At 38.5% G+C, this 72,089-nt stretch overlaps 2 long non-coding RNA genes across 4 annotated transcripts; one reads left to right on the top strand and one right to left on the bottom strand.

The window, feature by feature from the left end:
- Positions 1 to 17,173: 17,173 nt before the first annotated feature.
- Positions 17,174 to 55,730, bottom strand: LOC139084014 (uncharacterized). Of its 3 annotated transcripts, none has more exons than XR_011541290.1 (6): positions 55,570 to 55,730; positions 26,388 to 26,466; positions 25,691 to 26,131; positions 22,472 to 22,619; positions 22,201 to 22,242; positions 17,174 to 19,984 (listed from the first exon to the last, which is right to left on the bottom strand). It is a non-coding gene; the product is annotated as an uncharacterized lncRNA (long non-coding RNA). The 3 variants fall into 3 exon arrangements; XR_011541291.1 differs by having other exon boundaries at positions 26,388 to 26,462; positions 55,570 to 55,667; XR_011541289.1 differs by lacking the exons at positions 25,691 to 26,131; positions 26,388 to 26,466; positions 55,570 to 55,730 and adding an exon at positions 22,796 to 22,907.
- Positions 55,731 to 70,017: 14,287 nt separating this feature from the next.
- Positions 70,018 to 72,072, top strand: LOC139084013 (uncharacterized). Its single transcript, XR_011541288.1, has 2 exons — positions 70,018 to 70,123; positions 71,865 to 72,072. It is a non-coding gene; the product is annotated as an uncharacterized lncRNA (long non-coding RNA).
- The last annotated feature ends 17 nt before the right edge of the window (positions 72,073 to 72,089 follow it).

Below are 72,089 nucleotides of genomic sequence, written 5' to 3'. Positions count from 1 at the left end.
TTTATAAATGCTTAACGGAGGATAGGATATCAGAGGGAAGAGAACAAGTGAGGTGTTGGGTATTTATTCCTTTGGCTCTCCGTGCTGAGCCATGTAATGGGCATTCACAATGTTTCTCTTCCTAAGACCACAGCTCTCATAAGGGTGGCCTTTTGTGCTAAGTTCTGATAATGTTACCTACTCTCACTACAGCCCTGGGGGTGATAATAACTCTCTACCAACACTAGTTACAGGATGCTTCACTAACCCTACCCACATTTTTAGAGCCCTATTTATTAGACTCTCCTCAAGTGTCCCATGGTTTCTTGACAACTGACACCTGTTTCTTCAGGGGACCCTGACTAATAGGCCCCACAACAAGCCTGATCATAAACTCCATGGGGGTAGGGAATTTACTCTCTTTTATTTGATGTTGCTATCCCAGCACCTAGAATGATGTCGATTGTACAGTCAGTTTTCAATAAATGTTTGTTAAACGACATATGTGTGACCACTTTCTCTCCTTCGTGATCTTTATGTTAAAGTCTATTATGATTGATTTAATATAGTTTAACCAGCATTCTTGTGCTTTTATCTGTAATTTGGTAAAGAATGACAAAGAATTATAAACGTCAGCAAAAAGCAAGCAAACTTGTCGTTATGTGCATGGAAATCCAAGATATTTAACATAAAAATTTATGAAACAATAAGAGAATTCAGCAAGAATCAATGTTAATGTATAAGACCCAACAGATTTCCTATAAACATCCACCCCTGGAGCACCTGTGCAGACCCTCAGTAGAATCTGCACACTGGGCCCCAGGCGCGCCAGGATGGGGCTCAGGGGTTGGTGGGTCCGGCGGCTGTAAAGGAACAGGGTGGAGGTCCCAGGTTGAAAAATTGTAAAATTATAATTTTACAGCTATATAATTTAACTACTTCAGTCGTCATGTCTTTTTCTTTTTACAAAGTCAATTTTCCTACCTAACTCCAAATTTTTTTCACACCATCTAAGTAATATTTTAATATTTTCCATATCCAATCCGTATTCAAATTTCCCCAATTACCTCCAAATGACTTATGAAAAAAATGCTATTTTAATCGGGAGCCAATAGCGGACTACCCTTTGCATTTGACAGCAGAGTTCAGGCTTAACCCTTAACCTCTTCGGGCTCGGAGGACCCTGGGCAGGAGAGATTTAAGAACACCGTCCTCCCGCTTTCGCGGAAAGGCCAAAAGTGACTTGAAATGTAGACGCGGAGGCCTATGGGAAATGTAGTTTTAAATAGGTGAGGTTCACCGCCTGGACTCTGGGAAGGGGACGCCACGCTCCTTCTGCGCATGTGCAGCCGTAGCCTCCTCGTTTGTCTTCTCAGGACTCCAGAGAACCGTTGGGGAACTTTGGGGTGTGCTCGGAAAATGCAGGGTGCGCACCGAGGGCGAGGGACTAGCTGGGAAGGGTGTGCCTGTGCTTGGGGATGGGAGCAGGAAGTGTCTGGGACCTCGTCGCCCCCCGCGGCGGTGTATAAACCCGGGCGGGCCGTCAGAGCGGGTAAGGCCGATGGGGGAGACCCCGGCCCTCGGGCTGCCGGGGGGCGCAGGTGTTCGGGGCGGTCCGGGATGCCCGAGGATCGTGTGACCAGCCCGCCTGCAGCCCGACCGGAGAGAAGCCCATGTCGGCGGCGGTGGGTGCGGGAGGGAGGAGTGCGTTTATCAGGCGGACGGTGACCGTGGGTCTGCGGTGGAGCCCGAGCTCTGGAGCACTACAGGCCCGGTCAGTGCCAGCTCTGTCACCTGTTAGCAGGGGCGACAGAAGGAACCTGGGCGAGAGTCAGGGTTCTCATCTATAAATATTAATAATGATTGTTTCACGGCGACGTTTGGAAACATAGATCACTATTTTAGACAAGTGCCAGGTAGGAAGCCTTAAGTAAGTGACAACTGCTGTTATAGTTAGAGGACGCTTTGTTTTTTTACTGGATAGTTTAATGTACCCTGACAACCACTTCACCAGAAACCGAGGCTCGGGTCGGTGGCCCGATGTGCTCGAGTCAGGAGCTCCCAGCCAGGGAATTTGGATTCGAGGGCAGGTGTGCTTCGCTTCAGTCTCAGGCTTTGTCTGATGTCACACCTGCCCAAGACTGGCATTACAGCCTTCACAGCACTTAGGAACATGGCCTGTCCCTGCGTCCCCAGGGATGTAAAGGAAAGGATGTGGATGGAATCCCACCGTGTGTCACATGTATCCTGGGATTTCTAGTGTCTCTTCAGGTCCCTTGGGTCAGACAGAGGTGCCTGGCCCCCTCTGCATTGTCAGGCTTTCTGTCCTTGAAGTCTGACGTTATAATGAATTCTAAGAGTCAGGCTTTTTGCCCCTAAGATGAATTTATTTCTCAGATCCATGTCCCAGTTGCCTTGAAACAAACCAGCCCTTGTGAGGCAGGAAGCAGGGGGCCTCTGTGAGGGAGTCTTACCTGGAAGAGAGCGCCCCTCTGACCTTAGACCTCTCTCCAGAGCTTCAGAGCAGAGACAAGAGCCCAGAAAGGAGCAGATGCTAGATTTGCAAGATCAGAAGCAGGTCTTGATCCTCCTGCCCAGAATGAACCAGACTTGATGATGATGCCACCTTCAGGAGCCACCACACTGTGTGACAGTGGGGCATTTGGGCCGTCCCTGGGAAGTACAGGTGAGCTGGGGTGGCCCAGGGGCAGGCTGCTCAGGAAAGGCTGCTTTGTTGGAGAGCCGTGAGGGCAAGGTCTGGGGGTAAGGGACAACCAGGCAGAGGGAGGAAGTTCTGTCTCCAGTCCCCTTAAATGGCCCCCGCTATTTACAGATGCGCTGCTGTCACACATGTCCACCACCACATGTGACATTAGTGACGTTATCCTGATGTCACAGGATCCAAGAATGATGATCTGTGAAGAGTTTTCCAAGGTCACCTACTTCTAACTCTTTTGAAAGATTTAAAGACATTGGGCCTGAAAATTTCAGTGACTTGTCCAGGGAAACGCAGTTTGTGACAGTTCACTCTCTCACAGGTAAGTTACCAAAAGCATCTATCGAAAGGGCCTTTTGAGAAATACTTCCCAGCTGAAATGAACAATTAAAAATTCCTGCCTTAAATCCTCCCATCTCTTTTACTAGGCTTTCCGTGGATTGTGTATACCAGGGGTTGAATAATATTACTGAGAAAAATAGATAAATGATGCATACTGAGTATTTTTCTGCTAAGTTAACTTTAATGAAGGAATAGTGTCTTGTCGTTTGGCGTACTTTAATTCAACTGATCGGTTGTTTTTATTTCTTTCTGTTATTCAGAAGGACGCATGCGTTATTGTTAAATCAATCGAGTAAAGTTTATGTTCACTCAGTAAAAAACTGCAGATTTCAGCTCCATGGTCATTTCAGAATCACACAAAGACAGGTGTTGCTGCCTGTCCATGATCCTTCTTGTGCCTTTTCAAGGCCCAGAGGGCCCTGTGCCTATGGGGAGGATGATCCCCAACTGGGGTGCTGAGATTTGAGGAGGTGAATCTAAGAGCTGTAAGACAGCTAAATCTCAGGACCCCTGTCTTCTTTCTGTCCCCTCAGCTGAACCACAGTCCTCTGTACTCGCCCAGGAGCCACAGAGAGTGAACATCCCTCAGGTGAGCTCTTTATTCATTCCCCACTTTATATTGTAATGGATTTATAAGGTTTAGCAGGATCCATGCATTAAAGGAAAAGGAGAAGTTGAAATAGTAGAAATCAAGTCAGTCTTGAGGAAAAATATACCGTGTTTTACTATTAATTGTGATGTTGGCTGTTAGCTTTGAGTGGGTAACCTTGTCAGGGTAAGTAGTTTCCCACTAAGCTACCTGTTTCAATCTCTTTACTTGTGATTGGGCTATTCAGATTCTCTGTTTCTTCTTGATTCAGTTTTGGGAAGTTGTATGAGTCTTAGAATTTATCTGTTTCTTCTAGATTGTCCAGTTTGTTGCTATATAGTTTTTCATAGTATTCTCTTATAATCCTTTATATTTCTGTGGTATCTGTTGTAATTTCTCCTCTTTCATTTCTAATTTTATTTATTTGAGCCTTCTCTCTTTTTTTCTTAGAGAGTCAGGCTAAGGGTTTGTCAATTTTGCATATCTTCTCAAAGAACCAGTAAAAGTCTTGTTTAATTATCTGTCTCCCTTTTCAAGACCAGCTTCAAGTATAAGAAGAAATGGAAACCTATTTTTCTGGTAACTTATTTTCTAGAGACTCTCTTATCATGACTATCTTCTACTTAGAGTGATGCAAACTTGACATTCCATACCCAGTGTTATTTCCCGTTAGTTTAGGTTTTAATCTGCCTATATAGAAATTTAACCAAGAACTGTTGTTGACATCCTAAAGAGGTTAAAAAGACTAAATCAGGAGCAGATTCTCGTGGGGGATAGGAGAGAAGATAGTGAACAACAACCACCACAACGACTGGAGCAATGGTAAGAGAGTTTCTCTTATAAATGTGGCTCTTCTATGGATGTTGGGCTTATTGTGCTATATCCTGATAAATATTTATCGTTTCCTGCAAAGTCTACAAAGGTTATGGCAAGTTATAAAGGAGGAGCCATATCTTGTCTTCATCAGTGGACTAAAATGGTTCTTAGGAACTGCAGAACGCTCAGTGAGGAGGCCGGAGAGAGGGCTAAGCAAGTCTCTTTCCCAGTCTAGGTCAGTGGCTTACAGAGTGGAGAATGAGAAGAAAATTTTATACCTTCTAATTATAAGCATTTTTTATTTTAGAAAAATGCCTGTATTAGTCAGGGTTATTCAGAGAAACAGAACCAATAGGAAATACATAGAAATTTATATACATGTATAAAATAAGGAATTGGCTCACGTGATTATGGAAGCTGAGAAGTCCCAACATGTGCAGTAGGCAAGCTGGAGACCCAGGATCGCTGACGGTGTAGTTCCAGCTCGAGTCTGAGTCCGAAAGCAGAAGATTGATGTCCCAGCTCAAAGATAGGCAGGCAGAGAAAAAGAATTCTGCCCCACATAGCATTTTGTTCTGTTCAGGACTTCAACAAAGTGGATGATGCTCACCCACATTGGCAAGCAATCTTCTTTACTAAGTCTACCGAAGCAAATGTTAATCTTATCCAGAAACACCCTCAGACAGATTAGAACAATATTTAAGCAGATATCTGGGCACCCCATGGCCCAGTCAAGTTGACACATAAAATGAACTATCACAGTGCCTTTGACATTACTAAAGTATTACATTATTGGAAGTCACAGATACCAGTTTCCCTGTCTTTTCTGGTTTTTATTTTCCTAATATTCTGTGGTTTGAAGATGTGGAATAAACAGTCTTTTTTCCACCATTCTGCACTTCTATGCAGGGAGGATGAAGGTTTTGTCTCTCTAACTCCTGTTTCATAGAAAGCGTGTGATTTTAAGGTGAAATTGTCATTGAAAATACAGTTGGAAAACCTGTCCAATAACTGAGTCACCCCTGCCTTACGTGTATTTAACACAACTATTCTATTAGGGAACAAAGTTGTGGTTAGTAACTTCATCCTAAATTGGCAGAGAAGAGAATTGTTATCTGGCAGATGTTGGGTGGCATGTGCAGTACAAATTGAAAGTGTCCACATAATTCTTAGAGAGAGGCTTCCTCCCATGAATGGTGGATTATGATTGATCTTAGGAACCACCATCTGCTCTAACAGTCTCTATACTGAGTCTGAGTGATGGATAACACTGTGCAGATGGGGTTATTTTGGCAGGTGAAACTCATGCCTGGGGTCTGCATAGAATTCCACAGTGGTATCTAATGATCCTGTTGCTTTCACTATTTGAGTTTGACTTAAATTGAAAAGAATTTGAGTAAATATCTATTTTCAAGTTATCGCGTGACAATATTGAGTAGTGATTTCTTTCTTTTAATAATACATATTAAGTACAAAATAAAACAAATTCATTGTAACTAGCCACAACAGTATAGATATTTTTGTTTTTCATTCTGTGGCTCACTTCCCTGAGGTAACCGTTGTTGATGGCTATTCTTCCTGATTTTTTTCCCTGTGTACACACCCACATAATACACTATGCTTTTTTTAAAGAAGGTCTTACTCTACAAATTGTTCTGTACAAGTTTTTTTCACTTTATGTGTTATAAAAAACACTTCTGCATTTACATATGTAAATCCATGTTATTTGTAATTGATGCTTAATATTTTGAAAAATCACACTGTGTTCTTTGCGTGATCTCCAATTGTGAGGGAGGCCTCCCATCCCCACTTTAACACAGAAGCCCTGCGTGTAGCTGCTGCTATATCCTAGGGTGCCACATGGGATTCACATGAAGAAGGGGTTCTGTTGCTAAAGGCAGTTTGTAAACTAGAGTCACTAAAACAATACCACACACCAGAACATTGATTTTTAAGAATACGATGACGTTAGGCATTTCATATGTCTGTATTTGAACAAATGCCTTCTCGGTTAACGTTTTACAAGGCCTTAAATGTATTCCTCAATAATCGAAGATAAATCATATTGAGACCCCTCATTTTTTTCCTTTCCACCTGGAATGCTAGTCCACTCCTTCACCTCCTTTAAGTCACTGGTATCACCTTTTCTATAACGCCTACTCTGATCTCCAAACTTAACCAGGTAATCCCCACCCACCCCCATGTTCCAGAACCACTTACTCTCTTTTCTTTCACTCTTTTTGCCATAGTGGTAATAACTATATATACTATCTTATGCATTATATTATTGTCTGCCTATTTTATTACAATGAAACTATTCAAGGACAGGATTTGTGTGCACGTGTCTATTTTATTTATTGATATATAAATAGAACCAATAAGAGGAGCTGATATATAATAGGTGTCCATGTTATTTATTCAACAATATATTATTCAATGCACAGTTGCACAAATGAGTGAATAAAAAAGTGAGCTGCACCACAGTTTCTTCTTAGTCCTGGATGTGGTTTAAAGCAAGATTAAAAAATATTTTAGTGGTTTATGGGAATGAAAGATGTGACCTCACTTTGGAGTTGTTTCACTATTCTAACCGACTTCAGAGCCTTCTGGATGTAGACTTCTTGAGAGTATTCCAGAGGGGCATGGACAGCAGCTAGTTTTAGCAGACTGCTTCATAAAGGTCAAAATAGGACTACGTTAGTCCATCGCTTGTCTGCTCTCCTGTGGGGGCCTGCTACAGCCCTAGTTCACCTGAAGTGGGGGGGTTAAAATTAAAAGTATAAGAAATGACAAAATGTAAGGGATCTAGGGGGTAAAATTTCTTCTGTTCTCTTGCATCCCTACCTTGTTTCATAAAAGAGATTTCCACCCTTTGGAAATCTTGGGGGGGGACTTTTATCTTTATCTTTTCTCTGCCCATTCACTCTTCTTACCTGAGAAAACATTTAGAAAATTTTCATTGCAAACATATGCTTCATCCTTTCTCTGGGTCTCTCTTTGGGATCTGCCCTTCTTTAGGCTGAGCCCGTTCTCCACTTGTCCAGGAGCTGAGCCCACTCTCTGATGCCTTTCACTTCCAGAGGGGCTGAAGACTCTTCGGGTGTTCTGTACGTCTATGGGAGAATGATTCTAACTCAGTAGAGACACTACAAAATGCACATTTTGTACTCAAGTCCAAGTTGGGTTCTCTATCCCAATTTTGGTAACAGCTAACTTGATTCCTATCTTACTTGTCTGCATGTTTCTTCATTGGGATTCCTCAAAATCCAAGAAGAACTCTTTCTAGAAAAAATAAGACTTTCATATACATAATAAAAACTGGCATATATATTTTTGACATAAAATACAACTAAACAATTTCAAAGTCTATCGTATTTCTGGATTCCTATAATAAACCAGTTTCAGTAGGGAGGCAAGTTGTTACTAATTAAATTTTAAAAGGAGGAAATAAGACAGAGTGAGATTTTTTCACAAAATTTACATCATTGCTAAATTTTAAGGCAAAGACTAGAACACAAGTCTTCCTACAAAAATCTGAAATACAGGATAACTGCAAACCATGAAAATGCATTTAATTCCCTGAACTGAGGGCAGAGGTGGCATCAGTACTGGGATGGTGAGCATCTATACTCTCCACAGACGGCAGCTGTCAGGACCGTCGACCCTTTTGCCATTACCCCGCTCTCTTCTGTTGGCATTCTCCAGGCTCGTTGTCTTTACGTGCCAAATTCACTCATGTAAATATCTACTTAAAGGAAGGAAACCTCTGATCATCACGTCAGGAAGAAACATGAAGATAAAGTGGAAAAGTGTGAGCTAACCACCTGTTCCACTCTCTGAGCAGCAGAAAGATTTTCACCATCTTAATGAGGTTTAGCTCAGCTTTATTTTTCTTTTGTCTTACGGGTTCATGTTAGTTGTCATCTTTACCTTACTAGAAATTTGGAATTACTTGATGAAACACTTATCTGCTCTGGTTAAAGTGCCTCAATGATTCGTTTTCTGACTGTGTTATCTTTTGATCATGGTCTACTGCGCAGATCAATGTTCAGAAAGGTCAGGAGAGTGTTTCTTGGCCAGACAATGCAGAAAACTATGTAACCCTGGAAATGTAGTTCACTCGATCCCTAACATTAGAAGCCTCAGCGATGCTCTTGACTTTAGTTAAGATAATTGACATCAATTAAACAAACAAAGACCACATTAATTATTGAAGGTGGCTAAAACTGCACAGCAATATCACATTGCTATGATTAATTAGTTGAACAATGTTTTGAAAAGAATAGCAATTTTTCACTTTGCTTAGGAACTTTTGTCGTAATGGCTCAATGGTTATAAAAGTGCAGTTGTCAAGGCAACTGTGCAGAGCATCTGCTTAGTAAATAGAGCGGTTTCAAATGTGTGAAAGCAAATGAAAAATCCAACTGAGTTACATAGACACCATGGATAAAAGTGTCTGTTGACTGATGACAGTATTCTGGTTGTCACTGTGTAGTAATGGTTGTATGTCTATGAACAGACCATGCAAACAATGCATTCCCACCTCTTTACCTTTGTATTTGCTACATCTTTTATGGAAATACCGTACTCAATGATACCACCTTATCCCTAACACTCTCCTTCTTTCTAGTAAAATACTATGAATCCCAGAGAGTCAGCTTAAATGACATCCACTCAGTGGTCCTTAGGCCTTCTTAGTATTTGAATACATTTTTCTGACATTGAGACTGTAATTTTGGGCACGTTGCTTTGTACAAAGATTGGTGATATTTGTTTTCCCTGGAATGCTAAATGTTCTTTGAAGTCTCTTTGCTTTTGACACGCAGCACAGTGCTGGCACAGACCAGGTGCCGATTGGTAATTTGACACGAAATAGCAATGTTGCCCCTATGAATTCTCTAAATATTATACTCAGTCACATAGATATGCTATTACCCTGCTATGATCCCAAATGTAGCAAAGATGGAGGTGGCAATAATTGTGCTACCCTGTTCCATTCCAACGAGTTAGCCTGGAGGTGATGCTTGGATTGTACTGATATTTAAAAATTCTCGAGTAGGTAGCACTGAGAAAAGACAGGATTGGTTGGTTAAATCAATGAGAAAAAGTTGGATTACAAGGGAGATGACTCTTAAGAGACAGTGATTTGCAAATATGGGCCAACAGAATACGTAACGTTGTTATTAATGAGAAAAAAACTTTGTTCATATTTTGGACTGTTCTTACCTGGTGCCATTTATAACTTAGGACTGTATTATGATGACATATGAAACATTGCAGCAGTTAAAATACATACAGTTTTAAAATTGTGCTCTAGGGACCGTAAGGTCAGGTTAGAATCTGAGTACAGGTACTCAACCTTTAGAGCCAATATCCGATTCTTATCCAGCAATATTTGGTGGGGGTGAAGTGAGATGAATCAAACATTTCAGGATGTCATTAGTCAGTTGTTTTTTTTTTTCTTGAGGAAGATTAGCCCTGAGCTAACATCTGCTACCAATCCTCCTCTTTTTGCTGAGGAAGACTCGCCCTGAGCTAACATCTGTGCTCATCTTCCTCTACTTTATACATGGGACACCTGCCACAGCATGGCTTGCCATGTGGTGCCATGTCCGCACCTGGGATCGGAACTGGCAAACCCCGGACCACCAAAGTGGAACGTGCGAAATTAACCGCTACACACCAGGCCGGCCCCTGTTCTTTTTTCTTTTTTTATTCTTTCTTTTATTTAGAATTATTAAAAACTACTTATAGATCATGCTATGTAAAACTATTACTCTAGGTAGTAGGGTAATAATTATTATGAAGACAAAATATTTCTTGGTTTTTAAAAAATGACAACTTTCTAAACCTCGATTCTTAATGCGCGCTGTTAACATTTGTTTACAAATGTGAAACAGTATTTTTGCTTATTATAAGATAAAGTCTTAAAATCCAGGTACATAATTACTTAAGGAATCAGATTTTTCTGTCAGAGATTTTAAATTCCTGAACTCTCAACACTTATGATTACTTATAATTGTATTTTAAACAGAATAATTTATTCAAATATTCATACTTTGTATTTAATTTGGTTAATTTTCACACATTAAGGTATCTATAACATAGCATTTTCAAATTATCTCAATTATTATTGAATTGATTATTGTTCTGCCTGCTGTTGATCAATATCTGCTGCTAATTGCATGGCTCCTAAATGCAATAAATCCAACATTCTGTTTGTGTAAAAACCGAACAGGTACTTATTCTAATGTGGATCTATCACTAGATAAAAACTATCATTTTGGAATGAAGTTTTAGACATAAATGTGCATTGCTTTCTTAAAAACTTAATGTTGCAATTACATTTTCTCTGCATCAATCATCTCACTTAATATGTTTTACCTATCATATTTAACATGGATATTTAGGAGGATAAAGTGAGCTTTCCCCATCACAAAGTAACTCACATGTCTGAAATTGATTTCTTTTTCAAAAATAAGAACTGCTTCTAACATATTGTTTGTCGTTCATAAACAAGCGATATATCAAGAGAGCTATTGCAGTGACCAGATCCTGTTATGCCTTAGACTACTTTCTGATGATGAGAACCTTGCCCATTTGAAGGCTACTGAAACTGAATGTTGCCCCACGGCTTAGAATGAAGGAAATGTCAGCTTAGAACACACTTGAGAATGACCAGTACATTTAGCCTATGTACTCAGGGCATCCACAGGTAGAATTATCTGAAATTCATAATGTGTATTCATTTCTAAGAAGCTGAGGATGTATTATTTGCTGTCATCCTCTTTAAGAGCTATAGAGAAAATTGTTCCATCTTTTATCAGCAGCGGGACATCAGGATATTAGCTTAAGTGTCATTGTTCATTTCATCAGCCACTGAGCAGTTAACTGATTCTTGTTCATTTCATTGTCTGTTTCAGTGTTGCTCACTGAAGTCAGTCTGGCCACTTATTGACTGATTGTAACCAAATGATGCGAAGAGGCTGGAGAAAGAAATTACAGGAACATTCTTGGATCACTCACAGCTGTAGTGACAGACGGAAGAACTGGATCACACTAGCAATTTTATGCTAGTAAATCATGCATAGATGGTACCTTTTTATATTTATTTACTCATTTAAATGCAGAAAAGGAAAGAAATTGCTTATTGTATCTTCCAATTGTCTATTCACTTGAGAAGTTCTTGCAGTACTTTTTCTGTTGTGTTTTCTTAGCTTCTCTTGGGTTTCTTAGCTTCTCTCTGACCTCAGGGACAGGGGGCCAAATTCTCAGACAGCTCCTTCTTTCTTTGAATGTCCCAATTTGAATAAAGTTATTTTATGTCTCCAGTCAACAGGTCTTGCCTGTGTACTATTTGGGCCATTTCAGGCACAGAAACACATAACTATACATATATATATTTGTGTGTATATATATCACAGCCATTAAGATTGTGAGCCCTGTAACTAGAATGCTTCAGTTCTAATTCTGGCTTTATCATTTACTAGCTGTGACTTTGTCAGTGGATACAGAGAAACCACTTGACAAAATTCAGCATTAACTCATGATAAAAACTATCAACACTATGGGAATAGAATGGAACTTCCTTAGTTTGGTAAAAGGCTTCTTCAAAAAAACAGTGCCTAGGGGCCAGTGCTGTGGTGCAGTGGTTAAGTTCATGTGCTCTGCTTCATTGGCCTGGGGTTCACCAGTTTGGATCCCAGGGACAGACCTATGCATCGCTCATCAAGTCATGCTGTGGCAGGCATCCCACAGATAAAATAGTGGAAGACTGGTACAGATGCTAGCTCATGGCCAATCTTCCTCAGCAAAAAGAGGAGAATCGATGGTGGATGTTAGCTCCGGGCTGGTCTTCCTCAAGAATAAATAAATAAATAAATAAAGTCATAATTTGAACTTTTGCAAAATTAAAACATCTACAGTCATGCACCACGTAACAACATTTCAGTCAATGATGGACTGTATATACAACAGTGGCCCCATGAGATTAGTATCATATAGCCTAGAGGTGTAGTAGTCTATACCATCTGGGTTTGTGAAGTGCGCCCTGTGATGTTCACACAAGGATGAAATTGCCGAAGGACGCATTTCTCAGAACGTATCCTAACCATTAGACGATGTGTGACCGTATTATACTATTTCTTATCTTTCATATCTCTAACAAGTAAGAGATTGATAATGTCCAGTGAAAAAGCTATGAAGAGGCAGGGATAAGCCAACACTTTTCATGATGAAACAGCTCTGAATTCAACAGGAACCCCACTGGAATGGGACTGAAACTGTGGGCATTTTTTGAAATTATAAATCACTCCTATTACTCTTGGGTTGTACTTCTCATTGATCATTTCTATACCTGTGGTTCTCATCACAATTCACCATCTGGTCTCCACTGTTCTTGTGGGTGATTAAAGAAAAGGTCTGTGACCACACTGAAACAAAGCAGCAAAGAGAACAGTGACAGTCTGAGGGAAGATGCATGTCCCGCAACGTCAGGAGGCAAGTGTGTTGAAAAGAGCAGAGGCCTGTGGAGAGAGTGGGCAGCACCATTTGGAGCTGAAGACTCCGTACAGGACCAGTTTGTGAGAGACGAGAGCATCTTCCTAATGAATCCGATATATACTTAAATAGGTATCGTGGGAAGAAATAAATGAGTAGCAAAACGAGATTCCCCACAGTGAAGCAGGATGAAAACCTGAATGATTTTATTTGTTATGTTAACATAAACATAGTTTTATATTAAAATTATTGAAGGGATAATTATTTTACAGTAGTTCATTTTAAAATTATAGTTCAAATGCAAAAAAAAATAAATTCCATGACCGGAGCACAAACAATAGAGTTGAAAATATCTTTCTAAATTAATTTCCTATTTGGTGAGAAGAGAAATGGCAAAAAATGTATGTGTCAAATGCCACGAAATGGGAAAAGATTTTCAATGAATAAGGGATGACATTACACTTTGTGTCAAAGCCAATTTGTTAGTTTCACCACTGTCAGGGGTTTGTGAACTCAGGGATCTAGATAAAGTGCCCCACATTAATCCCAGAAGAAGGACAGGAGGCTGCTGATCAATGGGGGCTTGCCTGAACTTGCTTAGATGCACAGAACTGTGAACTCAATGGGGCGTCATATCCTGAGTGTGTGTTTTCACAGGCTACACTTGACCAGTTTCCTTGCTTGGACTTTCTGACAAATCAAATACTTGGATCGCATCTTCTATCAGCAGCTGTAGTGAGCTTTTTGAAAATAACTTGGAAGTGTTCCCCTATAGATGTGCCCCTATATATTCAGCAGGATAACTACTATGAAAACTGATCTTTGGTTGCTCATTCATCAAATATTTATTGAGCATCTATTTTGGAATATATCAGAAAAATAGTCCATAGTTGTTGGGTTTTTTTTTTTTTAATGAATTTCTTGAGAAGCAGCACAGACATTAAACTGATTTTATAGGAACTGGTTGGTGAATAAATGACTGGCAGGCCTCCATTGCTCAAACTTACACCCAGGGCAGAAATCTCTAACACAGACAAACATTTTCCTCCCCAGGGAAGCTCTGCCACAACCTGTCACTTCCAGCCATCTAACCAAGTTGGCATGAAAGAAAAAGACAATTTCCATCCTCTCATAGTAATTGTTTTTTTTTCTGTCACATAATTGGACAGAATGTCAGAGATAGTGGCTCTAATTTTCTATTTTTTATAGTCTTTGATATGTTCTGGCAGCCAAAAAACAAAGCTAGTCCAACCAAAGCCCTGATATGACTTCTGGGACTATATTTTGGGCTGTCACAGCGGGAATTGTCACTCTATGAAAGCTGACACCTATCACTTCTTTTTAGCTAAATAGTAGGAAAGTGGTATCTGTGTATATGTGTGTGTATGTATATATATGTACAGTGAGTACATCTGTTATGTAGGTGTGCAAGTATATACACATATGTGTATTTGTGCATTAACAATGTTCTAAGCTCTTTTCTGCCTATAATTACATTTTACACTCACTTCTTTTAAGATTCTATTCACAGGCCACTTCCTCAGGGATGAACCACTTTTGTGATCTCTGAACATGAAATAACATTCTCCATCTGTTTGCATTGCCATTGTTTTCTTCATAGTGATTCTCCTTATCATGCATTCATTCATTTATTTTACCAGCTGGTTTTGCCTCTAAAATGTGCTCTTGGCAGGGGGGCTGGGTATTTTCTGTGTCTTTTTCACCATTATGTCCCCAGAACCTAGAGTCATACCTCACATAGATTCAATAATCAGTGAATGTTTGCTATATAAAATATATTGTGGGCAGTATGGCATGTTCTCTATTTTGTTGATGGTAAAGCAAATTCAAAACTTGACCTGCTTAAGGCGCACAGCAAGGAAGTCATACAATCTCTTGACCTTGCTGCTTCTATCTTGGCCCCTCCAAAGCTTAATGTTGTTTTGTATTTCTTGATTTTATTCCTGCAAATAGTGTTGGTAAAGACACTCAGCCAGAGAAAGTTCAATAAAACTTGATATTTAGCAATACTGTTAAATATATGCGAAGTGGAAAAAAGATTCAGTGGTATTACCTTGAAAAGGAGACTAACATTTTTATGGCCAGCAGGAAAGTGAATGATATGGACAAACTACCGATGTGTGTGCCCTTGATTGATTTACCTTATAAGAAAGCTTATTAACTCAAGATTGCACTAAAGCAGAAATTTTGGAGGCTCTGCTTTATGCCTCTCTGCGTAGCACATGCCATACGCTACTTCCAAATCATGAGTTTATGGTTTAATTGCTAGCACCTGCCATCACGACAATCCTTGTAATTGCCACTGGAATTAATTCGTCTTTAAGAGAGAGAAGCAAAAATACATCTCTCTTCTAACTTTCTACTGCCTTCTCTGTCTCTCCAAGTTGTTCACACTTTTTTTTCTTTATGATCACTATGGATCTTATTTAAAAGGAAGTTCTCACATGCTAATATTAGGCCAGTTGCCTTCTATGCAAAGACAGATTGAGAGAAGAGGGCCAGGAGATATATTCAGAATCTATGTGGAATGGCAAATGTATTTATTTTTATAATTAAGTAGTATTTGTGGGAATGCTATTTTTCTTTCCAATTGACTAAGATGTATTTAAAAATACATGGACAGCATTGGCTGAATTTGAAATTTCTGGTACTATCATAACTTTCAAGGATTCAGTTGGAAGCAGGTAGCTAATGAAAGTTTCCTTAGATGATATGTCCAAGCAATGGTCTTGACAAAAGCTTAAGCAGCACAGAGAGGTACTCACCCTGCTTTAATGGACACGGATATGGATTTGAGTCAGAAAAGGCTCAAGAGTCAAGGGAAGCAGAGAATGGGGTCGAGTTACAGGACTGGACGCGGTGTCTCTACAGGGAGAGAAGGCTGAGGGACTCATAAGAAATGAGGATTGCTAAAACTAAGTTTTGTTTGGGTGGAGGCTATGATATATAATAATTTCCTCTTTCATTGACTCAAACTTTTCATATAACCTTCTGCCTAGCGCACAAACTTCGAATGGACAAGAGATAGATGCTTAAGAAGCCAAACTCAGGGGCCGGCCCCGTGGCCAAGTGGTTAAGTTCGCACACTCTGCTTCGGCAGCCCAGGGTTTCTCCGGTTCGGATCCCAGGCACGGACATGGCACCGCTCATCAAGCCATGCTGAGGCGGCGTCCTGCATAGCACAGCCAGAGCCACTTACAGCCAGAATATACAACTATGTACTGGGGGGCTTTGGGGAGAAGAATAAAAACATAAAAAAGAAGATTGGCAACAGTTGTTAGCTCAGGTGCCAATCTTTAAAAAAAAAAATTAAAACCCTCTCCAAAAACAGTTTAAAAAAAAAGGAAGCCAAACTCAAAGCAAGTATCACGTAACAAGACTGTATCAGAAGTGAGAAATTAGAGGAAAATATACACCCCTCCAAAATTTCCTGATATGTTAGAAACATTGTTCCATGCCCCAGCATATAAACAAAAAAGGCTTGAAGATAATTGTATTAAGAAATGAAAAAGTAGATGAGCCAAACAGTCTGGCAGAATTGGGGACATCCAGGTAAATGACTTCTGGTGAACACTCAGGATAGAATCTTCTTAAATTTGTTTCTCTCTGTCCTTATGCCATTCATTCTGAATTAGTGGATTTCTGAATCTGTGTGCAGTTTTCACATCTGGCTTCTATAATAAGTAGTTTGCATTTAATCTAGGAGACAGCAGGACACCAATGAAGACTTTTGAGCCAGAGATTCACATATAATAGATTTTGCATTCAGGTTGCTGGAATTTCCAGGGTAAAACCAGAAAATGTCTTTCTGAATATTTGGATTATAGAAAAATATAGGGATTAATAAGAGACATTTAAGAGGCTGACTCATTTTTTTTTTCACTTTCTAGAAGTAAAAACACATACACCACTATCTATTTCACAAACATAAAAACATCCCTCTCTAGTGAATGGAATTACAAGATTACAAAGAGAGCCCTCCATTCCTTTACTGTGGTGAGTAGGTTTTCCCAGATGGTTTTCTCCATACCAGAGAATTTCTCGTAGAATCAGGACAGTGGTGAAGAGAAGTGGCCTGGTTCTCTACTGGATGATGAGAGAGAAGGCAGCTGCTTTTCTTCTTTTTTTGGTGATATACAGGAGGAAAACTTTTTCCATCTTTCTTTCTAGGTTCTTTGGCTTGCCTCGTAATTAAATTGACATCAGACAGATTGACAGGAGAAGAACAAATTTAATTCTGTACATACAAGCGCCCCACAAAGATGTGACAGGCTCTCAGACAGTCAGATAATTGAAACCTATAAGTCATTCTGAGTTAAGGAGAAGGGAAGAGGGGTCTGAGGCTTCAAAGGGAAGGAATACGATTCACAGGAAGATGGGAAGAGCAAATATTTGGTAAACAAACGGTTGCCATGTCATGCGCATAAGTCTTTCTGATATAAGAAGTTATCTCCGCTAAGCTAATGGCTCTCTTCCTGGTACAGGCTCCTTATCTAAATTATTTTAGGCAGTTAAGAGACAAGTAAAAGCTCTTCTTGAGTCTGTTGAGCCTTGATTGTCTTCAGCTTGAAATAATCCACATGCCAAAGTGGTACATTCAGGGGTAGCCTGCCCTGAACTCCATCAGTGATTTTCCATAAACAGAGAGAGAGAGACAGAGAGACAAAGAAAGGAAGAAAGGAGGAGGAAAGAAGAAAATTTTAAAAATTTAAAATATAAATTCCTACTTTGAGGAAATTAGTGACAATTCAGAGGTATATATTCACCTCTCTTTCTTTAACACTCTATTAACGTACACTGGTGTAGATTTGAATGCCATTTTTCTAACATTTGGATTTTAAAAGATAAAATCTTTCTCCTGGGAGCGCAATAATTGATTCAAACCTGACCTGCCATTGGTCCAGCTTGTAACTTCATTTCCCTTTTCCAAATCAGAGTTTAAATTAGTGGCAAATTTGCTACAGTGACCCTTCTTAACTGTTTTCTTAGCAAAATAGGGATTAAATCATGTTGGAAATCATCTTTGGTTCTGGTGTTTGGCAAACTGCTACTGAGGAGTCTCTTCTTATTATTAACCAGACATTGCTCTTTCTGGACTATCGTTCACCCAAACAAGCTAGAAAATACCACTTCCAGTCCACAGTCCCAGAGCCCACTTGTTTGGCTTTGGTTTTATCTCCTAAGGACAATGACAGCCTCTCTCTCTGGGTTGCAAAAATTTGCTCTATCTCTTTTGCCCTTGATAGCGCATATCTCCACCCCAATATCAGATTCTTTCAAATGTATCTTCTTAAAAAATATTTTTGCTGATAGGGATCTAAGGTTTTTTGAGTTCATGATGCACTTTTGTTAGATATATATTCTTATCTCTATCCACAGGAAAAAATAAAAGCAACCAACTAGAAAATTAATAAACACATGTAGTCCTTCATTTGGGGGGAAAAAAGTTGAATGTATATTTCTCAGTTCACCTCATTGACTTTTCAAAATGATGTGTCACACTGTTCTCTAAATACACACACACAGACACACACACACACAGGTGTATAGATTTCATACTACTGTATAGGAATGCTAGTACTCTGAAAAGAATATATATATGCCCACATGACTTATATTTTAAAGCATGCCATCCCAAACGTATCCTAACAATTTGGCTAGGTATTCAGCCAGCCATATCTGGGGTAATGCAGTAATACATAAAGATGGATACATAATTTTATTTATAGAAATTATAAGACTCTTGATAGGTAGATACAATTTCTCCGACCTTATGGGAGTTCCCAGGGACAGCCATAAACATGGCAAGTGACCTTCTATGTCATTGAACACCGTAAACCCTTTTGAAAATGAACACTATCCCCACTGCTGGAGTATTCTTTCTGAGAAAGACTGAAAAACTCATACATGAGGCAGAAGTGGTGGAAAATTTAAGAAAAAGAAGAAGAAAAGGTAAAAATTGTTCTACCAAAATATCTAAGCCAATTTTGGGGGACTAGTAGCTCTCAATGGTAAGGTAGCAGAATCTTTTAGTAAGTACAGTGCGAGTTGAACCAAGGCAGTAATTTTAACTTAAAATGCCAGCAATATACAATGCTAATGCAAATTGCCCAGCAGTGGCCATGGAAACCTTTCACTTTAAAATTACAGCTCTGCCTGCTGCAAAAGGTGTGAGTACAACTTCTCAACTTGCTGTTTTCCCTGCTCACAGCCCCTGACTCTAACCCCTTTCTAGCTGCTTCCAACTTCTCCCCTCTGAAAAAGTGGTCATGTTTTCTGTCACATTGTTGATTGAAATATAATTTCATTATTCTTTGCATAAAAAATTTCTCAAGCTTCACAGCATAAATTTTGTAACACCAAGAAAACTTTCAGGACTGTTTCCAAATTTGGAAATATTTCGATCAAGTTTTTTTCACATATGAGCTATAAATTTTCAAAAACTAAGTTCTGGTTATCTGAGCTTCAAACCTCATCTCTACTATATTATTCACTTACTTCCAGTGCTAAGCATTTAGGAATATGTTCACTATGCAGCATGACCTTTGGCCCCACACCTTCATGTCAGTTTGCCAGGTGAGTGCCAGGTCAAGGGTGAGAACAGTCCCAGAAGCCATTTCTACACCAAGATGACTAATCAAAACACATCTACACACAGATATGACTGTAGGCCCAGAATTATATCCACTAAATGGAAACTACAAATATCTCTCATGCAACTGTCCCTCAGCTGGACTCTAAAATTGCTGGTCTAAGGCCACTTGACATGACAGGAATGTGATATAGGAGAAGTTGGAGTTGAGGAGGCAGTGATAGTAACCGGTTTTGCTTACAGTATTTTCCTTTTGCAAATTTAAAAAATATGTATGTGAACACGTGATAACTGTGCTTCCCAGGGCCTGTGCCTTTGATGCTCGTGCTTCATCTCTTCTCCTGTGAGCACTGTGCCTTTTAGATTTTAATTGTGTAGGGGAGGAAAAATAATTTTCCCTCTACTCTTCTAGCTTCTTGGCTGAAATCCCCTGTAATAAAAGACAGATTAACAGGAGATGTTACAAACAGATGTTTAGCAATTTGTTTACCCCCTGCGTACATGGGAGATACCCAGGAAAACGGAACTACTCCCTAAAATGACCCAAGCCACCACTTAAATATTACTTCCAGCTTAAGACAAAAGATGCTGCAGGGGGCAGGAGCCAATTATGTATGGGAGGTTACCATGCAAAGCACAATAAACAAGGGTATGGTTGGTATGCAGATTTAAGTCACTGCCTTCTCCATTGATAAGTTTCTAGAGATTTAGTCATCCTTCTCTTCCTGGTACAAAGAGGGTGACACCCTTACAAACACATTGAGGTGTTGCCTAATGACAAGGATACGTTCTGAGAAATATGTCATTAGGTGATTTCATTGTTGTGTGAACCTCACAGATGTACTTAATCTAGATGGTATAGCCTACTACACACATTAGGGGATATGGCACCAATCTTATGGGACCACTGTTGTACATGTGGTCCCATCATTGACTGAAAAGTCATTACGTGGTGCATGATTGTAGAGATTTCCCTTATAAATGCAAATTTCTCTTACAAAAGGGTAACTTCTACTTGGTGTTCAGAATTTCTCCTATGCTTATTGTTTCTTAAAAAATAACAAGCCCAAATTAATCAATATGCCAAAGAGGCATATTTTGGAGAGGATGGAGCAAAAAGACTGGACAGGGTTCTGTTCTAATGTACACTGGGTGGCTTAGAGTTGGAATTGATTTAATGACTAACAAAAAATAGTTTCTACCCTTTCAGTTGGTATTAAAGCTTTACAGTCTTTAGAGACTTTGATAGGCATCCTCTAGACCTATACTGGCCGGTTCCTGATTCCTAAAACCAGACTAGAGCATGAGTTCTGTGAGGGCGGCATCTTAGTCCTGCTGGGAGCTGTATTCCAAGTGCCTATAGATACTTGGCGTTAGAGTCAGTACACCAGAGACTGGTGAGCAAGTGAGTGAATTGTGTCTATCCTCATTTTAACAGAAAAGCACCTGGCTCTCTGAAATTTATTTATTTATGTCCCTGTATTAAATCCTTCTAAAATAGCAGCTGTAACTAAGTGATTTTTCACCTGGCAAATATTGGCTTGCCTAGAGACACAGTCTTATGAGGTCCTTCCACTCTCACCACAATCGTGGAGCACCTACTAAGTAAAACTTACTTTTAGGCAAGGATGAGTGCTAATATTAGAAATACATATCTATGATGGATCAATGAATTCTGTTGAGAAGAATAATACCAAAAAATTAGGGTTGTCAAAAGAGGGGAAATGTACCTAAAAGTCTGTGTCTTCCTGGTCACTTTTAGATCTTTGAAGGTATGAAATTACGTTTCTTGAAGAAATCTGGGAGATAGGTTCTTAGCTAGTTTTAACATTGAAGAACAATAAAGCTGAGAAAAGTTAAATAACTTGCTCAAGTTCTCAGTGAGTAAGCCATGAAGCTGAGAATTTTACTAAGGACTCTGGTTTCTAAACCCATGATCACGTTTCCTGCCATAAATGAAACTTATGGATGGTATGGCAAGCAAATCCATTATGCCTTCCAGTCTTCGTTAAACAGAATCTTTCCTAGGCTACTAAGAAAATGACCTATATCAGGATTTGTTCCTTCTGACTGTGCTCTTTATTTTTTAGAAGGGCAACCTCTTACTTGGGGAGCCCCCAAATATTAATTTTGGGGAAGGTATCTTCAATAGAAAGATATATCTATGTTACTTCCAAGCTTATGGACTTTCAAATCACAGGCTGAAATAAATAAGACATTTCACTTGGAGATAATAAGTGGAAGATGAAAAAAGAAGAAAGAATTCAAGTAGGGAGGAGAGCGGAGGGCTGAAAGCCATGAAGGAGGGAAGGTATGACACCCGAGTCCAGACAAGAAGAAAGCCCAGGGACTGCTGTAAGGGGCGCCAGGGAAGGTTGGTAACGGGCTCAAAGCTTTAGAGGAGATTACCCTAAAAGTAAAAGAAATATAACATATTGACATAAAATTATAGACAGTTCTCAAAAAAGTTTTTTTTTCAAACTACTGAGAAAAACAGCTGGAAGGTGGAAGAGACAGAAGAAAGCATACATTTCCCAAGAGTAAGTGAATGATGTGCATAAAATAAGATCACACTGGCCTTAGTGATCAGAGAGACAGGTGAAGCTGAGGAACACCATGGAGAGAGCAGAGCCGCGCTCAGCTTACCCGGGCGGTGTCTGCTGAAGTCACGCTCTCGGGACTTTCACTCTGGGAAGTAAACGGCTAGAGTCATCATTCCCTGTAGTGCTCCTGGAGACACCGAGGCCCAGTGTCTTCTCTTTGCATTGTATTGTACAGCCTTTTAATTGTATTCAAATGTAGTTTTCTTTAATTACAATTAAATTATAGAGCATACAAATACAGACACATGTACCGCAGGCAGTATTTTTAGGAAGAAAAAGAAGACAGTATTTCATTGACTGAAAATTGACCTTACCAGCTGGTTACTATGACTCTTGAGGCAAAATTCAGTGAAGGCAAGGGTATGTATCCTGTGCATAAACTCTAACCATCTGGCATTTCCTCCGTTTCCTCCAAGCTATAGAACTCATTGAAGGATGAGTCCGTAATCTTTCACCAGCAGCCTGAAAGACCCCAGAGAAGAGAGGTTAGAATAAACCAGGCCAATGACAATGGATGGGCAAAATCCTCTCCTACAACACGATATTCGTGTTATGTTGTGTATATGCATGTTGTTGAAAGCTGCTATAAATCCTTCTGGGAAGTAGGCAGGGTATAAATTATGGGTTAATATACAGGCCTGTCTGGGAGTCAGAGGTGCCATATGACAGCTTTACTCCCACTCAGAGTGTGACATTTGGTTACTGCTCCGTGTCTCTGAGTTCCTAAAATCAGGAAAGAAATAGAACATAGAACACTGAACATCAAACACTGACGTGTAATAAATGATATAAAAAGACACCTGACAACCCTCTGTAAGTTACGGCAACTCGGAAGCCCTCTTCTCACTGCCCACTGTCCACAAGGGGTCTCTCAACTTCAGCTACTCCTTGGATCTTCCACTCCTCATCGCAAGCAGGAATCAATCTAGCACAGACTTTCTCCTCCTACATAAACAGAGTTTACAAAGGGAAGCTTGGGGTTTTGGTCTCCTTTGCTCCTTTTGTAATAGCTTTCTGGGGTCAGTGAGCAGATGCATCACAACTGCCTACCTGGCCAAATAGCGCTGTGTTTCCAGGCCCGCCTTAAAGGCCTTCAGGGGAATCTCCTTCCATTTATTGAGAAGCTATTTGAATAAAGTCCTTTTCATCACCCCTGACAACCCTGTCACAAGAACAGTAAAACACATTGTATTTATTCATTAGGAAACAATAGATACAACCTAGGGAACCATAAGTGAATTTCATTGTCAGCATGAGTCTGTAATAGGCCATCTCTTGGGGATTTACTTTTTTCTTGAAATACTCAGCCCAGTCTTATGTTGAGAAAATATGTGAAAGTAAGTCCCAATATTTTAGCTTTTTAAATTAAGGTTAAATTTATATCTCTTATTTTACCCTGTTTCTAATTCAACACAAATTTACCAATATCTAATATAATCATCATGTGAGGCATCATGTGAGGCATTAGAAATGTAGGGATGAATAAGGCAAACATTTTAATTTAAATGGATAGTTGGCAACTGATAGCCGAAAAGGTAGAAAGGAAAATAAATAAAAATTCACCAGAAAAAATTAGGGCCAGAATGAATGCAATATGAGGTGAGACTATGGTCAGAAAAGAGGTGGCAAATTAATTTTGCTTGGGAGAGAGACAGGGAAGCGTCTTTGAAAGGAATGTCTTACAGGATGAGGGAAATTTTCTCCATGGATAGTGAAAGTGCTGTAGGAGGAAGGGTGGAATATTCTAGTCAGAGAGAGTAACAATGGCAGAGATGTGGAAGTGGGAGAGTTGACAGAAAATTTCGGGAATGATAGCAATTTGGTACCATTAAAGCAAAAGGTTGCTCAACAGAGACATGGCAAGTAAGAAGCTGAGAAGGTGGATTGGGGTAACCTTGTAAACAGACTGTGTACAAACCTAAGGGTCTGGGCAATGATGACTCATGCTGATTTTTAAGTAGACTTAGTAGATGTTGCTCACTCAGCAATTGTCCCCTCCCTCCCACTCTACCTTCTTGTTCTTCCAACAACTGCACTACAGTATCCTTTGGAGACCCTCTCCCCGACTTACTGTCAGCATGCTTCAGGTGAAGAGGGGATCTCTGGCTTTTTGCTCCAGAGTGGGCATGTGAACTATGCCTGTCAGCCAGAATATTTCACCTTCATGACAACAGTGATTGGATGAGGGATGAGTAAAAGTGATTCAGGTTTGTTCAGAGAGAATTTGCTAGAGGGATCAATGAACAGAGTCTAAAGTGTCGACGAATATAATCCATAACCAATCTATAAATGAAAATTTGGGTGAGTTTATTCTGAGCTTAAATCTGAGGATTATAACCCGGGGCCTTTCTTCCCGAAGGAAGAAAGGGCACCAAAGAAGTGGGGTGCACAGACTGGTTATATACCCCCAGAGAGGATGTTTCACATAGGATTGAAATGTCCCTTTTACAGTAGTTGCGAGACTGCTCTGTCGGCACAGCGATTGATGGAAACAGCAGGTAGGTCTTCTGTCTCAGTGAACACAGCAGGGTGGCAGTCTGTTGTCTCCAGCTGAGTGGTCACAGGTGAGCTGGGTGGTCAGAGGTGAGTGCAGCAATCAGTTCCTAGCCTAAGGAAAAATGCTTATCCCTAAGGAAATGCTAATGTGGGGGGAAGTTGCACCTTTATCTCAAGGGCCTTTGTTCTGGCCATAGGAAATGTCTAAGCAGATATGCAATGGTGCTCAATAGCCACAGTCAGGCCCTTTTGGAAAAAACAAAGTCAGGCCGAATTAGGTTTATACCAAATGGCTTCCTCATATACTCCAATATATCCTATTGCTTGCCATTTTTATTTGTCAAAAGTTAGAAAGAGACTGAGTAATGACTAAATTCAGTGATACCTAATACAGAAATAAACCTGAAATTTTAAGATTGAGTTGAACTTCTTTCATCTTCAACTAAGAATTCCTGATAAAACATCACACACATGTACTTTTTACATATATGTTTTATATAGGTCACTATTACTCTGACACCAGAAGGATATATTACCGTAAAAGAGAGTGGAAGAAGGGACATCTGATAAGCCAATGTTACTGGCAAAGCTTTGATGAGGGCCTAGATTAAGACAGCACCCCTAGGGTTGGAGGATGAAGGCCTCACCTTTGTATTGCTCTCTCTTCGATTCCCAGCCCCCAGCTCAAGTCCTAACACATAGATAGTACTCAAATTTACTGAATGAATGACCAGGGCATGAATTCAAGATAGAGAAGCTTATGAGAGGTATAAGTAAGGGTGAGGGAAGACAAGGAATTTAATAAGATGCTCATATTTCTAATGAGGACACTAGATAGACATAAGTGGCATTATTCAAGCTGGTTACAAGGAGAAGCTAATAGAGGTATGGTGGGATAGTAGCAAATGAAGAATACAGTTTTACATACTTTGAGTCAGTGTTAGTTTTTGGCTTTTGATTTATGTGATTAATCTTCTTTACCATATGCTTAGATATTTAAAAAAGCAGAACTCTATATACACCTATTAAAATCTTACCTTTTAGATGTGTTCCCAAAGGCAATCTCATCCATGGAATTTTACCCAATGTTCCAATCTAAAGTGATACCATTTTATCATAAATCCTCCAATAATTTGTAATTATTTATTTTAACACACTTCTCATATGTTGATTTTTTGCACTCGCAAGAGTCGGTTTCTTGCTCAACTGCAGCTCCTTAAGCTCAAGAGCTGTTCTTCATTCTTCTTCACGTCTCCCAGAGTTCCTAGAAAAGTGCGTGGCAATTGAAGATTCTCTCCAAATATTTGTTTAAAAAATAACACTTAGAGGGGCCAGTCCAGTGGCGCAGCAGTTAAGTTCGCATGTTACCCTTCAGCGACCTGCGGTTCACCGGTTCAGATCCTGGGTGCAAATCTATGCACCGTTTGTCCAGCCATGTTGCGGTAGGCATCCCACATATAAAGTGGACGAAGATCGGGCTGGCCCCGTGGCCGAGTGGTTAAGTTCGCGCGCTCCGCTGCAGGCGGCCCAGTGTTTCGTTGGTTCGAATCCTGGGCGCGGACATGGCACTGCTCGTCAGACCACGCTGAGGCAGCGTCCCACATGCCACAACTAGAAGAACCCACAACGAAGAATACACAACTATGTACCGGGGGGCTTTGGGGAGAAAAAGGAAAAAATAAAAAAAATAAAATAAAGTTTAAAAAAAAAAAAATAAAGTGGACGAAGATGGGCATTGATGTTGGCTCAGGGCCAGTCTTCCTCAGCAAAAAGAGGAGGTTTGGTGGTGGATGTTAGCTCAGGGCTAATCTTCCTTAAAAACAATATTAAAATTAATAAATAGATAAATAACATTTAGAGACTTTTGAAGTTATGAGGTGCTTACTAAGTACGCTTCTCAGAAAGAAGTTAATTAAACCTATTTATCTCACTTTTGTTTTTAGGAGCAAGCTTTCACTTTAAACTATATCTAGAACCACCATACTTCCTACTGTAAAATGTGCTCCCCTAACGCCCCACTCTCTCTCACCCTGCTCTGTAATTTTTCTAAAACAACTTCTATTATAAGACATAATTTATTTTTAAGCATTTTGGTATTTTATATTGTCTTTATCATCCAATTAGACTGTAAACTTTATGAAACTGGTATCTTTATTGTATTCATTGAGATATTTTAAGCAACTAGAACAGAGACTTGTACATAGTAAACACAAATAAATGAATCACCTGGATGTCATTTATTTATTTTATTGGTGACCTGCACTTCCTAAGACTCCAACCTCTCCTGCCTCCGGCGGGCACCACTGATGTTGTGGTCCGTGTAAGATCCTCCCTGGGAACTGAGCAAGGCACGGCCACCAGGGTTCTCGGGAGATGCTCTGCAAAGCCACTAAACTATGAGGCCCATGAAAGTAGGAATTTGTGTCTGTTTTGTTTTCTGCTATATCCTCAGATCTTAGAATTACTTCCAAAACATAATAGATACTCGTTAAATTATTATTTAGTAAGGAGTGAATAAATGGAGTACAAGACTCCATTATAAAATAGTAGAAGAATGAGACCTCTCAAAGGCTTAGACACTGTAAATGTGAGACTAACTGCCATTAACAGAGTGAAACAGATACTAGAAAAGGAACCTGTCTATTTTCAGTCAAATAATAGTCAAGATCAGTACAGCAAAAATGAAAGCTGATGATTCAGTTGAAAGAGTGAAAACCAAGAGCATCTATCCATAAATTTAATATTCTTTTTTTCCTCGTTCACTGAAAGTATACTTAATCGACGCTAACAGTCATTGGTAAAGGAGGAAAGAAAAGGGAATATAAAATTTATAAAATGCCAATTTCTGAGCACAGATGGGGATCAAAAAAAGAGAGATTCCACGAACAAAAGCCGCAAGAAACAGAATGAATTAGACATGTGTTGTCTGCTGGCTGTTCTGTAGACTTGTGTTCGCAAAGGAGGCTGTGGGTAAGACTGACAGCTGCTTTGGTTTCCTCTGTCAACAGTAGTGAATAAACACAGAGAAATCTTAGGTATGCCAAAGCAAAACTTCTGGAAAAAGAAAGGAATATATTATGCAGTGCAAAATATGATCCACACAAACATGCGGGTGCACACACACACTGTAACAAACTATTTCAACTTAATGCCTGAATTTTGAATAAGAAAGAGCTTTATTCATGAGGAGGTTGCACATTCATGAGCAGGTTGCATTCAGCAAAGAAGAGTAACAGGGGCTGCAAATTTCTGCTTCTGAAACTAATGAGATGCTGGGAAAGAATTGTGGCTCCCAGCTTTTTACTCTACGCCACTGATAGGCCATGGATGCTGCTCCCTATCACATTCTGCCAAACACCATATTTGTTTTTAAGCTGTAAAATTGTTCACAGCCTCTTCAAGCTGTTGTTGGGTCCATGGTCCTTCTGTAGTAAATGGCACTTTAAATGTTAAGCATCTCCTTTATAGGAAAATTTCTAACATCCCCGCAGTAGACCGAATGGCTCCCCAAAGACATCCATATACTAATTCCCTGGAACCTGTGAACATGTGATCTTATGTGGCAAAAGGGACTTTGTGGATATAATTAAGGTTATAGACCTTAAAATAGAGAAAATATCGTGGATTAGCCCGGTGAGGCTAATGTAATCCCATGAGCCTTTAAAAGCAGAACTTTCTTCAGCTGAGGTTGAAGAGACGCAGCAGAAGGCATAAATTAGAAAGATTAGAAGTGCAAGAAGGACTCATTGCATGTGCCCTAGCTGATCTGAACACAGAGGAGACAATATGACAAGGAGTACAAGCAGTTTACAGAGCTGAGAGAGGCTCCTGGAAGACAGCCAGCAAGAAAACAGGAACCTCAGCCCACCGTGCAAGGAAATGAATGTTGCTAACAACCCAAATAATCTTGGAAGTGGATTCTGTCTTGGAGCCTCCAGGTAAGAGCCCAGGACAGCCAATGTATAGATTTTGTCCTTGTGAGAATGAGGGCAAAGTAAACAGCTGAACTTCCCCTGGAATTCTGAGCTGCAGAACTGTGACATAATAAGCATATGTTCTTCCAAACATTTATAGAAGAATTAGCATAAATTCTTCACAATCTCTTCCAGAAAACAGAATAGATAGGAACAATTGCTAGTTCATTTTATGAAGCTGGTATTACCCTGATAACAAAGCCAGATGAAAACAGTACAAAGAAAGAAAACTATGAACCAATATCACTCATGACTATAGACACAAAACTACTTCACAAAATATTAACAAACACAGTTCAGTGATATATGAAGAGAATTATACACGACGACCAAGTGCAATTTATTACAGAGATTCAGGGGTGTTTAATATTCAAAAATCAATCAATGCAATCCAACATAGCAACAAGCTAAAGAAGAGAGTTCACAGAATTATGTCGATCAATGCAGACAATAATTTGACAAAATTCACCATGGCTCCATGAGTAAATTCCCAGAACTATACGAATGGAGTGGGAGTTACTCAACCTGATGAAGAGCATATCTGAAAATCGGAGGCTAACCTTGTGGGTAATGATTACACTGAATGCTTTTCCCCCAAGATCAGAAGGCAGGCCATGACGCAGGTTCACTCTGCTCTGATTCAATACTATGATGGAAATTCTAGCAATATATGAGGCAAGAAAAGGAAATCAAAGCCTACACATTGGAAAGGAAGAAATAGAACTGCCCTTCTTTTCAAATGACATGATTGCCTATGTAGAATATCCCAAGTAATCTATAATAAAAGAAAATGCAAGAAATAATGAAGTCAGCAATTTTGCGGTATACAAAAGATAAACATACAAAAATCAAAATCCATTGTATTTTTAGATACTAGCAATGAACATGTGTACATAGACAATACAAATGTAATATCATTTACAATCACTCAAAAAATGAAATAGGTACAAATCTAACAAAATCTATGAGATTTACATGCTGAAAACTATGAAACACTGATGAAAAGAAATCAAACAATATCTAAATAAATAGACATACATTCATGGATTGGAATAGACAACATAATAAAGATGTCAGTTACCCCAAATTGACATACAGGTTTAGTAACATTCCTAGTAACATCTCAGCAAGGTTATTATTTTTTTTGTAGATATACACAAGCTTACTCTACAATTTCTATGCAAAGACACACTCCCTAGAATAGCTAAAACCACTTTTAAAGTGAAGAATAAAGTGGTGGGAATCAGTCTATCTGATTTCAAGACTTATTATATAGCTACTATAATCAAGACTGTGTGCTATTAGCAGAGGATAAACACACAGATCAATGGAACAGAATAGAGAACTGAGAAATAAAGACAAACAAACATGTCCAACTGATTTTTGAAAAAGGTTCAAAAAGATTGAAAGAGATGAAAAATAGCCTTTTTCGCGATGGTACTGGAACATTTGCCCACCCATAGGCAAAAGAAAAAAACCCCTTAACTAAGTCTTATATCTTATGAAATAAAAAAACTCAAAATGGATCACTTTCAGGAAAAAAAAACCTGGGAAAATATCTTTAGGTTTTAGGGTTAAGAAAAGAGTTCTTAGACTTGATACCAAAAGCATGATGCATAAAATAAAGAATGGATAAATTGACTTTCATCACACTTTAAAACTTTTGCTTCACGAAGCCTTGTTAAGAAGACGAAAAGACATGCTATAGATTGGGAGAAAATATTTGCAAGCCACATATCTGAAAAAAATTGGAACTAGAATATTTAAAGACTCTCAAACCTTAATAGTTAATAAAAAAGAAAAGAAAATTGGAAAGTTGGCAAAAGTAATGATGTGACATCTCACCAAACATTGCAAATAAGCACATAAATAAAACGTTTAAAGTCACAGCCATTAAGAAAGTGCAAATGAAAAGCGCAAAATGAGATATTTCTATATACCTATCAGAATGTCTAACATAAAAGATAGGGATGTTAAATGCTGATGAGGGTGAGGAGTAAGAGGGTCACTTAGACATGGCTAGTGAGGATGTGAAACTTACAGCCCCTCTGGCTGCACTTGGACAGTTTCTCTAAAAACTCAATATGCAGCTACCATCCAATCCAGCAATTGCACTCCTGGGCATTTATCCCAGTGAAATAAAGATTTTTGTTTACACAAAAAGCTAGTCATGAATATTTAGAGTAGCTTTATTAGTAATAGCCAAAAAGTATAAGTAACCTGAATGTCCTTCAGTGAGTGAATGGTGAACAAACTGGGAGCTCTATGCCAGGAATAACCCTGCAATACTACTCAGCAACAAACAGGGGTGACCTGTTGGCACATGCAACAACCGGAATTACGCTAAGTGAAAATAAAAAGAAAATCTAAAAGGTTATGTACTGTCTGATTTTGTTTATATAGTATTCTTAAAATGACAAAATTATAAAGATAAGAATTGATTAATGGTTACCATAGGTCAAGATGGAGGTGGAGGCAGGAGGGAAGTGGGCACGGCTGTAAGAGATTAACATGAGAGAGTATCATAGTCTTGGAAATATTCTGAATCTTGACAGCTTCAATGTCAGTAACCTAGATGTGGCATTGTACTAGTTTTGCAAGATGTTGCCATTTAATACAGGAAAATAAGTAAAGGGTACACGGATTCTCTCAATATTATTTTTTACAATCGTATGAAAATCTACAAATTAAATTTTTCAAAATTAAAAATTTAATTTAAAAATTAACCAGTAAAGGGTACCAGGAATATGGTGGCACGTATTTTACACTATTAATGAAGATATTTGTCTTTGGCCAGGTTACACAGAAGCAGATGTGGAGATGATGGTTAGTATCTAAGAAACTGGTTAGAAAATGGGGCGAGCAGGACAAGGAAAGAGAAGAAATCCTATTCAGATACAATTCAAGACCAAGTCCAGGCTTTAACATGGTCCTAAAAGGGAGCTCAGGAATACAAATTTTGCCTCAATGTTTGTCCCATTCAAAGGAAGGAGCTGGGATTTTATAATTCTGCACCAGTCGGTCACTGGCCAACAGCACTCAGGAGGAGAGAAGTCAAGTCCCAGGCACTTCTGAGTCCCTGCACAGTGGCTTCTGTAGCCCAGGGTAGCCCAGGGGAGTCTCAGAGAGTGTCCAGGTGCAGATGCTAAGAGGAAAAGCACACAATGTCTGGAATAGTACACACAAAATGAGAAGAGGAATCAGTGAGCATGTGCGTGGAATGCCAACAGTGTCCACTATAGTGGTCATGGTAGGCTTCGTGGACAAGGCGAGATTTGAACAAAGAGATGATGGAAATGAGGCACTGTTAAGGCCTAACAGGCTGTGCTTGGAACACGTATGCTAAACAAACAAAAAGTTAACCATCGGTATACTAGCAAATATCTCAGATGTAAGAACCAATGAGGTGCCATATGATGAACAGGTAAGAATCTTTTTGTTCTGATACCCATGTTCTACGATTTGTGCTCTACTAGCCATGGCCACGGTGGCTTTCTTATAGCCACATTCTCCTGGCACATCCCTGGTTAATAGGAATCACAAAATAAATAAACAGCCTAATGCTAAATAATCACTTCCCCTAAGCTGATTATAATTAGGTAACTTCTAAATATTAGTTAATTTAATTTAGTCATATCACAGTTTCTACAATGTGAATATTATTATCCTCATTTTATCAGTAAGAAAAGTGAAATTTAGAGAGGATACGAAATTAACCTAAACTGAGATACTCAGCAGCCAGTCACCGAAGAGCCGGGCCTGAAATCCCAGTAAAAACCCTGTTCTTAATCACTTTGTATGAGCGCGTCCAGCTGCTTCTGAAGTCCCAGAGATCACAAAGCTGCGGAATCCTCCTTTTCTTTGGCAGGAGCAGGAGGATTTACTTTTCTTTGGCATCCCTCCCTTCACCCCTCACCCAAGAGATGTTTCCCTGCACAGATGGGCTCTCATGCTGCTCTCACATCTCTGCTGAGACCGTCCGTCTCCAACTGGCTCACTCACCCCTCTGCAGAATTTCCCACAATGCCACTGACCCTCCACAAGTTACATTATTGTCACTCTTTCTTTCTGCCCTACATGAGTACATAATTTCTTGCCCATTCTGGGTCTCTCGCATTTCGGCCATGAAACTGGCCTCGAGGACTCTCCTGGCTTGTTTTTCAAAGGTTCTTCTCAGATCCCATAAGCCAACATTCCTGTGCTTATTTGCATAGGATAGTGCATGCAAAACTGAGCTATATCCAGCAGGGAAGAAAATTGAGTTTCTTTTGCTATCTTTTTCTATGCCGTTTCTTGACAACGTATGGTATCGAGCTTCAGGTGTGCCTGTTTAGAATAAACAGACCTAAACAAGAACATGGCTAATTCTCCTAGAGAAAGAATAATAAAGGATTAAAGAATAATAAAGAATAAAAAAGAATGTTTGAATTTTGTGCTTTGTTGTTCTGTTTGTATTTCTTTCTTTCTTTACCTTCCAATAAATGAAGTAACAATTTCAAAGGAAGCCTATCAGAAGACAGAATGAAATCTTGACAACATGTGCTTTTTTTTGTATTAGCAAAATGGTGAGACACTGGTGGACTCTAAAAGGATTCAGCTCATGGGGAGCAGCAGTGGGGCTGAAGGGAGGCAGAGAAGCTGCCTTGTGAGGCAAGAGAGGAGCCCAGGGCTGATAAAAGGACTAACATGGGGTGGTGATATCAGAGATTCTCAAGGGTATTAGTTCTGAGTGGAGCTATTCAATGTTAGAATATCACTTTATTTCAGGGAAACACAGAATGATATCCATTGTTCTAGAAATACAAATTGGATACCTGGGGAACACAAAATGATATTCATCGTTCTAAAAACACAAATGAGAGAATGGATAGCTCTGAGATAGTTCCATAACTAGAAAATCCAAAGTTAAACATGTTGAAAACAATGCATTAAAAAATGTGCATCCCTAATTAATTGAATAAATACCAAAATAAATCATTTGAGCAAAATTGTCGTAATTGATTACATTTGCCTACTCTTAATTCCTTAGAATAATAAGAAAGGTCACAATGACATCATTTTAAATTACAACGTTGCAGAGCAGTGACCTTGTGCCATGTGCAGCAAGATGTAATCAATTTTTTCCCGTAAGAGAAAGGAAATGTAGGATGAAAACACATGAGTCTTTAAAGCTCTTGTACACATTTAGTGAATCATTTTTGATTGTATTAATGTAGTCAACTAAATGGAAGGCAAATTCTCTAATACATGCCTGAAATACGTCTTTTGAAAGAGCTTGATTTTCAACAATGAGTTACAATCGTGTATAATGAAATAATTTCCTATAATTATCAGCAAAGCTCAATGTTCATTTCATTTTCTTCTTTGCAGATTAGATCAAGGGTAAAGTATAGCCTGGTATTAAGACAGTATGCTCTGGTGAGAGTCTAGGGGGTTGAATCTTATTTCTCCAAGGTGGCTGCTCTGTCACCTTAGTGAAGTTACTTGAGTTTTCCCAACCTTAGTTTCCTCAATGTAAAATAGGCAGAGTAGTAACACATACCTTCTAAGGTTGTTGTGAAGATTCAGGTAATTAATTGAGATAATCCAAGAAAAGTGATTTATACAGTGCCTTGAACAGTAAAGTTCTCAAAAATTTTAACTGTTACAAGTATCTTCTCTCTTTTTTCCATTGTATACATCTAATCTATGCCAATAACATGGAGATCATATTGCACCTGTGTTTCGTCTCATGCTGTATGAGAAACATCGCTCTTTAATGGGCAAACCTGGATCAGAAACTACGTTATGAATCATAGTCCTCCATTTACTACTGAAGGAGGTTCAGGAAGTTACTTTTTAGTTTTCTCATTTTTTTTTTAATGGAGAACAGTTTTAGTTTTACAGAAAAATTGAAAAAAGAAGCTGTGGTTCTCTGCATTCGCGTGTCTCTTCAGCTGAACTTGTGATATCAATTCTCTAACGGATCAGAGAAGAGTTGTTTTTCAGTTTATTCAACTTTTTTGTTGTTGTGAGAATGGGAGTGATGATGCCCAAGATCTTTACATGTCGCAGAAGAAACTGGAAATCTCTCACTTGTTTTTAACCTCTTGGCACTCTATGCCACTATTTGTAGGCCTGGGGTCCACTCCCTATGAATCACTGACACAACTGGACCCATGTCAGGGGCCACCCTTGGTGCCTACCTGCCTGAGCAGTACCAAAGACCTATGGGATTCACCAGAATTGATACCTAAGCCTCCGCCCTCTCAGGCTCTCCAGGAAACCAAAGGGATTAATTTCTGTGTATGTGTGTCCTAAGCACTCAATTTAGGCAATAAATGCACTAGGCCAGAAATGGTCAATCTGTGATACAGATGCAGCCTCAGAAACCTTCTTAACCCAGTACTCTGAGGAGTCACTATTAAACCTTATGTTTTGGTTCATAGGATTGAGCCAGTTTTCCATCCCTATACAAGACAATTTAAAGAAACAGAGTATGTTAGAAAAAGGGTTCTTCCCCAGAAATGTTACACTCTAGCTCAGGTGACAAACTGAATCCAGTTAGAGCATAATGAAAAGCACTTGTTTTATTTAGGATAACACTAGACTCTGGAAGAGAGAAACTCCTAAATCTTAATAGTTTAATACAATAGAAGTTTATTTTTTATTTACATAAGGTTGAAGTTGTGCATTCCTAAACAGTGAAGACTCTTCATTAGCATATTTTAGGAATCTAGGTTTCTTCCCTTATGTGGTTCTTCCATCTTCCAAAGTTGCCAAGCTCATTAGCAACAAGGGAGAAGGAAAAAGAGCCTGGAAGATCACACTGGGGAGGGTTTGGAGCCAGATGGATGGGCTCTGAAAATTAGCCCCACTGCTTATATCCTGTACGGATTTGATCCAGCAATTTAAGTTTTCTGAATCTATTCTGTTCTCTAAAATTGATGTTAATATTACCTAACTTAGAGCTTACAGCTGAAATTAAAGAATGTATCTAAAGCCTCAAACAGATTTTAATACTCAATAGGCATTCAATGATCTTCATTCAAAAACTAGCATTCTTTTTTTTTTCCTGAGGGAGATTTGCCCTGAGCTAACATCCACTGCCAATCTTCCTCTTTTTGTATATGAGCTGCCACCTCAGCACGGTCACTGGCAGACCAGTGGTGTAGGTCCCCACCTGAGAACTGAACCACTAGGTCACTGGGGCTGGCCCCTTCTCTTTTTTATATATAGAGTTTCTTACTAGATTGTGTAGACCGTGTGTATCGATATATGTGTATGCAAACATATACACATACATACCTGTAGATAACTTTCTGTATGTATTATAAGTTAGAGCTTTCTGTATGACTACTTAATAGCTTTCCAAAGCATTTTCAGATCTCTTCAATCTCAAAAGAGTAAAGAAGATATTGGATGACTCAAAGCAAGTATGTTAAGCTGAAACATGAAATTGTCATTTTTGTAAATAAAAAATGATTATTTGCATTTACATAGTTCAACCTGGTATATCACATTATAGTAGTGGAGGGTTATAAGGGAGAGAAAGGATCTGTACTAGTTTTTGAAGGATAGACAAGATCCAGATATATAGCAGGTGGGGAGGAAAAATCTTTCCAGGAGCCAAAAACATTTGGAATTGAATAAGCCAATTGCATCTTGCCTGGTGTTGCCCAGACAGAGGCAAAAATTCTACCCTCATTGCTAACCTAATATATTCAAATTCCATAAAGAAGATGACTTCAACTGATCAATAGCTTCTTTAATTACTTTTATTCCTTCTGGTTCCCTTGTGAGCAGCTCTTTGGGTACTTGATAGCGCGGTATAAGGTCACTAAGCTCTCGTTCTTCATGAATAATCTTTCTATTCCCTGGACAATCATTTGATAAAAGAAGACTCATAATGGTAGAGTACTTAATTCCAACCAAGTCATCCACTACAATTTTCGGGGTGTACGGTGTGCTCAAGCATCAACGTAGGGCTGTTCACTGTGCCTCTTGTGTCTCCAACCAAATATCCATAGGGAACTATTTGGTGCATAACTTAAATGCATGAAGCAAATGCTGGCAAGTCTCAGATCCACTCTGATGTCTATAGGCAGTGAGGAAACCTGTCATATGAGGGAGAGTTTCCATGCAGAGAAAGTGCTGTGATAGAGTGAGTATAAGATAGATGTCAGAGTAAAGATTTCTAGTGTGTAATCAGCTTGCTCACCTATTAACTTGAGCACTTAAACTCTTTATGCCTTGGTTTTCTTGTATATAAAATACATATGTACAGATATTTTAAATATAATGTTAGATGAGTTCATAGTGAGGCTTAAGATAACTTCATAAATATTCTTTATAAATGGCCAAGCAGGTAGACATACAAGCTTTGTTTGGTAAACAGATGTAAGTGATTCCTGTGTTCCAGACACGAAATCTAAACCTAGAGACACACAAAAGAACAAATCTTGGTCTCTGCACTGAGCATTCTTATAGCCTAGACATGAATCCAGTAAAAGATCAATTCAATTTGATAGGGGAAGAACCTCTGTCATAATTAACACTTTTCTCACAACTTGTAAGTGCTGGAACTTCCCATCCCTTTAACGTCAGAGCTCCAGGATTAGCCATCACACTGCTCTGCAGTCACAGAGATGCTACCAGCGTGGTAGGACACCAGCAGATGCAAAACTCACCCAACCTTGCCATTAGGAAGATTATAGAATATATTTACTGCAGAAAAATTAAAATGAGTCTCTCATATGAAGAAGAAGAGGGGCAACTTTGCAGGCAGAGGAGAGAGAACTGAGGAAGGCGAGGGAGCTGGAAATGGGAAGGTGGGTTCTGGAAATCTCAATGTGATTTCTGAGGCTGAACTGTATTAGTTTCCTGTTGCTGCTGAAACAAATTTAGTGTGTCAGAACAACATGAATTTACTATCTCACAGTTCCGTAGACCAGAATCTGGATGTAGCATAACTCAGCATGACCACTGCCTAGAATTCCACAATGCTGAAATCAAGGCAGTCAACAGAACTGCATCCCTTCTGGAGGCTTTGGGGATAAATCTGCATCTAAGCTCATTCAAGTTAATGGTGAAATTAAGTTTCTTGCTATGGCAGGACAAAGGTCCTTGTTTCCTTGCTGGTTGTCAGCCAGAGGGCCAGTCTGCTTCTAGAAGATGCTCACATTCTTTCTCATGCTTTCTTTCCATTTGCCCTCCCATCCTCTCCCTGCCTCACACTCTACAGGATCAGTTCCCTGTAACATTTTGAATCTGTTTAACTTTTTCTTTTTTCCACATCTCTCTGCCTCCAGCCAGGGAAAGTTTTGTGTTTTTAAAGGTACGTGTAGTTCGATTGAGCCCACGTGGGTTATTCACAATACTCTCTCTATTTTAAAGTCCTTAACCTTAAATATATTTGTAAAATCCCTTCTATCAAATAATGTAACATATTCCAAAGGCCAAAGAATTAGGGCATGGACACCTTTGAAGGCCTATCCTATCTGTTGCCTGGAGAGTGTGGTGTGGAAAAACTGTAGTAGATGCTTATGGGAGACAAGGACAGAAGCTAGAGCCAAAGTTGATGGGAGAGCACTGGGGAGTTTTAGATGAAATTGCAACAGAGTCAGGCTTTCTTCATAGAAAATAAAGCATAGAACCTGCAGGGGAAAATGATAAGAGAAGACAAACTGAGGGCAGAGTCCAGTTAGACGAGTATTAAGAAGGTCTAAAGAAAAGAAGAGACTTCGGGAATCCTAAAGTAGCTAGTTGGTTGATTCTGGTTCAGCATTTCTGGTGCGGTCACAGCAAGATGCTGAACAGGGCTGAGCCACCAAAAGGCTTAACTGGGCCTGGAAGATCAACTTGCTACATGGCTCATTGACTCATTCCTGTGGTTGTCCCTTGCCACATAGGCTTCTCCATCCGGTGGGTTATAACCTGGCAGTTGAATCCTATCTTGTGGCTAGCTACCACCCACTTCAAGGTCAAGGCTCAAGGGTTTAGATTTGCTTAAAACTGTGCCTGGAATATGACAAATGCTCTAAAATGCCACCTATTTTCGTTTTCTTTTCTTATTTTTATTTTTTGCTGTAATACTACATGAACAAGTTACTAAGGAAGACCAAAGGAAGGAAATAATGATTCAGATGGCCTAAATAAGTGAAGAAATAATAAATAATGAGCATTTAAGTTAGTGCTTGAATTTAATAAACAGAGAAGGGAAATCTCATCTAATGAGAAGAAGATAGACAAAAACACTCATTTTCAAAAGAATGAAGGGCGTAGAGAATGGATTTCTGTTGTTGTTCTAGAAGTTCACAGGATATACTGCCTGGGTGGAGAAAAAAAGGTTGAAACCAAAAATAGATAAGATAAATTGAGGTCATCTTTTGGAGGGTTCCACCCAGGCATCCTCAGAAAACACATAGTGGTCTATTTTGTTGAATAAGTAAATAAAACAGAATTATACAGTGTGCTCTATATCTAGAAGGAGGGTAAGTGCTGTAGGGAAAATATAGACTAAGTCATTAGGTTTAGATGTGACACTGTATAATAAGGAGCCATCAAGGGTTTATTGGAAATAGTCATACAAAGAGGAATTTATTTTATCAACAAAATTGTTTTAAATACACTGAAATTTCTCCTGAGTTGCTCCTGGAGTAAACATACCTGGATGCTTATTGTGGCACTGATTTAATCAGTTATCACATATTAAATTATTTAATGTCTCGAGGACATTTATTTAAAATAAGAGCATAAGGGCTGGGCCATGGCCAAGTGGTTAAGTTCACACGCTTCACTTCAGTGGCCCAGGGTTTCACAAGTTTGGATTCTGGGCAGGGACATGGAACCACTCATCAAGCTATGCTGAGGTGGCATCCCACATAGCACAACCAGAGACACTCACAACTAGAATATACAACTACATACTGGGGGGCTTTGGAGAGGAGAAGAACAAGGAAAAAAAAAGAAGATTGGCAACAGATGTTAGCTCAGGTGCCAATCTTTAAAAAATTAGAGCTTAAAATATGAAATAACCTTCATGGCCCTTTTGGTAATGTGATACTATAATGCTCAAGGTAACAAAAGACATTTGTTTGAAACATCTCATAATGCTTATTATATCATTAGAAACACCAAGTTGAGCCTGTCTGGATGGGATAAGGTATGACTCGGGGCCCTGAGAAGTCATCAAACCTGCCACAGACCTCACTTTCTCCTATTTTGCATTTTTCTAGTAAATACATGTCCAATGACTCTTGTAAACAAAGAGCTGAGTTGCCCAACAGCACAATCCCCTTGAAAGTAACCCTGCAGTAGGTCACACTGCCTTTTAAATTACTTTGCTGCTTCTGACACAGAATTATTGTTGACTTTCCTTGTTTTCTCATTAATATAGCCCCATAAACTCAGATGTGAAAATGGAACTGTACTGATAGTGCCTACATATTGTGTAATTGTGGCTGTTAGAAAGATGTTGAGATACAGACTAGTCCCAATCCTGATTCTGGGACTGAGACCTAAAGAGATGCTTTCTCTTAGACAGTTAGATGCCCCCCCTACAGTTAGAGACATCGCTCCTTTTGACAGTGCCACTCAATGGGTTAATATATTTCACAGGAGTAAAAATTGTAGGTTATTATTGAAAAAAGCATCATTTTCTAGTAGACACATTTTAAGCAATAAAATCACATTCATATATAATTATGGTAGTAGACATTTTTTAATTTGCTTTAAGAAGTCTAGTATTTTATGACAACCAACCAAATCCTCATTGAGCTAGGAAAACAAATAAATTGCATATTACAGTCTGCTAATAGGGAGTGATAGGAAGTTAGTCTAGGATAAGTGAATGCTGTAAAGTGGGGTAGCAACAATTCCATCTTATAATTTTTTAAAAAATAATTTTGATGAAAGTCTCATATCGGTTTCTAATTTCTTAAAAATAGACATATATGAAACACAACTGTCAGACTATACAAGAGGCCTTCTAAGTAAAAAAAATTACAAACTAAATTTTGACAGTTGGTTCATCACTACCTAGAGGGAACGACAGCATAATAGAGCAAAGAACAATTAAAAGTGGCTGAGAAGGTGAGAACAGGTTCTTGGAGCACAGCAGCGGCTGTGAAGAGAGAAGGGACCAAGCAGTCTGCTGAGGAATCTGCAAATGCAACATCGACAATAATAGCGGGATACATTCTACTAGTATGCAGGGGAAGAAACGGTATTTAATACATACTTATTTACATACCAGGGAGAAAATTTTAGAAAGATTCAGATTTATAGTCCTAAACTTCAATTTTCTTATAAGATAGTTGGTACCCACAGTTACAAAATAGGTCAGCATTTTGCTACCATTTTGTTACAACCCTCCAAAAATCACAAAATATGGTCTGGACTTCAAGTTACTTAATAAAAGAATGTCATATATAACATATATACATTTATGATATATATTTAAATATATTTTCTTTAGAAGAAGTTTGAAATTCCCAATAACTTAGATGGAGAGTGGATGACATTGCTTACGACTCATTCATTTAGTGAAATATTTTAAAATTTGTATTCAAATCAAACCAGTGATTAGACACTGGGAGCATAAGCTACCCGGATGTTGAAAGTTGACTGCTATGGACTGAATTGGGTTCCCCCAAAATTTGTAAGTTGAAGCCCTAATCCCCAATGAGACTATATTTGGAAAGACGGCCTTTAAGGAAGTAATAAAGGTTAAATAAAAATAAGACGCTAAGTTGGTAGGATTGGTGTCCTTATAAGAAAAGAAAAAGAGACCAGAACTCTCTCTGCCACGTGAGTTTACAGAAAGAAGGCAAGTTTGCATGCCAGCCAGGAAGAAAACTCTCACTAGAAACCGAATTCTACCAACAACTTGATCTTGGACTTTCCAGTCTCTAGAACTGTGAGAAAATTAATTTCTGTTGCTTAAGCACCCCAATCTATGGTATTTTATTACAGCAGCCTGAGAAGACTAACACAGTAAAAACTCGTTGAGGAATTTAAGTGTGATAATAACTTTTTTTTGAGGAAGATGAGCCCTGAGCTAACATCTGCTGCCAATCTTCCTCTTTTTGCTGAGGAAGGCTGGCCCTGAGCGAACATCTGTGCCCATCTTTGTCTACTTTATATGTGGGACGCCTGCCACAGCATGGCTTGACAATCCGTGCCATGTCCGTACCCGGGATCCGAACTGGCGAACCCTGGCCACCGAAGTGAAACATGCGAACTTAACTGCTGCACCGCCAAGCCAGCCCTTATAATAATTCTTTAAAATCATACCAAAATGATATATACACATCTGTAAGTTGAAATAGTCAAATTAACTTCCTTCTACAAATTAAAAAATCAATAAAAAACAGAAAATATAGTGATTGACTATAGCTTAACTAGCTTTAAAATTTTACCTGTATTTCTCATAATCTACTTATGTGGAGATGTGCTTATAGGTAACAAACTAAAAGCATCTCTGCTATATTATAAAGAAATAAAATGCGCAAAGTAGAAAAAATACTCAGCTGATTATTTTTTAAATCACAAAATGTTAAAATTCAAACAGGCAATAGAGGAGATGTGGGCTTATTAATTATAGGAACCAGCATTATATTTGAATTTTCAAATCGACTTCAGCTGGTTACAAAATCTTCTTAGTAATAACATATTTTTAATTAAATGACTCCCCTATGTCAACAAATGTGCAAACGTGTTAAGGCAGTTCCCAATTTTTGCACATTACACATGACTGCTAGGCTCCTTGTGCAGGAAGGAGAAGTCTTGTACCAATCCCTACGGGTACTGGATAATATGTTAACTCTCTGGAAATAGATTATCCCTGAAAGCAAGTGTGTGTTTCATTTGATTTTCAATTAGTTACTTTTAAACATGTTTCACATACACATCCTTTAGGTAAGTGTGCTATTATCTCTCACTAGACAGGTTGTGAATATCATTATTCATCCAATTCGTTACAAATCATTGTTCACGATATGACCTGAACTCTTCCTGAACTTTCCACATCCATAAAAGTAGAATACATGTTTCACCCATGGTACCGTCGAGGTATAAGCGGTGTGTCATACTACTTCCCTGCCCTCCAGGGGAAATTTCTCTCTGAGCACTCTGCTCTCTAAAGTGTAAACGAATGAACTGCCTGAAATTTACGTTTCCCAGAGACATTTGCTTTTCCAAATGAAGCAAAGGCTTTAGTCACTGATTCTTAGGAAAGCAAACATTCACCTCTCCAGGGATATCTCAGAATGCCTGGAGTAGGAAGCAGGAAGCCTTTCTCTCTTTTCAGTACTCTGCCACTGCAACAAGATCCAACCAAACATCCAACTAACTAGCTCCTTAAACAAAAGACGTGATGTGGATAGTTTGCTTTAGACTGACGCCTTAGACAAAGCAGGTGGAGGGGCTGGTGGAAGGGTATGGAATGCCTATATAGAAGTTAGGCTAGCTGAAACATGATGGCAGGTGTGAGGGTGAAGATTTTACAAAATGATTCCATTCCAGAGATCATGGTTAGCCCCCTGGGTCTGTGTACGCATTTGCCATACCACTTTCTTAACCTGACTTGTTCAGTTTACCTTCCTGACCTAAATTCAGATTGCATTTCCTTAATTCAATTTACATGTGCATCACGGCATGAATTCGGCATCTTCCTCCATGGACCTGATTCTTGAAAGCCTGCTGCAGTCCAATTTTTACAATCTGCCTCCTCGGTATCCGAAATTCTGAGATATGAAGGTCCCGTGTTGTTGTTACCAGTTTCAGGGGATCAGCCCCACCTGGCTGGCAGCACATGGTCATCCTGTGCCTTTGCCTGAGCTCTCTTCAACTTGTTTGGAAGGTGGGTTATGACCTCAACTGTCTCTTTACCTGATCATTTGGTCCAGCTCAGCAAGGACCATTCATGGTCTTTCTTCTAAATAGGAGCAAGGATGCATTTGAACAGCCTCCACCAGTTGCTTGGTTGTGATTCCAAACAACGATCTTGAGTTTCCACAGTAGCTTGCAGACTGCCAACCATCTTGAGACAAGCATGGTGTCAGTTGAGGTGGGTGAGAGATTAGAAAGAAAGTGAGCTTCTGCCTGTATCTATCCTTTAATCACAACAGAAGGGGCATTTGAGAATTTGTCACAAACTAACTGAGAAAAGGAGCTGGTTATCTCATCTTGAAGGACAGAGTTAAAGAAAAATCACTAATGAGATACACAGTTAAATAAAGTCAGTTAAACAACAACAAACATCCCATCTTTATTGCATGAAAACTCTGTGATTGCAAATTTAATGGTGCTTTAACTTGCCCTTATAAACAAGAATAACATTTTTTTAAACTGATGACAAAATTATATACTATGTACCGAATATCAGTTAGAATGTTTTTAGCTGTAAGTAACCAGAAAACCAAGTGCAAATTGGCTTAAACAATAAAGGAAATTCGCTGGCTCATGTAAGTGGCAATTACAGCGGCTGGGTGAGTGTCATTTTCATTTTGATCCAATTATGTCAGTAAAGGCCCAGTTTCTTTCTCTCTGCTCTGTCTTATTAGTGTCATCGTATTCTAGGGCTTGCTCTGCGCTTGGTTCCACAGCTTATTGTCCACATCAGCAGAGGGCAAGCTTCTCTTCTCTAACCTTGAAACAGAAATTCCAGTTTTCATCTGTTTAGGTGCCTGCAGACGAACCAGCCCTTATCGTTGTGGAATACCATGCACTGATTGACACAGACCTAGGTTTATTTGCTGATGGTTTAGGCCAAGCAGGGCCCAATACTGGGAGCTGGGCGTGTGGTCAGTCCTACCCTCTACCACATTTCTTAGAACTCCTAGGAGAAGAGAATGGGTGGGCCATCAACTCCTTACCATACACCATATGAACATATAGTTGGTGCTACTAAAAACTTCTGTTGAGAGAAAGAAATGAATTAATTAAAGTGAAGGCTATTAACAACTGCATTTTACTATCTTTCCGTGCTTAGTCAGAGATGAGCAGACAATTTTGATACTCTAAATATTTTTATTACAAATAAAAAACTGTGTAAGCACCAAATTTAGAACCAGAAACTGGAGGCTGAATTTCAAGACTGATTCTCAGTAACATCACGGGCAAAGTAGTTCATTCTTCAACTTCTATTTCAGTTTCTCTAATACGGGAATATCACGTTCCTTTCAAAATTGCTGTGAAGATTAAAGGAGACAATAAATCCCAAGTGCTTCAGCAACTGAAAAGAACTGCTTTTAAAAACACGCTTTTTAAAAGTATCCAGACACTATTTTGTAAAATCATATGAAAAATGTTACATCTTCAGATTTGGTATAATTCAAATAATTGCTGTAAAATAATCTTATTTTTTATGGCAGATCTTTAAATCTGAGCACTTAGAAGTAAAGCTGTAAAATAGAACACAACAATAATAAAATAGAACATAATGTGTGTAATTAGTTTCAAAAGGAAAATTTCTTCCTAGGTGCTGTGTGCATCATAATTTCAAGAAAATATACCTTGCTGGTATGAATTACACTTTTTATGTTTGCTTGACATGGATAATTCTAGAGAAGAAATTAAGATCATATGGATGGCTGCTTTAGAAAAAAATTAGAATATCCTTTTTATATTAGTCCAATTATTTTGGTTCCTAGATTTTTTCAAGTGTCCTATTAGCTGTCAGCACTGTTGGCTGACTTTAATCACTCCATTTCCAGACTCTTAAAAACAAAAAAACTGAAATGAAAAAAAAGGTTTTCAGAATTAAACAGTTGTCTCAGAGGATAGGAATATAACTCAACCATTATTGTAATTGGCAATTTTGACTATTTTAAGTAAATTCGTAACTTTATGCCAAAAGTAGGGGAACAGGGAAGTGATTGACTTCTATATATGCACTCTTCTTTTGTTAAACAATTTTAAATGCATATTATTTTAAAAGAAATGTGTGATTTAATTTTAGCAAATAGCTAGTTCTTTGGCCACATCTTTTACATACGATATGCTCTCATTATTTGCTTAAAAAATTTTTTTTTGTTGCAGATGAAACAGGTCAATTCCTGGAGCAAGAAGTTACACCTTGCATTGAGTAAAGTATGGTTAAAAGCATGCTCACTTTCATTTTGTGTAATTAGACTTCTAATTTCAACATTACAGCAGCTTTGGTTATACGTGTCTTTGAGAATGAACTTAGTGAGAGCAAGGTGTTCTAGAGAAAAAAGAGCTTTCAGACATTTTAGGGAACATGGAAGGATTTTGACCTGTTGTCTAAAATGTCTCAGATTGATATGGAGAGAATTTACTATGTCCACAAATGCTTGGAGTAAGATGGCAAATGCATGCTGACTCACAATTTAATGTGCTAATATGTTTCATTGAATTAAAAGTGCTGTAAATTCCGATTGACAAATTTATAATTTCCAAATTATAAATTTTAATCTACAAATTTACAAATCTGTAAAAGAGCAAACTAAGATGAAATAAGCATAACTATATTTCATAGAGCCTTTCTTTTAGGCATGCAGGTTAAGTGTGTAGTCTCTTAATCATAAGGAAAAGATTTAAATTCCAGCACACTCTCTCTCATTAACTATGAAAAATTTGACAATTTACTCAGCATACCAAAAGAAGATAGTAGGATGTACCTCATAAGGTTGTGATTAGGTTTAATTACATCTAGATGTAGATATAGATATAGACATATGCCCTGGTATACAATATGATGCATCAAATAAAATAGATCGATACTGATTGTGCTTTTATTTTGCCCAATAAACAAATACATATATTAGAAAAATATTTTCTGTAAAGGTAGGAAATAAGGCAAAAAAAATATTTTCTGTAAAAGGTAGGAAATAAGGCAAAATATTTTCTGTAAAAGGTTGAAGATGACCCATATCACAAATTAACTAATTTCCTTAACACCTGAAAAATCAATCCATTTTTATATCCTTGAGGTGTAATAATTCATTGGGCATGGGTGAAGCTCTGGGAGATTTGAAAAGTGCTAAGAAAATCCCCATTCCCTCAAGAAGCTAAGACTCTGGTCTGAAAGCTACACTTTCACCTAAATACTCAAAGGCCACTTTGCAATAGAGGCAAGGCGGTGGGAGGGATCAGTTCTAACTGGACGATTTGTTTTTAATAATTTTAACAACAATAATAATAATTAACACTTTTAAAGCCATTAATCGATAGATTTCTGTCCTTAAACCATTCCTTCATTAAAGACTATATTTTTCATTTACACAGGTTTCAATATGAGAGGGCCAGCGAAGACTTTTCGATAGTTATGAAAGCTTCAATACACCCTACTCTTTGACGCAGTTTAGTTCTGGCACATTTGATAGCATTTGTTTAAAAGGAAACAAAAGGAAAATATTTTAAACCTTTTTTATTTGAACTATTTTTATGTTTGCACTTTTTAATCTGAAATTAATTCCAAATATATTTTTCTAATTTAGCCCACATAAAAATACTATGGCCAATAGGAAGATAAAAGAAATTTTAAAATACATTTTGAAGAACTCATCTGAGCAAACTATTTCAAAGCATTTTTTAAGCACAGATGGTAGGCTTGGACTACAGTGAATCCAGCCTCAGTTGCTCACTCATTAGTATTACAATGAATTATTAAAACGAAATTGTATTTTTTTTTTTTTTGGTTTTTGTTTTTCTTTTATGAGGATGATTCACCCTGAGATAACATCCATTGCCAATCTTCCTCTTTTTGCTTAAGGAAAATTGTCCCTGAGCTAACATCTGGGCCAATCTTCCCCTATTTTGTATATGGGATGCCACCACAGCACGGCTTGATGAGCAGTGCATAGGTCTGTGCCTGGGATCCAAATCTGTGAACCCTGGGCCACAGAAGCAGAGCACGTGAACCCACCTACTGTGCCACTAGGCTGGCCCCAAAACTAAATTGTGTTTTGAAGATATTCTATGTTGAAGCTGAAGCGCTCAACCCAAAAGAATGGAAAATCGATGCCTAATGTTCACAGCTCACTTTGTCCCCACCAAAGCTCTAAACAAGTTGCTTTTTGAAGCAAAGTCTTATGACTGTATATTTGCATGTATGATTTTTCTTCAAAACACCATCAACAGAGACGTCATTTGCATCAGAATCTATGCTCTTTTGATCCCTAGACAGAAGTTCTTACAGTTCTCCTTTGAAGCTTTCTCAAGTTTGGTAAGTCAGAATGCTTTTATAAGCCAACATCAGACAGAAAAATCCTTCCTGTTCCTGGCAGTTCCATCAAGAAGATTATCCTCTCCTGCAAGACCAGCCAAAAAAAAGTGAGAAGGCACTTATTCAAGTGATTTAATTTGAGATATGAATACCTACATTTCATAAGACTAATTCTAGAGGATGACATTAGATTTGCAGAAATTTTATAAATTAATTACTATTTCATGTAACATGACTTTTATTTTATCTTGAGGCTGAAATTATTTTCCCAAGAGTATGTGAATCCAGTAAGATATAAAAAGCAAACAAGCCCATTTCTTTGGAAATTGCATAGACTTAATCTGTAGTTAGATAGTGAATTAATAATACAGTGATGCCAGAGAATATTATCCAATGCTTTTCCAGTAAAAGAGTATGCAAAAGTAACGTTAATGCTGGTGAAATTCACATAGCTGGTTTGACTTTAAAAGCTGGGTGTCAAAATATTGAGCAGCCAAGTATTGCCTTTATGGGGATATTTCTCTGCCTGAAATTGTTCTGCCATGATCAATTACCAATGGTGTTTGTGGCTCCAATTGAAGGGACAGGGGCCCGAGGGACTTAACACCCAACTGGTTAATTCACCCCGTCGTTAGCAAATTGCAAGTGAATTGATTTGGCATACATAGCAGGGAAGTCTTAACACAAATGTGGCCTCCTCTACTTTCCTGTGACTTCCCTAATTAGAAACATTATTATTATGTTAGTAAGCAAAAACTAAGATAATCATTTCATCTCCATTTCTGCAGAATGAATATTTCATTCTGCACAGTCTCAACAGAATGATGCTACGTTGTGTTCTGACTCTAGTGCTGAGGGATACCACTTCAAAACTGTAAAATCCGCAAGGCTAGAATGATGGAGACGTGATTGGACTATTCAGAGCCACCAAGCCGGGAAGCCACTGAGACACCTCTCTGCTATTCAATGACAAACAATGCTTTTGTTGCTGTTACGGGTGTTATCTTTCTTTGTGAGTAAGAGACTTCCTTCCTTCAGTTCCAGACTCTCATTCATGATCAGAGAAAACGAGGCTTCCTTTATTTTTAGCTCAGTTAAAAATAATCCTGGGGAAAGGATCAGATTGGAATGGGGGAGGAAAAGCAGTCTTATTACTTGCAGTAGGGTAAAACTTCTTTCAGAGAGGAACACCAGCCAATTTAAAAGTTCTTCATACAATGTGTGCTGCACAGTAAATGCTTAATATTTGTCATGAAAATGTTAATATTGGTTCTCAGTGAGGGGCGGGGGAATATAGCCATGTGTGGAACTGGTAATCAGAAATTAAGTTTTAATCCCAGCTCAGATGTTAGGAATGTGAACTTGGGTAAATTGCTTTATCCCCCAGAGCTTCCAATTTTCATTTGTCAAACCACCTTGAAAGAGATTCCCCACTCACTGGGGTTTTCTCTTGAGTGAGATAAATGTTGTCTTTAGTGTATAGTGCGGGGCCTGATCAATTCTAGTCAATAAATGCTGATTCAATCCCCCTTCCTCTTTCTGAGTTTTAGGGATCAATCCAATTCTGACACAAGCGGTGTGACCTTGGGACGTCACCAAAACTGTCTCAGGTTCTCCACTCATCTAAGGAAATTGCTATGCCTTCCTGACAAGACTGCTTTTAGATGAAATGAAGCAGTGCGTGTAATAATACTTTGTGAAGTTAACAGCCCTTTTTAGATGCAAAGTCTTGTTAGAGTAGATGGAAATCGTTCCAGCTTCACTTTGTCACTAGAGACCTTTTAAAAAGCTAACAATAACTCAGCCAGCAACTGGAAACCATAAACTAAAAACTGCATTCCAGGTCCACATGACTTCGTACCATGCCGGCACTACCTAAGATTAATAATAGATTCTAATGTCATTATGTAAATTATTAATGCTATATAAGTAGATGGTTAATGTGATTGAACCTATTTGATAGGGAATAAGAATGACTAGAAATCAGTATGAGCGCAGCTACAGCCTGCAGATGCTCCTTCTGCTGGAGTCTGGGAAAGCTTTCTCTAAAATGAAGTGGGCTGGGAGATGCTCAAGTGCGGCCGAGCTCCTCATCCATCCCATAGCTCTATTCACATGATAAATTATTGACATTTTTCTTTTCATCATATATACATAAAACCAGGAAGATCAATTCTTCACAAATAATACTAAAAAAACCCCAACCTTTAAAAAAGAGAGCCAACTGCTACAGCAGGGAAGATTCTAGCAATTATTTAAATAGGACCACAAGGTCATCTAAGACTTTTACCAGCAGCAGGATTTAATTATAATCGAAAGCACTTGTATTTTTAAGGCCTATCAGGAAGAAACGAGGACATATTTAAGGTAAAATGTTTGAGACGATGTCATGATAAACTGTTATTGAGTAAGTCTCTCTCTCATTTGAAGAACTCTCTGCAAGGAGAACAAAAAAGCACCTTGGTTGAAAGCAGTAAGTGATTTATTACAATAAGAGAAGAGATTCTAGAAGAAAAACAATTCTTGGCAGTAGAATTTTGTGGCTAGGCTTGGTGAATCATGGCAGAAATGCAAGTTGTCTTCTGTTTTTTGGAATGATTTAATTTTATAAAACATTGTTCCAGGTAAGTTTTCCTGCCAGGGGTTCGCTACCCAGGCCTCACATACCACAGGCTGACCTTCCTCTGTGCATTTGTTAACTTAGTTATTTTAACTATAACATATTCCTCCTCAGCTTTTCTTTTCTGAAATTGACCCATACTTAGAGGTTTGAAAGAGTGATCTTGGATTTGAGAGACGATAAGGTGGGGGCAGGGCCTTGATAAATTCACCACACATCCATGGGTAACTGGGAAGCGAGTCTAAGTTCTGTACCAAACCCTGGCTGACTGGGGTGCTGCAGATACACATAAGAGAGACTCGAGGGAGCCTGGTAGAAAGTAAATTCTAGGACGGACTCAACCCACATATGGACACATGGGTAGCATGGAATCTTTACTGGGTCAAGGTGTTTGAGCTCAATCTCTGACCAGTCCTTGGCTTACAAGAGGTTAGGCGGACACTGGGGCAACCTCTTAAAAAAAAACCCAAATCCCCAGAAACCTCAGTGACCGCATGATGCAGGGGAAATAATTCGATAGATTAGGAATAGACCGGGTGGGTTACTTACAAACAAAGAAAGGAAACATAGAAACAAAGCAACAAGGACAACCTCATGTAAAAGAACAAACGAGCAAAAAAAAAATCCAGACCTGCTATATTATCTAAAATGACTAGTTTTCAACAAAACTTATGAAAAACACAAAGAAAGAGGAAAGTGTGATCCCTAATTAGAAGGAAAAATAGCAGTGAATGTCTATCATCCCTAAGTGGGCCCGTATATTGCGTTTGACAATGCAAAGATTTCATTGAAAGCAATTTTGTCTCCTTTTATAATTATTTCAAAGATAAACAAAAAATATGATCAAAAAGACTCAACAAAAGAAAATATCAAAGAGTACATACAAACTATTAAGAAGAATGTCTTCTGGTACCCATAGCAGCAGGAGTTCACTGACATTCATTACAGGTCCTATATTAACATGACACAGCCACTCTGCCAGTGCATGTCTTAGTGCATCATTTTGCTTATAATCCAGCTGCAAACCAACGATCCTTTCTCCATGCCTTCAGTTTGAAGTCCATAAGGAAGGAAACCGAATGGCCCTGTTTGGTCTTCAGCATCTCTGCTGTAGCCTCATACATTACTAGCCAGAAATATCACTGAGATGTGTTTTGGCTATGAATAGAAAAGAGCCCCAAAATAATGGCTTACACAAGATAGAAGTTTATTTCCCTTACATTAACCTTTATTGGAACTGGCTTGCAAGAGCCAGTTATGCACATCTCTTTCCAATTCCACATTCACTGATGACATATGTCATACTGGTAACTTGAAATCAGCCATGGTGAGAGTATTTACTCCACCGAAATCAGAAAACTCTACAAATCAGGGCATTTTTGCTCAAGGATTGGTGGGTAAGCATTTACTAGTACACCATTGGTAGTAGGCTTCCAGATCTGCTATGTCAATTGCACTGTATCAAGGAACCACTATCAATTTTTTTTGGCTTTCCCAAGGTCTCATCATGGCCGCAGATGGTTGATGGGACTCTATTCATTACATTTTTATTCCACAGAGCAGTAAGGAGGAATGAGAGAAGTCAAAGAGGATCCCTTTAAATCAAAACCAATAGAAATTCCACACAACACTGGTCCTTCTATCTCATTGTCCAAAGCTAGTCGATGGCCACATCTAGATGTAAAGGTCTAGGATTTACATTGACATTCACAGCTAAAACATAGGGGCTTTTTGGTTGTCAGAATGTGGACAACAGCTATTTGGAGGCAATTAGGGGTTCTTGAACAACAGTCACTCAAATTGATCATCTTTCTGTCCTCTGTTCCCTGCTGTCCCAGGCCAGGTAGTAGAAGAGGCCATCACCAGCGAGAAAAGCACCTGCCCTGCTTCTTCTGCAGGGCTTCTCATCAGGCAGCTCCCCCTAGAAGAAGGCTGCAGATAGAGCTGCCACCACAACGACACTTCCCAGGCAGAGAAGTTAGCCAAAAGTTCAAACTTGGTAGTGAGGTGGGAGTGACAGGGAATCAATGAGATGATTTTGCCCTTATTACATTTGCACTGATGGTGGAGTGTAACTGACCGTAAATCTAGTTTTTCAGGAAAAACACAATGATTGCAAACCAGGCTACCACAGACATTAGAGTAGTTTGGCAGACAGAATACCGACCTCCTAAAGAGGTCCACCTCATAATTCCCAGAACCTGTGAGTATGTTACGTTACACATCAAAGGAGAATTAAAGTTGGAGATAGAATTAAGGTTGCTAATCAGATGACCTCAATATAGAGAGAGCATCCTGGAGTATACATGTGGGTGTACTATAATCACAAAGGTTTAGATCAGAGTGATATGATGCAAAAAAAAGACCTGTGTTCCCTCTCAATCCTCATCCTATGCATCTCTTCATTTGTCTTCAATAGTGTGCTCCCCCTGACTTGTATCCTTTAGAGCAGTATAAATACAAAGTACAGTACTTTCCTGAGTTCTGTGAGTCACTCTAGGAAATTGTCATCCTAAGGGGTTTTGTGGGAAACTCTGAATTTGTGGCCAGTGTGTCAGTAGAGCAGGTGGCCTGGGGCCCCCACTTGCAGCTGGTGTCTGAAGTGAGGGCAGTCTTGTGGAGGACTGAGTCCTAACGTTGTGAGATCAACACGACTCTGGGTGGTCAGAGTCAGAAGCGAATTTCAGGACATCCAATTAGGATTGCAACAGAACACCAAATAAAGTTTGAACAGGCTAACAGTGCTTCACCTCATGCCTGTGCCTCACACCCAGTGGCTTGTTGAACCAGCTCCTATGGGCTCCTGGAGCTCGTAGTTAAATATTCAGGAACACTGACAGCCAGTTGTCAAATCAATGAAATTGGCTTTAGTGGGAGAATTTTTATAATGCAATCAAGGCAAATGCTACCAAAGCTGCACTTCAGGGTTTTCTTCTTTTTCTTTCTTGCCTTCTTTCTTTCTTTCCATTCTTTTTTTCCTTTCTTTCTCTGTCTCTTTCTGTCTCTTTTGTTCCTTCTTTCTTTCTTCCTTCCTTCCTTCCTTTCTTCTCTGATTTGGAAAACCTGTTTACTAGCCCACCACAGCTCACACCTTTCACCTTATGTCTTGGTCCTTTGCTTCCCAGCTGCTGAAAAACATGAAAATCTGTGGGTACAGCTCCGTAGATGAACAGCTTAGAAAACCAGGGCAGCCAATGCTCATTGAGGTGAACATTCTACCAATGAGAAACAAAATCCAGTAGATGCATTCTTGTATTCACTTGAGTAGACCATCCTGAAATACGGCACACATATCCCTTGCTTAGAACTATAATTTGATAATTTGATCATGAAAACAATGACAGTAGTAAAACATCTCTTAAACAGAAACATTATCCATCAATTATAACTGACAAAATTATGATGCATTACAACCCAACCCAAGTTACCATATTTTTTCACACAAAAATATAGCAATTGAAAAATAAAAGCCAATATTTATATAAATAATGGCAACAAATGGGAAAAAATAAAGTTTTACGTGTAGTGCAATGGAATGAAGCCTTGTTTCACTTGTTAAGGAGGAAGAGAAGTCTTGGTGGTAGGTGGTTGTTAAGGGAAGATAGGTATGAGGAATTTATTCTTTGGATGGCACATTTTTTTTCTCTGTACTGCTTATTTCACCAAATTTTAACCTTATTGGAGCTCATGGTTTGCACTCAACTTGCACTTAAGAAATGAAGCTATACAGGAACACTACTTTTAGGGCGAAATAAAGACTAGATACAGGAGACTTTGAAACACGTGAAAATAGTTCATGTGCATGACAGAATGCACAGATCAAGAAGAGGCAACCTCTTCATCTAATTCAATCGGCATACATATGTGAAGTGTTTGATCTTACTCAACATGGTACACAATTTAAATTTATTTTCTATTGATATTATCAGACTAGAAACTGCTATATAAGTACATTTGTGAGTTTGGTACTGCCTATCACCATAATGTCAAAATGTTAATTCTTAGAGTAGTTGTTTATTGGGTTATGAGTGAAGAAGTTTTTAAATGGGAACAATAAAAGTCATCCCAATAGTGATATACTCTTCAAGAGCTCTTATGGGGAACAGCAACTGAACATCCACTGAACAGTGATGACATGAGGTAAGTGTGTAGTATGGTTTATCTGAAGACAATCTGTGGGACTGAGCCATCAGAGGGCTTGATCCAAGTGGTCTCCAGGCTTCCTTACATTGTCTCTCCCTCATTTCCTGCCTCAGTTTTCTTTTCCCTCATTTCTGGACTCTTGAAATTATACTCTCCAACAAAGTGGTAGCAGGTAAACTCTGTTCCGGGTCAGTTTTCTGAGAACTCAACAAGAAGTCTTGATCTAATCTAATTGACATGTTAATGTTTTATTTGAAGCCAATTTGCTAAATAAATTATTATCTCAGTGCTAATGTTATAAATGTTTTAAGGATGTTTTTCTTAAGAAATAAAGAGAAAATATACGGGGGCAGCCCAGTGGTACAGTGGTTAAGTTGCACACGTTCTGCTTCTTGGCGGCCCGGGGTTCGCCGGTTTGGATCCCGGGTGCGGACATGGCACCGCTTGGCACACCATGCTGTGGTAGGCGTCCCATGCATACAGTAGAGGAAGATGGGCATGGATGTTAGCTCAGGGCCAGTCTTCCTCAGCAGAAAGAGGAGGTTGGCAGTAGTTAGCTCAGGGCTAATCTTCCTCACAAAAAAAAAAAAAAAAGAGAAAATATAAGAAAGGCTGATTCTCTTAGATTGTTAAAAACAAGTGAGCTATATCTATATCCACATCTCTGTGTTTCTGATTATGTACTGACTGAAACTATATTGTCTGGATTGCAAGAGTGAAAAAGAGAAAAAAAAGCAGTCTTTGCTTTCTCTAGGAGCTGACCTGACACTCAAACTAGACCATGGTGTATTCCTGTAGAACAAAAACAATCTCACAGATCAACACCAGAAAACGCCACTCTGTGATCATACCAGAAAAAGGCAAAAGGCAAATTCACTCTCTCCAGGCCACACTAACTTCATGTCAGACACAAGCACACTGACAAAATGGACAGATGTATTATTCATAAGTTTCTGTTTCCTCTATGACTAGGAAGTGCCTGGTAAAATGCCACCTTCGTTCCTGTACCTTTAAAAATCCTGAACACCACTGCCAGGCAAGTCAGTGATCTTAGACGAGAGTTCCGGCAGAGCAGAAATTGGAATAAAGCTTCTCTTGTAGTCTCCAGCTCAGTCTCTCTGTTTAGAGACGCTCATGTGCGTGCATGTACATGCCATTTGAAAGTGATCAAAGCTTGAAATCCCTGGGTACAATTTAGCCACAGGAAACAGCACTTATCAAATGCACTCCTATCAGAAAAGAAGATAGAACTTTTGCAACAAGTAAATCAAACTTTGAACTCAAATATGTGACCAAAACTGTTAATGTAACGTGTTAGATAAATTCTCCCCAGACATAGAAAGTTCTGTAGCAGCTTGTTCAGTTCTTCGTCGTCTTGGATCTTAGCCAAGCAGATGGAGAGAAAAATAAATAAGGAACAACTTTATTTCTTTATTTCTTGTGATAAAAGTTTAATTCTCTTAACACACAAGTTCCCATCAGCTGTGCTGGATGAATTCATTTTCCTAAATGGGCTGAATTGGCAGAGAAGAAAGGTGATGTACCCAAAGTCATGCAAAGTGTTTCACGGAGCTCACATTCTAGTAAGAAATAGACAAAAACAAACAGCAAAATGACAAGTAAATAATAAAGATATTTAAATGAAGAGCAGCATAAGAGAGCAGAGAGTGTGAAGGTTGCCAGGCTGGGTTGCAACAAATAGACAGGATAGTCATGAGTTATTGATAGGGTGCTCATGGAAAAGGTGGCATTTGAACATTAGGATCAAGCATTCCAGAGAGAGGGGCAGGCAGTGGACAAGCAGTTACAGTGGCAGCAGGGCCTGATATGTTTAAGGAGCAATCCATACACAATTTATTATGACTAAAGCTTAGTGAGTGAGGGCAGATTTACAGGAGGTGAGGTCAAGGAGACCACAGACAGCCAGGTCTTATATGACTCTTTCAGGCACTGTAAGAACATGGGAAGCCATTGGACAGCTTTGACCAGGAAAACGTGATGACCTTTTAGCAAAATTGGAAGGGAAATCTGAGTCATCAACTGATAGACAACTTGAAGAGTTCTGATGATAGATCACTTTGGGATTCTTAGCACGTGACTTCAAAAGGATTTGAAGCATTAAATATCATTGCTGTAAATACATCCCTTTCATCTTCACCTACCTAATTATATGAACACATTTTTTTTTCAGCATGCACATCTATCAAGACATAAAAATGTTCTAAAATTTTCATTCAGAACTGTCTCTAACAATGAGTAAAAGTCATTCACAGGCTAATTGCAAACCTAACTAATTGCAGGAAAAAAATTAGTAGCTGCATCTAATTCCTAGGAATCTCAATATTTACGGTTTAAACTGCAGATCCAATGAGTAGCAGCTAAACTTCAGGGCAGCATAAACTATGGGAATGAAACTTTGGGATCTGTGTAAGGTGAATGGAATTAAGGTCTGACCTGGAACAAAGTCACACTTAGTTGTTACTGATGAAGGGAAATTGAAATGACTGGCAGCTACCATTCCTTTCAAATTCCACAAAAGCCTCAAAAATAGAGTGTAGTGGAATTTCAACTGTTATCTGAAAAATCTTCAAACGGCATATTTGATGCGATCTTCTGTGGTATGGCTTCCGATGAGTGATTTCTTTCAGAATTCATACCAGTTTTTTGTCAAGAGAGTCACTGATTGGTCCAATTTGTGGCACACAACTACCCAAGAAACTTGGCAGTGGGTCCTATCTCATTTAAATCACAAGAACTGGGAAGGGAAATCCCCCGAAATCATGTTTTATTTCCAGATGGAGGATAATAAACACCGAGAGGCAGATGAGAAACGCTAAGTATCTACTACTTGTCATCAATAATATAAGCTATATATATACATCTATATATCTTAATATATAGATGTATCTTGGTATTATATATAATGTGGATTATATATATTGTCTTGATCCACATATATATATCTCTTATGCACATGTAGTAGATACTTAGTTTTTATATGTTTTAAAGTAATATACATACATATATGTACCCAAAAGTGTGTGTGTGTGTGTGTGTGTGTGGCATAGCTTTAATTCACATTTGTTACACATAAAAGTAGTCATTCAGCAAGTATTTGGCAGGTGACTATCGATTTGGTTTTACTTAACGTTTCAGCTTTGAAGTCAGTAGCATGCCAGGCAAGTATAAGTGATCTGATTTGATGAGACATGTGGCTCTGTTGACATGATTGTGACTTCTTAGTTTTTTGGTCTGACCCTATGGAGTAAGTCACAATCAATGACACATGCATGGTTTTATTTCAGGAGGTTACAGAACAAAAGAAAAGCCTGGGGGAAGTGTGTGAATGTCCCTAGTGATGAAGACGTGAAATAGCGTGTATCAATATTCTCCATAGTGCTAGGCCAACACCGTGAATTTTTCTAAGATGAGCTGCATTCAAACAGCACCAAGATTTTAAAATAAAGTGAAAAATAGGCAGCTTGTTGTTTATAGAAGGTATTACAGCTCCTAAGCTTGGCACTTACTGTGCTTGATAAACATTAATCTATTTAAAAGTTGTCAGAAGATTAGTGTTGCTCTCCAAATGTTTACATGGGTTAGGCAGTGCTGTAACTTAAATCAATTGTACAGAGTAAGGTGACATTTGTTGCTGGAGGTAATGTGATAGGCAGGGTTAGAATTAGAAAGGATTGGACTAGAAATCAGAAGATCAAATCAAATCTTCCCAACCACTATTGACCTTGAGCTAGTTACTGACTTGCAATTTTCTCATCCATCTTTTTAAAATGTTGATCTGATTTCAAGCTCTCTCTCAGCTACCTACTGGCTGTATGACCTTAGGCAATTTACGAACATTCTTGAGCCTAGTTTTTTCCTTAGTAAAATTGAGATAAATATGCCTACTCCAAAAAGTTTTGGTGAAGATTAAGTAAGGCTATATACGAAAAGTGTTATGTAGCTAATGAAGTATTGTGTGGAAATCTGTTTGTCTTGCTGAAGAATATAATCAGGTGTTGCCTCTTCTGAATCACCTTCTTTGGCTTCAAGGCTGTTTGAAGGCTCTGATTCTCCCACGTCACCCTCTGCTTAGCCCTCGCAGGGCAGATAGAAAACACACCTTGGTATCTGTTCGAACAAGCCTCAAGAACAACACATAGGTATAACATGCCTGGGTAATAAAAGCTCCACGAGTCAGATAGAGGGACAGAATTAAAGTAACTCAAGTTATACTTCTGTGTCTTTACAATCACTTTAGTTTATTTCGAATATATATTTTAAATGGAGGAGTACATATATGTTCAAGTGCAACATAGATGAGAACAGAAAGAGAAGAGGCTTGTGTTGTAAAGAAGAGTAGGGGCCACTGCCAACATTCTTTAAACCAACGGGGAGATTTGCAGTTCACACAAACTACTCTAGGGGGTATGTATTTAAGAGAAAACCCACCTGGGAGGAGGGAGCTCAGCTGAGAGACAAGTGGTCATGAGTGCTGAAACTGGGGTTCTGGAGAGGATAAAGACGGGGATGAGAGCTTGGATTAAATAAATATATAGGAGGTAAAGTCTGCAGATCTTGATGATATGAGAGGAGAGGAAGAAGTAGGAACAATGGGTGACTCTCAGGTTTATAAATTGAGTAATTTAGGAGATGAGGATTCCAGGAATTGAAGAAAGAGGATGGGACAAATGAGGAAAACGAGTCAGTGTAATCAAGTTTGCCTTTGAAGTACTCAAAAACTTCCTAGGAAAGAAATAGATATTTGAGAATTGTCTAATATTGGTAGAGGTCTAAATCATGAAAATGATAATAAGCTCATCTTGGTTGAAAAAAAAAAGGGAAAGTGCATTTAAGACTGAACCTCAGGAAACACTAAAGTTTAAAAGACAAGAGAAGGAAGGAAATCTAGGAAGAAAATCAAAGCTGGACTGTGAAAGTCCACTGAAATTATTTATTTATATCCAAGATTCCTCTTAGATATTCAGTATCTGCAAGAGTGTCAACAGTAACTGTAACAAATCACTATGAAATGCTCTATGCTAAGTTTGCTTGCTCTCTGCACTGCTGGATCTTTAAACTTCATATATCAACTCTCTGAAGCCATAAAATCAATCTCTGGCTTTGAAATTTCCCTATGACAGAGGAGAAGGAATGTCTTGGGCAATGAAGTGCTATGGTCCTGTAATTCCCCAGCAAGAGAAGACATTTGACATAACGGTGAACCATTACAGAATTCAAGAGATCATTCTTGCATCCCCAAAGTGTTTCCAAAATCTTATACAGGTTTATTTCCCAAGATATCGTTTGCTGATACACATCTATTCCATCTAAAATAGATAACTTTTTTTTCTACAGAAAATGAACAGCAGGTCAATTAAATTTGGGACTATTTTTGGATGTAAAATACAGAGACACACACAGAACTGTGCGTGGGTGTGTCTAAACAAAGTTTATTTTGATCTTTTTGTCCTAAGTTGATGAGGATCGTTGCTTCATGTTGATATGTCTAGAAGAAAGTAATAAAATTTGAGTAGAGGCAAAAGTTTTTCCTTCTCCTAGTTTCAGAGGAATCTTTATCACAACAGATTTTGAAGTGATACAGATGGACTTTGAACACAAGCTCCGTTTTATCTGAGATTGAGACACCGTGAACAAGTTACATGACCTCTCTGTGAGCCCGCCTCGTCATAAAAGAGAAGAATAATGGAAATGCGGGTGCACTTGACTCCGGTAATGAGCACATGAGATAATAAATATGAACTTGTCATACAAACATAACGGTATCTACAAACGAGAACGGTATGCCTTACTATACACATGTTCTTAATAGAAAATAGTCGCATGTCATTGCACAAAAAGCATGATTAAATTTCAGACTGCACTGAAAAGCTATTGTTAGAAAACTCTAGCAAGGGCAAAATGAAATCTTATTTTGTAACCTTAAAGTCAGGGTCCTGTTCTGGCAAAATATGTTTTTTGTTACCAAGTGACATACGGTTTAAATAAGAGTTGATTATGTCTGCCTATATATGTGTTACTTCTACTATTAACCAAGGGATGCTTTCCAGTTTGCATATATTCATGCTCAGTTACTGTAGTGATGCGGAGTTCTAAATGTATTATTTCTGTGCTGCATGGATGCTTACTATTTCAATCCCATTAAAAGCAGGAAATAATAGGTTAACAAACACGCTTTCTTTTCATAAGAAAGTACTGTGATTATTCTGATTAATTCTTCAGTTATTCCTCTTGTATGGGTTTCACCTGAAGGAAAGGACCCCGCAGGTGAGTTACAGATCACTGTTTTCTATTCTTTTGTGGAAATTTTGGAATATTCAGAAAATACAATGACAAATAACTTCCCCTCCCAACACCACCAATCCGTGTTAACTACTGTTAACATTTTGCTGAATATCTCTTCAGTTTACGTCTCCCTGAAGAACCTCACCTGAGGAAAGGACCCCGGCAGGTGAGTGGACTCGGGCCACCAGCGCCAGCCCTCTGTCACCTGCTGGTGGGGGTGGAGAGGTTGAAGCCAGGGGGGTATAAGAAATCTTCAAAACGTTAAAGTGGCAGAGTCTCTACAGCCCCGGACCCCTAAGCCATTCACCGGTTAAGAAGCTCGCAAGGGCATTATGGGACCAGGGTCTGCTGCTGGACATCGCTCGCTCCCGCTATCCAGCCACCTGAGTTAGGGGATCGCTAGGCGTTTCTAATTAGAAAAATATTTTTAAACGCCCTGTCTAAAGCCTTGTTCTCTGAGCTGTGTAATCAGGTGAGGGACACCTGCCTGCAACTCGAAGGCCCTGGTCGTCTTTCCCAGTGAATGTGGTTTCATTTCTCGCCTAGTACATGTATTCACTGCCTAGTACATGCATTCAATTACTGGCAGACCAGATTTCTCTCCTCACCCCGCCCCGCCTCTCCCCATCCTCGGGAGAAGCGGGATAAAGGATCAGCCTTGGGCCGGTGTGCAGCCGGGGACCAGAGCGCAGCCCGGTGACCCATGTGCGCGGTCCCCTCGCTGGGCGCCCCCTCCCTGTTCCCCCGTGAGTGACAAGGCGCCCTCCGGGCTCGGGAGCGGTGGGCACGGCTCGCCTTTAGCGGGCGTCACCCGGGCGCTCACTCCTCGCTCCCAGCTTTCCAGAGGGGCCAAATCACTTTTTATACTTCTAAGGGTCTATCACAAATTATTCTGTATAGTATGAATGTTTGAACATATAACTCAGACATGAATGAGCCCTTGATTAATTTTACATACAAATGGTTTTAAATTAATTTAGACAGCTTGCTCATTAAAGTGTATATGGCTCAGGTGATACTGACGTCTGCAGGACTTCGGTTCTGGTCCTCATTGACTGCTGAGTGGATCTCTTTCTGGCTTTTGTTAGATGTTAATCTCATTTTGAAAAATACCGTAACTTTTATCTATGCTCGCTTGTGCTGTTCTATCTGACTTTCAAAGGTTGTTGTGGTCATTTACCTTATTTTTAATCTTGGGGAGGCTTAGAGGTCACCTGCACCTGGTCTCATGCATTCATTTAACTAAGTTAAGTGATTGGAAGCTAAGGCCTGTGGAATGAGAGGCACACTTCTTAGTGCTAGATGTTAAAACTTGGTCCCTTACATGTGATATATTATTTTTATATAGAATATTTCTTTCATTCAGATAACTCACTTCCCTACATTCCAGTGAAAATAGGGAAATTTAAATAGTAATATAATAGCTGAGTTATATAAGACATTGATAGAAAAGATCTTAAAGTAACTTAGACAAAGTAGAAAAAATAGAAAATATATTCTTTAAATTAATGATGATGGTTACAGATATGTTCATTCTCATTCAAAGTCTACATTCCTTCTCCAGAGTACTAATTGAACACCCAAACTAAAAAATAAGCTGAACACAACAGAAGTTGTTGACTAAATATAGTACTCTTGAAAATGCAGCATGAATGTTGTACCAACGAAAAATGTTTTTTAAATTAAATATTATACCATTGGTTGAGACTTAAGTTTGTTAGCAGAGATCATGAAAAAAATTTCAGTCTACCCTTGAAAGAAGAAAGTTATGGCAAAATTTTCCTCAGTGTTTCAAAAGTGTTACATAATTTTCATACTGACAAATTCCTAAAGCATATTAAAATTAAAATTGCCACTCCAGCAGGTACGACTCTATCCTGTGTAATCAAAATGAGCGGAGTAGGAGTGCTTTGCATCCAAATGACTCATTTTTTATTATTTCTAGATATATAAGGCATTAGATTGGCAAAACAAATCAAGGTGACCACCTGCCCCTATACTTAACTTACTGAAATGTAAGACCATAAGATCTGGACCGTATTTTGCGGCAATCAATGACGAGAGGGCAATCATAAAGGCATGCGAAGTGCGTCTGCTCTTCTGCTTGTTCTTAGAATTTTTCAGGTACTTGAGGAAAAAGTCTTTTATGGATAGGAAGAGGATGTTATATTTCACCCATGATGGTTCGTGTAGTCAAATCTCCAGTGTTTATCTGAATTATGTGGGGATAAACCATTTATGGTGATTTATTTTTCTGTTATAAGACAGCAAAATAACCAGTTTTGCACATATTGAATTCAATTTTAAAGTTGACTGTTTTTAAAGTGGGGCATTTAAAGACTGCTCCTCCAGTGTGATACTCTGGCATGTGTCCAACAAAGTGACCAGGATGCTGATCAAACTCAGAGCCATCTGTGAAGACCACCTAAGGGAAAGGAGATAATCCACCTTGCGCTGTTCTACTAACAGTTTCAGCTAGATGTAAATTTCATAGGTGCTTGCTCTGGTGTTTTCAACGTCTCTGACACGGAGCCCTAGACTTCCGCTGAGGTACCTGAGGGTTTCCGAGAAGGCTGAAGCAAAGCCAAGTAGTTGGGCTCCCAGGTTTTCCTCCAGCCACAACTTATCTGCTGGTCTGTAATTTATTCATGAGGATATCATATCATATTTTTGTTTAATGTAAAGAGTTCCACTACTAAAAAAGACTAGATAATTAAATATGCAGATCTAGTACAAACTTTTTCACTTACGGATAAGAAAATAATGTAAGATGTTAAATCACATGAGAAGAGGAGACTTTCAGTTGAGTGAAATGCCAAATAAATACGGAAACAAATCATCTGTGTTCAAATATCCGGAAAGCCCATGCCTAAGGACTAGGGGGTAAAAGTTAAAAAAAAAAAAATCCCAATTTAAGCTGTCCCCAATGGAGGTGAGCTGCCTGAGGAAGCAGCAACTTTCCTCAGCTGGGAAGATATTGATGCACAATCTGGAAAGCCACTTTTGAGGAGACTGATACAGCAGACAGAGAGTTGGACGAGGTGACCTCCAGGACTTTCTTCAACTCTGAGACTTTTTGGTTTATCATATACAATGAATTAAACTCTTTGCTGGGTACCCTGGAGGCTATAGAGGATTATGATTGAAGAATTTTTGAGATATCTTGTTAAGCACCGTTGTCCTTGTCCTCCTGCCCATGTAGCCAATTAGGATAGCACCTTGTGGGGTTCCTCTATTTCTTCCTACAGCCCACTGTGAAAGAACACGCACATATCATAAAAACATTTCCTTATGTTTCATCTTGCCCAAATATTATGTTAATATAGTAACCGGATTTCAACTCGAGTGCCTCTCTAAATGATTGTTATTGCCTGCCTAGAGGATTACGTTAAAAAAAGATGCTGAAGTCTAGCTTTAAATCAAAGAGGGAGTGGCAGCACTTATTATGTTAACTAATTACTACAGATACATGCTATTCCAGTATGAAATAATAAACAAATAAACAGGTGATTTGATATCAGTGGTGTATATAAAGCAACTTGCACACGCAACTGAAACGCTTAGAAAAATTGTAAAATTGCCTTTATCACACCTTTAACTATTTGGCTGTAGGATTTGAAGTTTAAAAACACTCTTTCCAATTTCTTGACAAAGAGCAACTGTTGAGTCTGTGCAAATTCTACTGATTTCATCAGATTGTGAAGACTCTGTTTATTAATTAAGTTATAAATTAATCCCAAGGATGTTATTGCTAGGATAATATTTAATCCCAGGCTTTCTTTCCACAGTGATGTGCTTCTGCTGTGTCTGCAACATTTCTAAGAAGCCGTTTACAAGAGGGCTATTTCGACTGAGAATGCCCTTGGGGTAAGCCATGTCACCTATTTTTTGGAAAAGGACTAACATTGAGTTGTGATACTCTTTCTAAACTGTCTTCTGTGGATCATTGCGACATGGCTTTTTATTAGGATATTAAGTAGTATTTGGGACAACATATATGAATTTGCGCTGTTGTATAGTGGACATTATACTCACTAACAACATAAAATTGTCACGGGATGAAACAGGAGGACCATCACCATTGCTGTAGGCACACAAAAGAAAACCAATACATGATTACCCAGAAGCGTCAGTTCTTCATGATCTCTCTCTCAGCTTCCAGCAATTTTTTTTATTACTCAAAAATATCATGCAATGAACTGAATTATTTCAGTGTTTTTCAGATCAGCATTTTAAAAGTCTTATTTTCTCTTTATAAATACATTTTAAAATGCTAACTGCATTGATTACATTTTTACTTCAAACTTTACATACCTTCTTGCCCCATTTATTACATTACACATATAGTAATGGAAATACAAATCAGAAATTCTACTTTTTTTTTCTTGGTAGGCAAGTAGCATCTCAATCAGAGACTGGGCTCACTTCAGAAAGCAAACTCGTTTTCCTGAACTATACCAATGAGTTCTTAAGCCCAAGAGAAACACAGTTTTGTTACTTGGTTAACTTTCAATTAATTTGTAACCAGAAAACATTACCATGTCATAAAGGATAGGTGAAAATGAAAAAGGTAAATCTATACAATAAGCCCACAATATTTCCAAATGTATCATGTCTGAGCAAGAAATGTCTGGGAAATAAACATGGCTCCTTTAATGAATCAAAAAATTATATGAGCCTCTGTTCTGTGTTGGAAATGTCTATTCTTTCCCAGTCCTTAAGCCCATGGGAATCTCTTACACTGTTCATGATTTCTACTGGACTGCAAATACTGAGTCCTAACTCGTGTTAAAAGGCATGAAAAAGTGGATCTCTGCGATCATGCCTGCCTGGGGTTACATCCCAGCTCTCAAATTTACTAGTCTGCATCCTTTTGCAAAACTGTATTACAAAGCGTGAAAAGTGACAATAGTAACAGGGGAAATCTGTAAGCTTCTGTTACAGATTAAATTTTAATGGAGTAAATTTTAATGAAATATGCGTAAAGGGCCTACCAATTTATTTGACAAGTATGAATGCTCAATGAATGTCAACGGTTCTTATTATCTGGAAGCTACATTTTATCTTGCTAAATAAGAACTGAATTTCTAGTCTTAGAGGTACTATACTTCATGAGTATATGCACTGATCACATAACTAGTTTGTTCTCTTAGGATTAGTTAGCTAAAGGTGATTCGTGTTATCATGAAATTATTGGGTACAAAATGAGAGATTCCTTGGTCTGTCTTTCTATCTTTCAGGAGCAATAAAGGTAAAGTATCTGGGAAAAATTGTTGCTTTTCTTTACAGAGATGCCATGGATAGATGCTATAAAATTCTTCCAAACCATATTTTCCAATATTTTATTATGTGTGTGGTAAACTCAACGTGACAACTCACTTTAGGGTTAATTCTGACTAAAATCTCTCCTTATTTTTATTTGAGATCTTATTTTTTTCTTTTTGTTTTCTTTCCTTTTTTTTATTATCTTTTTCTTGCTGGTTTATCATGACCTTGGAAAACCAACACTCTGACCAAGACTGCTTTAACATTTTCCTCAACTTGACTAAACTTCAGACAGACTTCTTCCTGACTTTGGCCTTGACCTCCCATTTTTTAGAGCATTTATTTTAGAAAACTTGTAAGTTATTTCTCTGCCTATTGGAGATGTAAATCTTTTTAAAAGCCTCTTGCCAGTTTTATAGGCCAAGAATGTCTTTCTCAAGAACCTGGGGGCCATCCCTTTGGAATGTAATCGTCAAGGAAGGTGGTACCTGTATCTCCCAGTCTCTGTGGGAGGGTAGGAGCCCAATTTTCTTGGGCACTAATTAGCAAATGCTGATGGCAGAACCAAAGAGAAAACCATTGGCAAACTCAGGAATAACTCAATGTGTTCCCCACGTCCCATTGATCAATCTGCCCAGTGTCTTCCAGTACTTTTCCGCCGGTGAAACTGGCTCAACACAAGGTTGACATAAGAGAAGCCATATTGTAGAAAAGAGACCATGTTGTAACTTTGAGTGACCTCTGACTAACTAACCCAGCTGGATTTGCACCCTCCAGGAGATCCACCTGTTCTGTGGATTTTACGACCCCTGCTAGTGCACGTACCTCCCAGCTGTGATAAGACAACTTCTTCCTTTTGAGTTCCTTAGGAATGTGATGACCCCCAAAACAGAGAGTCTATGCTGATAGCCATCGTCAATGAAGACTGAAAGATCTTCTGTGGCAACTCCCAGTCTGTAACACCAGAGGGTCAACATTCCCAATCCCTTCCCCTATAACCCGCTGGCCTATATAACTGCTTCAAGATTCTGTGCCCCCCTTAAGATGGTTCTTTTGGACATTAGTCAGCCATATTCCCTCTTGCTAGCAAGCTGTAATAAAATGCCCTTTCTCTGCCACCATCTTGCCTCTTGACGATTGGCTGTTGTCTCACGTGAGCAGATCGTGCCGTTTGTGCCGTAACACTAGGTCAGCCCAGTGCTTAAACCCTCTCCATCCTTTGCTTCAGTGGAGCTGAGTTCCAAGTTCTGGCCTCCTTCCTTGTTGCAGTAGCCTTGAATAAAGTCTTCCTTGGCTGATTAATTTTGTTCAGTAAGATTTTTGCTTTGATAGCTCAACTTGCCGCTGAGAACAGAGATAGTTTTACTGCTCATGTCACTTCACCGTGTTTTTGCCAAGTCAAAAAGCTTAAAATATTTCTATCATTTCCTGGTAAGGACATGATTCCATCTCTATCATTCATCCTCACACATTTTCCAGTTGTAGCTTATCCTTTTAAATCCAGGTGGCTGAGGCAGAACTCAGGGTTCTAAGGAGAAATTGCTCAAGACAGAATAGAAAGTCTGACTTCCAAATCATTAAGTATTCAAATCTAGCATTCCTTTGTAATTACACATAGTTTTATCTTCCATGGCCTAATTCATTCATGTTTTTATATCTTTTTTTTAAATTCCTTTAGTCAAACTTCCTTATTCTGTATTTGAATTTTTGCTTGCTCTATTGGAGTTCAATGTTTGGCTTTTTAATAAGGTGAATTCTTTTGGATTTTAAATTGTGAGCTCACTTAATCCATCATTTTGTCAGGTAAGATTGGCTTGACCTTGATTCCTTTGTTCAAGTTATCAAGGAGGATTTGGAAAAGAACCCGCTTCAAGCTGGCAACTCCTACAATAGCTGCGGCCAGATATGGCAGATACCACGTACTGAAGGTTGACTCTGTGCCAGAGACTCTGTAGAGGGGATCTCATTTAATTCTCATGAGGACTCGGCAAAGTGGACACTACTATTCCCATTATTCAGATGGGGAAATGAGGCCCAGGAAAACATTGGTCTTAAGAGCCAGCTTTGGAGTTAAGGCTTATTTTCCACCATAGGCCACACTTCCAATCAACTTGGGATACTATCTCTCTCCCTCCCTTCCTTTCCTCTTTTATTCCTTTCTCTTTTTTTACTACCCAAGCTGTTTCCTTTTTTTTTTCCTTATACTGTGTTAGAGGCTGGAGGAAACAATGAGGAATCGGGCGGAGATCTTGCTTTCAAGTAGTCTATAGGCTCATCCTTCACTTACTCCCAGTGCTATGTATGTATTTAACATTCACTAAGCATTTTAAATAAAGCAAGAAAATGTATGAACCTTTACTTAACCTAGAGAGAAGATAATTTTATTCATTCTTTTATTCTAGTTATAACATAATAAAAATGTTTTTTTGTAACAATCTAATCTTTTTATATTATACTCATATTTTAGGATTCTAACAAGTTAGCTCTCATTTACAACTACTTTATTCTACACTCTGATACCTTTATTTTATATGATAAAGATTATAGGGACAGATTTTAGACTTTCAGTAAAGTTTGATACATCGGAGGATTTTCAGAATGATTTGGTGGGAAGATATACATTTGTACAGTTTATGCCTACTGGACAATTTTAAAAATTGATTTTTTTAAAGTAATTGACAGCAGGAAAATAAAAATTCACACATGAAAACAAGTCAACCAAATAAACCAAGAAAAATATTTCCTTTTCTGATTAATCATAGAGAATTAACTTCTTGAGTGAATCTGGAAAACAGTAAATGGCATAGTTGAAAGAGAAAAGGAATGTGCTAAATAGAATTAATCAAGCAGTTAATTTAGTTATTTGCACGGGGGATTTTTTTGAAGCATTAAATATTAGTATTGTAATGAACTTTCTCTATTTTGAAGTTCCATGATTCCTTATAAATGTAAATGAAAGGAATATAATTATGCATAAAAAACAATTATGTATTACATCAGGAGAAATTAACTGCTGTCTTGAGGAAAGATCTCCTAAAAGCAATAAATAAGTAATACATCACTTTAAAGAGGATCTAAGATTTAATGCTTTGTGTTTTTATTTTGTCAGTTGAATGGATTTTACTTAAAATAGTCTTTTCAAAATCATTAGCACATTTGCTCTGGTAATTGCTTTTAAGTCAGTGTTTATCTGAAACAATTCAGCAGTGTAAGTTAACACCACTTCTGCCTTTTCAGAGACTTCAGAGCCAAAAGTAAACCAATCTGACTTTATTCACCTGTAAGGAATGGAATATCTGATTGGACTCTGGTTTTTCAGTTTGCTTTCATTAAAACTTTAATGCATCCGGCTTTAAAGCTTACATTTCTCTCTGTATTTTGAGGTGAGTAGCAATGTCGCTCAGGAGACTTCTCAAGGGCATGGATTCATGGCAATTTGGGGAAACTGTGCCTTATCATTTCTCTGATTCCTGATTGGTAGTATTGTTTGAGTTAGAAATACAAAGAGCTGTGAAGACATGTGATTATATCTATCTTAAAATAAAGTCAAGTTTTTGGTTGCTGATTTGTTCTTTCAAGGATAACATTAAAAATGGACTGGCAGGAGGAAGCCCTGCTTCTCAAATAGCATGTCACTTTAATAATTGCAATCTACTGAGAGCAAATTCTCTGCCAAGAATTGAGTTGATCACATAATATTTATGTTCTTACTTAATCCTTCCAGCATACCATTCAGATTACTATTTTTGTTATTTATTACACTTATTTTATAAATAAATAAAAGGAATTTTCAGAACAGATTTAGTATTAACCAATGGTGGCATAATTAGAATATTGGTTAATAATTATATTGAACTGCAAATAACAAATCTGGAAAACTGTGGCTTAAGAAAAACAGAGGTTTTGCTTTTCTCACATAGAAGTTTGGAATTAGGCATTGCAGACTGCAGTGGTGACTCAATGAGACCACCAGTGTCCTGGACCTTTGTATTCTGTAAGTTCACTTATCTTTAGTATGTGCTCTTGGTTTACAATGGAAAGATGGATGCTCCGATTCTACTGTCTAGTTTTCTTTGTAGAGAGGAAAAGGGAAAGAAAAAAACTCAAAATATTCCAGGTAGATGAGTCCTCTTTTCCATTTTAAGAGAAGCTTCTAGAAGCTTCATGCAACAAACTTCAGATCTTACTGGCTAAAAATATTATGTCACATGTCTACACTTACGTGGAAAGAAGCCCGGGAAATGCAGATTTTTATATGAGAACTTTGCTCCTATCAAAATAAGGAAGTAGTAGAGAATATATTCAGGGAAGAACACATAGTAAAGAAGAAAGGGGGGAATTTTTTGGGGGAAACCAGAAATCTGAGTCCTCAATTGTTCAAAGACTGAACTAGGACCTGAAGCCAAGTTTGTCTAAGTCTAAACCTAGAGCTATTAATTTCTAAATTATGGAGTATCATTTGGATTTCCTGGAGTTTAGACAGGGAAAAACTTGCGTCGTCTGTACTAAGACTCAACAAACACTGATTGTTCCATTATGTGACTCATAAAAGCATGGGGGTACTTACTGGATATGTGCAGAGTTTTTTTTCTTGCTCATAATTGCAAACCTGAAAAGTATTTATAATTTGGCACATAACTCTCCTGCAAACGCCATGTTGAAACTTTAAGGATATGAGAAATAAGCTCTGCAGGCTTAAGAGAACATTGGCTTCATGTGTTTGATTGATGTTCAAGACCACTGTAGATATATAAGTTTATTATGATCTCCATTCTTCCAGTTTTGTAGAGATACAGACCTTTCTCTGCAGAATTGCAAGAGGCAAAGTAGTTGTAAATGCTTACATTTGTCCTAATTTATCTTTTATTTTCTTTGACCTGTAACCTCACATACTTGACTTTAGTCAAACACTGAATTACGGTGGACTTGAAGTAATAAAACATTGGGTTATTGTTTTTCCTTAATTGTTACATGAAGGGGTTTAGGAAATACATAGGTAAAGATACTGAGCAGGAGTTAGGAGTCATGTGGAAGTGAGTGTGCTCACTATTCCCCAAAAGACAACCGATAAACACATTAACAAGAAAATCGCCTGTCTTTTCAGCAAATTGGCAGTTTAGAAAATCTACTGCGGCGTTTTTATCTTCCAAAAGAAATAAAGAAAATATACTGATTATTGTGACCTATTCAAAAGCTATTGTCTTTTAAAATTAGTCTCAAACATATGTTAAAAATTAACAATCCATTCCATTTATTCATTTGTGCCGCAAATATTGAGAAAGCTTATATTCTGGTCCAGGCAAGAGTGTTAGATCCTTATAGACACAGATTCTAAGTTATAGTTACAAGTCCTTACCTGCTTTAATCATACATGAAATTTTGTTTTGCCTTTAAAATAGACCGCAAGTGACTTGATGCAAGAGACATATTCTGTTTCTCATAGTTATTTGCAGCATTTAGCATAGTTGCCGGCATATAATAGGAATTCATTATATAAATAAATTAATAATTCACATTTTAAAATAAACTGATGGCAGATTATTTAAATAAACAAATTGTATAGTATTTAACAGAAGCATGGGATAGCCTAGTTAATATAACATTATTTCTATTTAGTACAATTTAAGCTATCCTGAATCACCTGATGTTTAATTATGTTTTAATATAATCTACATATGTTTATGTATTTATCTTGCAATATTTTTTTCCTTCTTTTTTTTTGTTTTCATTTGCAGGAGACCAATCCACTTACATAGAATGAACTTACTTCAGGTTTTATTATTCTGGTTCATCTTAAGGACAACATTTGTTTCAAAATCTGTGGATCAGATAATTAGAAGCAAGACATCTCTCTATTTGTGGCCTACAACACTGGAAAGATCCGCCTTCTTCTTTATTGCCCATCCTATAGAATAAATAGACTGAGAGTTCAACTCTGAGAAATGCTCTTTGTTTGATGC

This window comes from Equus przewalskii, chromosome 6, assembly GCF_037783145.1.
Source record: "Equus przewalskii isolate Varuska chromosome 6, EquPr2, whole genome shotgun sequence".
NCBI lineage: Eukaryota > Metazoa > Chordata > Mammalia > Perissodactyla > Equidae > Equus > Equus przewalskii.
Note: the sequence above shows the minus strand (reverse complement) of the source record. Positions and strands in the feature narration are given on the sequence as shown.